General features: G+C 45.6%; 1 protein-coding gene, 3 non-coding genes and 1 pseudogene across 4 annotated transcripts; 4 read left to right on the forward strand and 1 right to left on the reverse strand.

The window, feature by feature from the left end:
* Positions 1 to 11,773: 11,773 nt before the first annotated feature.
* trnae-cuc (transfer RNA glutamic acid (anticodon CUC)) lies at positions 11,774 to 11,845 on the reverse strand. Its single transcript has one exon. It is a non-coding gene; the product is annotated as a tRNA-Glu (tRNA).
* An 18,696-nt stretch (positions 11,846 to 30,541) lies between these two features.
* trnap-cgg (transfer RNA proline (anticodon CGG)) lies at positions 30,542 to 30,631 on the forward strand. The gene is given in 2 exon segments: positions 30,542 to 30,577; positions 30,596 to 30,631. It is a non-coding gene; the product is annotated as a tRNA-Pro (tRNA).
* A 9,464-nt stretch (positions 30,632 to 40,095) lies between these two features.
* On the forward strand, positions 40,096 to 51,940 carry LOC148143242 (uncharacterized; annotated as a pseudogene).
* Positions 51,941 to 54,487: 2,547 nt separating this feature from the next.
* On the forward strand, positions 54,488 to 55,262 carry LOC148143243 (uncharacterized). The gene is given in 2 exon segments (XM_087975792.1): positions 54,488 to 54,601; positions 54,603 to 55,262. Coding segments are annotated over 2 exon segments (774 nt in total).
* Positions 55,263 to 67,849: 12,587 nt separating this feature from the next.
* On the forward strand, positions 67,850 to 67,923 carry trnan-guu (transfer RNA asparagine (anticodon GUU)). The gene has a single exon. It is a non-coding gene; the product is annotated as a tRNA-Asn (tRNA).
* The last annotated feature ends 4,166 nt before the right edge of the window (positions 67,924 to 72,089 follow it).

Consider the following 72,089-nt stretch of genomic DNA (forward strand, 5'->3'; position numbering starts at 1 on the left):
ACAATCTGATTCTGCTGGTGAAACTGCTGTGGGTCACTGCGAGGACTGAACCCCTGCCCATTCTGACAGTGCTTATAGTGGGAGAGTCGGTCGGATTTTTTTGTTTCATGCCGTCGTGCTCCCCCACCCCCGCAACTTTGCTTCCAGTGAGTGCTGCTGCTCGTTGAGACCAGGAGCTTTCTCTCTAGTGTTTTCTGTCCAGTTAAAGAATTATTGCCTCTGTCTGGGAACGGGCTCCAGTCTGTAAGAAATAGCTGAATATTTCAGGGTGTCCATTCACATTCAGCAGTGACATTGAAATTAAATTTACAGTTATGTGCCTGTGAACAACTCATCATCGAAGGATTGCCCAACGGCTTGGCAATCCATTGTTGGGAACTGTTTGCTTGAATTGATAATTTTAAAAATTCTCTTCCTTAATTTACCCCTTAATTTTGTGTCTATGGGATGGTGGAGGACTTGATCATAAGGCTTAAATCATTGCTATTAACTGGATTATCTTGTTTAACTTTGCCCTAGTAAATTTGCGGTATTCATAATTGTTTGTTCTTGTTTAAATTATAATTCTGGTGTGCAAGATCTGTTCATCAAGTGTGGTCCTCTTGATGAAACTGCTGTGGGTCACTCCCAGGACTGAGCCCCTGTGCATTCTGACAGTGTGTGTGCAGTGGGAGAGTCAGTGGGCTTTTTTGTTTTATGCCCTTGCCCCACCCTGCCCCGCCGCCCACTTTGCCTCCATTGGGCGTTGCTGCTTGTTGAGCCCAGGAGCTGTTCTCTCTAGATTCTACTGTCCACTTAAAGAATTGTTGGCTCTTTCTGGGAATGAGTCCCAGCCTGAAAGAAATGGCTGAATACTTTGGGGTGTCTATTCACATTCAGCAGTGACTTTTAAATTAGATTTACAGTTACGTGTCTGTGAAAAACTCATAGTCCAAGTATTGCACAAAGGCTTGGCAATACATTGTTGGAAACTGTTTGTTTGAATTGGTAAGTTTTAAAAATAAATTCTTTCTTAATTTGCTGCTTAAATTTCTGTCTCTGAGATGATGGGGGACTTGATCAAAGAGTTTAAATCATTGCTATTAATTAGATTATCTACTTAACTTTGCCCTAGAAAAGTTGCCGTATTTATAATTGTTGGTTTTTGTTTAAATTATAATGTTGATGGTGCAAGATCTGTTCTTCATCAAGTCTGGTTTGGAACAGTTGAGAAATTGAGGGACATTGCATGTATTAATTTCACTGTGTTGTGAATCTGGTGAGAGTGACATTCATTTGTATTGGGTTGCTTACCCTTAGTTGTAATGTCTTTCACCCCAACTATTCACTATGGGAGTGAGTTCCACAGTCTCACCACACTCGGAGGTTTTTCATGAAATCCTTAGTACTGAATTGGAAGGGAAAATGTTGACGAGGGCAGAATAAAGGGTGTTAACTGCAAAAGCCAGGAAGTCATTCGACAAAGTAAAACCATGACAATGTAGGGACAAATAAGGAACTTTGACAGCAATGAAGACGTCACACGTCAGAGTTCAAGATAATGGTCGTGACAAAAAGAAAAAGTACTCTGCTGATATTGGATATTGTAATTAAGCAAGTTTCGAGATGCTGCAATTGGTTGAATATAATGACGTAAGAGATGAAATAACCAAAACCACGAATGTAATTTGATGTCGGTAACCATAAAGCAAGTGTATACTATTGATTGATAGAGGTCAATTGCGTGCAAGTAGGCCATTCAGCCCATCGAGTCAACATTGACTGACCGTCCCACCCAGACCCAGTTCGTTACCCTATCTCTGTAACCCTGCATCTCCCATGGTCAATCTACCCTCACCTGCACATCCTTTGGATTGTGGGAGGAGGCCAGAGCACCAGAGGAAACCCACGCAGACACAAGGGGAGAATGTGCAAACTCCACACAGAGAGTCGGCCCGAGGGTGGGATCAAACCGAGGTCACTGATGCTGTGAGGCAGCAGTGCTAACCACCGTGCCACCACCACATGCTGCTCTCTAAAGAAGTGAATTTCAAAGACTCGGGAACACTTGAGAGAAAAACAAAACTCTCCTATATTAAATGAGAGGCTAGTCTCTGGCTAGAAATGAGTGGACATTACATTTACATAAAGTCCTCTCCAGATGTTATACAGCTTCATCAGATCATCTGTTTCTTCTAAACTCAAACTGATACAAGCCCAGCCTGACATCCCCTTGTCCCCGATTATAAGTTGAGTAAATCAGCGACCCTCGACCTGACTGGCATGACACAGGATGCCCTCAATCCAAGTTGACCTTAATTGTCGAACCTCTTGACGCCACCATGTGGTCAGCCGCAACTCAGCCCTGAACGAAAGCAGAGGAACTGAAGAGACAGCAGTGAGGTGGACATTGTATTCCCAGAGAATATTGTGCAAGTGAGAAAGTTGTTCAGCTCACATTCGGATCATTGCAGGGACCATGTCTCCTGTCATTTAAATATCATAGATCCCAATAACAGTCTACTTTTGTTGTACATTGTGTGTGTTTTACCTGATTTACTGTTGCTGTTATTCCCATGAGGGTGTGTGAATTCAGTACCAGATAATAGTCTCAGTTCTGAATTATCCTTGAGGATTGGTGTAGAACGTACTAAGTGTCAGTCATAATGGAAGAAGCTCTACTGTTCATTTAACCCTTTGCTGCCATTGTCCTGGGACTAAATGAATGGGGAAGTGTAGAGGGAGTTTTACTCTGCATCTAACCCAATGCTGTCTTTGTCTTAGCAGTGTTTGTTGGGGACAGTGTTGAGGTAGCTTCACTTTCAATTTAAGAGTAGAGGAAGCTTTATTCTGATTGTAATCCCATGCTGTCCTTGTCCTGGGAGTGTGAGATGGCATCTGTAATTGAAGTCAATGCAGACTTGCTGTGGGAGTGGAGGGTACTTCTACCTGAGCACACCCATCTTTGAGATTGCTGTGCTAATCAAGACACTCTCATACACCTTCATTCACTTTTCCAACCAACCACAGGGTGGTTAACGATGGTATAAATGCAAACATTGCCAGCGATGCCCACACCCCATGCATGAATAAATACTTTTTGTTTAAAAGTTACATTCACGTTCCAAACCCTCTAATGTATGATTACTTATATGGAAAATTCCTGTCAGTTTCGAATATCATTTTAAAACATAGGAATGTGTCAACCATGTAGAAATATAACAAGAACAACAAATGGAGAAGTTAACAGGTAATGAGCAGGACCAGAATGCTGAGTCAGTCTGACCTCCATGGCTGAGAGAGTTCTCCCAGATGTTGAAGTTACACCAGTGCCTTTTACTCTTGCAGCTTCCCCAAAAGTTTGTCCCGATGTAAGTTCATTCAATGACCCGAAGAACTAACTATTTTTATCTCCATAGCTGCTGCCAGACTTGCTGAGTAATTCCAGCCCTTCTGCTTTATTCTTTTATCGGATTTGAGCTTCCCTAAGTCAGTGTAATAAAGAACTGCAATGCTGGAGATCTGAAACACAAAAATGCACCAATTGCTGGAGAAACTCAATAGGACTGGAAGCACAAGTGGAGAGAGAAGCAGAGTTAGCATTTCAAGTGCTGTGACCCTTCTTCACAACTTTCTGGACGAAGGTCAGGATATTGACTTTGTTTCTTTCTCTCTCTCTATCCAGCGGTGTTGCCAGACTGGCTGAGTTTCTCCAGCAATTTCTGTTCTGACACTTTCACAAGATTGATGTTTGTTATCCACCCCTAAGTGCAAGGTGTCTTGCTTATGCCAATTCAGAGGGCAATTTAAGAGTCAACCACATTGCTGTGGGTCTGGAGTCTCATGTAAGCCAGACCGGGTAAGGATGGCAGTTTCCCTCCTGAAAGGACATTGGTGAACATGGGTTTTTATGACAATTGACGTCAGTGCCATCGATACCATACTGAGACTAATTTTGTGTTCCCCATTTATGATTTGAATTATTCACATCTCACCTCTTGCTGTGGTGGGATTTGATCTCATGTTCCCTGGATTACTCATCCTGTGACATTATGTTCACAGTGTTGCTTCCCATCGTTTGCTATTTTGTGTTTGCCCTTTACGTCTTTGTCCTCTGATGTTTGGGAAATTGAACCTGTTTAAAAGATTGCCCTAAACCTGCCCCATTGACCAAGTCTTTGGTCACTTGTCCTAATCTGTGCTCCACTCTTGTGATTTTAAAGGAATTCTCATTATGTACACGTGAAGCACTTTGAGATAGTTAACTGTACCACAGAAGTTATTTGAATGCAGTTTGTATCCCTATCTTAATATCTGAAAGTAGAGGGTCATATTTTAAAAGTAGAAGACAAAAATGAGGATGATTTTTTTTTTCTTTCTGATGGTTGTGTGTCTTCCTCAAAAGGCAGTGAATTCAAAATCTTTAAGGCAGATGTAGATAGGTTCTTGATAACCAAGTGGATGACAGATTGTCGGGGATGTGTAGGAATGTCGAGTTGAGGTTGAATTCAGATCAGCCATGATCTTATTGAATGTTGCAGCAGGCTCGAAGGGCCGAGTGGCCTACTCCCGCCCATTGTATGTTTGTATCAAGCAGTCTGTGTCTCCCTTCTTATAGCTATGAACTGGGTCATTCCTTTCCAATATTGCGTCTTGTAGACAGTTAAGTGAACACCAGGTGGCCTCCTATTGGGAGCAGGCATATTGTCGGAATTGCAGTATTTCTTGTGTTAATTTTGTTGCTTCTCGCTCAGTGTTGCTGAGAATCATCTAAATAAAAACCAAAACACTTCTATTATTATCGCACCAATGGAAGTGTTGGTTTGGATGTAACATTGTTGAATAAGCCATTCCCAGCTTTTCCAGAATTCTGTGTTTAAAGCCCTCGAGTCTGGTTTCTACCCCTGAAACAGTTCTTATCAAGGTCATATTTGACATCCTTTGTAACGGTGATAGGGATGAACATTGCCTCGTCGACCTGCGGACAGCCTCGATCAGGGTTAACGACAGTACTGACCCTCTCCAATATCGCTGTATGCTCTGGGAGGGTCTGCTTTTAGCGTCTTCCGTTCTTATTTATTTAACCGTAGCTGCTGATGTTGGCATCTATACTGATGATTTCCAAGTGTGCCTGAACACCACTTCTCTCCCGACTCCTCTGTCATTTATAATTTACCAATAATTTCATCTGAATGCCTGCCCAATTTCCAGCATTGGATAACCATAAACATTCCCTTAGTTAAATATTGTGAAGGGTGAAGCCATTGTTTTAATCCCCAAGTTCGACCTGACACCCCCTCCAACCCCAGTAACTCTGTTGACAGCCTTCTTGTCACATTTAAAACAAGGATCGATAGATTCGTGAACAGCTGGGGGATGAACAGTTACAGGAAAAGGGCAGGGAAGTGGATGTGGGGAATGTCAGATCAGCCACGATCCTACTGAATGGAGGAGCAGGCTCAAGGGGCTGAATGGCGTATTCTGTTCCTATTTTTTATGGTTCCCGAGCCCTTACCTCTGATACAGGGCCATGGCTTCAGTATGTGCCATTACTGAGCGTGCTGATGTTCCCTTGTGTAATATCAACAACTTAGCAGCTGCTGCAACCTCTCGCTCCTTTGTTACCTCTAAACACAATATGCCAATATGTCCGGGGAGGCGATGGCCGACTTTATTGTCACCAGACTATTCAGACAGTTAATGTTCTGGGGACTTGGGTTCAAAACCTGCCACGGCAGATGGTGGAATCTGAATTCAATATAAATCTGGAATTAAGAGTCTAATGGTGAAATCGTTGTGGTTTGTTTTAAAAATTTATCTGGTTTCCTGCTGTCCGAAACTGGTCTGATCTACATGTGATTCAGATCTACTGTCAGCTGGTTGAATTTTCACTGCACTTTCAATCAAAACCTCCAGGCGGAGGTTCACAATAACCTCCCCACTTTTATACTCTATTTAAATGCCAATCTCCCTTTTGCCTTCCCTATTACTCACTGAACATAGATGAAGAGTTCATAGATGCTTCCAAATCCTCCTATTCAGCAACTTTCTCCATTTAACATTCAGCACATTTCCTGCTGGCAAAGTACACAACCTCATTTTCCCACATTCTATTCCATCTGCCAAGGGTTTGCTCATTTGCTTAACCTGTCGATATCCCTCTCCATGTCATCCTCACCACCTGCATTCCAATCAACTGTCTCTACTGCAGTCTTGGCAATAGTACATTCACTTCATGTTTCCAAGTAATTCATATCCATATTGTAAATAATTTTGGCCCCAGCCCTGATCCCTGTGGCACATTGCTCGTTACAAGTTGCGATCCTGAACATGCCCCTTATCCCTACTGCATCATTGGTTAGCCAATCATCTATCCATACGATTAGACTGTCCTCGATATCGTGCGAATATCATTGGCTCTGCCAGCAAATCTTTCCAAACTGTCCTTGGAAAAGTGGTGGTGAGCTGCCTCTTAAATTGCTTCACAAATATGATGTGGTCTATAATAAATGTTCAGGAGCGAGTTCCAGGATTTTGATAAATAACAACGAAGCAATGCGTAGATGTCACAGTTGGAATGTTGTGTTTACACTTATCTCCTCTTGCTGGTTGAAGTGATGGAGTGGAAGTTGCTCTTGAACAGTCGCCACTCATATAATCAAGCCAGACAGATCGATTGTGGCCAGAGACTCTGCCATTTCGACTTCTCATCTATCTACATTCTTTCCATCCAAGTTTTAGTCACATCAAACTGCCACAGAACGCTGTTATGGCCTCAGTAAACTATAATAACGTGAAGATCGCTGGGATGACTTTCTACATCCTAATATAAACACAGATCATTGTTTCCAGTTTTGGTGGAACAAAATACATCATATTGGTGGATAATTACAGTTAGTGCAAACACAGCTAGCCTTCGATAAATATTAATCCTGTTCACTTCAACGGCCAAATTTCAATTCAGAAACCAAGTGCACTCGGCTGCTTGTAACAGAGACAACATGACAAAATGACTCATAGGAGGAGAAATGGGACATTGAGGAGGAGTGAAATGTTTGCTTTTGGTCACCTCCACAATTGTTAGAAAAACAGGTTGAAATGATTCTTTAAAGCTGGCTGAAGTAATGGTGAAAAAAGACATTTCTTATTTCTGAAAGAATGGGGAAACAGAAGAGGGAATGAAATCTGACTTGGGAGCTATTTCCTATTTGTTGAGGATGTTGCTTCATCACAGTCTTGGTTTAGAGCATAAGCTCTTCATCAGGAATAAAGGGTGGCCCAAGGGGGCTGAGAGATAACTGGGAAGGAAGTGGGGCTGGAGGGAAGGCAGCTGGGAGTGCAATAGATAGATAGAGGTAGGGATTGATGGTGATAGGTCAGAGATGAGGGTGGAGCAAATAGGTGAGAAGCAAGGTGGACAGGTATGACAGGTCAAGAGGTTGGTGTCGAATTGGAAGGTTGGATCTTGGACAAGGTGGGGGAGAGGGAATTAGGAAACTGATGAAATCGATATGGATCCCATGTGGTTGGAGGGTCCCAAGGCAGATGATGAGGCGTTTTTCCTACAAGCGTCGGGTTGCAAGAGCTTGGCAGTGTAGGAGATCCAGGGCTTGCATGTCCTTGGTGGAATGAGAGGGGGAGTTAAACTGTTCAGACACAGGGCCGTCGGTCGTTTGGTTTTATTGTCCCAGAGTTGTTCCCTGAAACGTTCCGCTAGTTGGCATCCAGTTTCCCCAATGTGGATGAGACCATATTGCGCGCAGTGGAAATAATCTTATAAATAGATTGCATAAATCTTAGCCTGCCAGAGTTATTTTCTTCAATTAAATTAAAGAATATTTTAATTAAATTGGGTGACTGCATGAAACGGTTTGTTGGTCAGATTTGAATCATCACTCCCAAATGAGACAATGCCATGAATATCAGTGAACTGCTCTTTTTGTTAAAATCCACAAGTTCTTGATGTATTTTCACAGCTTACTGGAATTCACATCCAGCCTCCAGCCTTACCCCCCGCTTCTTGGAGCTTGGACCTTCCTTCAGCTCCGGGGGGTCGTTGGACTTCTGGGCTCCAGCTGCCACTCCTCCACTGAAGAAGCTTTGGGAAGCAGATGCAAAGGCAAGATACAGAACAGACCATCTTTGTAAATGAAAGCAGCTTACGGAGACATTGAGCAATAGCGTCACATGGTTTTGACCCATCGATCTCTGGTTCATCTGCCCAGCACACTCACGCAGCACTACTCTGCTTCTGTGCTCCCAGAAGCTGGATTGTGGATCAGTTTAAAGTAGGTCCTATATCTCTGATAACATCGATACACAAGGCAGTGAAGAAAGGTTTCAGCACACTGGCCTTCATCAATTAGGGAATTGAGTATAGATGTTGGCAAGTTATGTTGTAGTTATACAGGACGTTGATGAGGCTGCACCTGGAATATTGTGATCAGTTTTGGTCCTCTTGGTGTTCTGACTTCTGACGTCTTCAACTCTGGGTTTGTTTTGAACTTGATGGGATACTTTGTGCAACTCAGCATGTTTAAACAGTATCTCTCAGAGGGATTCATTTGAAACTTTTCAGGAGGTGAGCTCAACAAGATTGAACTATTCAAATTTACTTGGACTCTCTTTTAAACTTACTTCAGGACCAGTAGTCAGAGACACAAACAGCATGGAAACAGACCCTTCTGTCCAACTTGTCCATGCTGAGCTGATATCCTAAATTAATCGAGTCCCATTTGACAGCACCTGACCCATATACGCTGGCAGCTTATTTCATATATATACCACCCTCTGCATGAAGACGTTGTCCCTTTAATATATTTCGCCTCTTACTCTAAACCTATGCCCTATAGTTCTGGACTCCCCCATCCCAGGGAAAAGACCTTGTCTATTACCCTGTCAATATCCCTCATAATTTTGTAACTTCTATTGGGTCACTCCTCTGCCTCCGATGCTCCAGTGAAAACAGCCCCATCCTATTCAGCCTCTCCCTGTAGCTCAAACCCTCCAACCCTCAGCAATATTCCCGTAAATCGTTTCTCATAGAGAAGTTAGCGTTTCAGTCCTGAAGAAGGGTTAATACCCAAAACGCTGACTACTCCACATCCTGGTGCTGCCTGGCTTGCTGTATTCTCCCAACCTCCTGCTTGCCTGCTGCGGGTTGCAACATGTAGTGGCTCAGTGTTACGACTGCAGCCTCATAGTGCCGTGGACCCAGGTTTGATTCCAGCCTTGGGTGGTTGTCTGTGAGGAGTTTGCACATTCTCCCAGTGTCTGCGTGGGTTTTCACTGGATGATCCTGTTTTCTTCCATAAACCAAAGATGTGCAGGTCATGTGGATTGGCAATGCTTAATTGCCCATAGAGTTAGGTACATTAGTCAAAGGGAAACGGGTCTGGATGGGTTAGTCTTCGGAGGGTCGCTGTGGACTTGTTGGGGCAAATTGCCTGTTTCCACACTGTAGCTAATCTCATCTGCACTACTTTTGTCACTAAAGAATGGCAGAGAAGACTTGACGGGCCGAATGGACTAACTTCTGCTCCGATGGTCTTGCGGTCTTAGGTTTCTCTGGAACATTTCATTGGCAATGTGCAGTCCCGGGCTCAATGAGCAGCAGTGTCCATTGAAAGCAAAGCTCATAGTATCGTAGAACTCCTACAATGTGGAACCAGGTCCTTCAGCCCAACACATCTGCACTGATCTTCCGAAGAGTAACCTACTCAGATCCATTTTTCTACCCTCCGTATATTGCACACAGACCCCCTAGGGTGGAATTGATTCTGGGTTCCGGTGCCATGAGGCAGCAGTGCTAACCCTGAGGCACCATGGGGTTGTGGTTGTGGGGTGTAGGGGAGGCACTTGCAGTCCAGCAGAAAACAAAAACAGCCCACCTACTCTCCCACTGCACCCACTGTCAGAACTGGCAGAGGTTCAGTCCTGGGGTGTGACCGAAGGCAGCGTCACCGGTGGGATCTGATTGCTGGGAGCGCTGGTGCCCCCGGTGGTGCTTCCGCAAGTTGCAGGAAAACATGAACCTCTTCCCACAGTCGTGCCAGCTGAAGGGCCTCTCCACGGTGTGGACGGACTGGTGCCTCAGCAGGGCTGAGGAATTGCTGAAGGCCTTCCTGCACTTAGGGCAACTGAACGACCTCTCCCCAATGTGGACCCACCAATGGGCCAGCAGGTCGGAGGAAAGAGCAAAGCCCTTCCTGCACTGTGACATCTGGGCAGAAGAATGGCCTCTCCTCGGTGTGGACCCACTGGTGTCTCAGCAGGTGGGAAGAACTGCTGAAGGCCATCTCGCACTTGGGGCCGGAGAACGGCCTTCCCTGGTGTGGACCAACTGGTACGTCAGCAGGGCAGAGGAATCACTGAAGGCCTTCCCGCACTCAGGGCAGCAGAAGGGCCTCTTCCCCTCTGTGGACCCATTGGTGCTTCAGAACCCTTTCAAATTTCACAATATGCTTCTGATAGGAGGGAGACCAGAATTGCACACAATATTCCAAAAGTGGTCTAACCAATGTCCTGTACAGCCACAAAATAACTTCCAAACTCCAATACTCAGTCAGAGGATTGGGAAAGCTTTCGAAACCCACAAAAAACAAGCAGGAAAGAATGGAGGGACAAACCGAATTTTTGAGAGTCAGCTTGGAAGCATCACTGAGAAATCAGCGGACTGGGTTTATTGGGTACCCGTTCTCCTTAAATGCACTATATACGTATTTCTCTTGTGCTCTTCGTAGTTTCTCTGTGCTGCAGTGTGTAGTGGCTCGTTGATATAATGCCCTGATGCAGCAACGTTTGTGGGTGTTGGGATGATTGCTTCTGTGGTTAAGAACTTGGTTTGCGTGTGTTGTTTTTCTGTAGACGCTAGTTTGAAGTTCCCCATTGACTGTTCGTTCTACTGTGACATCTAAGAATGGCACTTTGTTGTTGTTCTCCTCCTCTTCAAACCAGGAGACCCCTCAGGCCACAGTCTCACTACTTGGAACACCAATATACAGACTAGTCAAAGGCCTCCACTGAAGATTAAAACACCAAGTCGAAGATTCACGTCACTCCATTTACTCCATCCAAGAATTCCTGAACACCAAAGACACCAAGATCGAAGATGATGGAATAATGTTGTGCTTTGGCATAACAGCCCTGTTCACATCCATTAACATCAACGTGGCCAAAGAAAACTGGAGACACTACTCGAAGAACCAAAGTCACAAACACAGCACCAACTTCATCAGCAAAGATAACAGTGTCAATCTCGTGGAACTGTGCCTTATCACCCACTTCATATTCAGTAACAAGCCCTACAAACAAATCAACGGAACACCCATGAAACCACCAGTGTCAGGATTCCTAGCAGAAGCAATAATGCAGAGACTCGAACAAACAGCCCTTTCAACGATCCAACCCAAACTTTGTGTCCGCTACAGTGATGACACTTTTGTCATCAAAAAATGAAACAAATTAGAGGAAACCTACAACACCATCAACAATATCCTTACGGGCATAAAATTCACAAAAGAGGAGAACAACAACAAAGTGCCATTTCTCGATGTCACAGTAGAGCGAACAGTCAATGGTAAATTCAAAACAGCGTCTACAGGAAAACAACGCACACGAACCAAGAACTTAGCGACAGAAGCAATCATCCCTGCACATACAAACAAATCTGAATCAGGACACTATTTCAACGAGACACGACACACTTGAGCACCCAGGAACTTCGAAGACCAATCAATAACTGGACAGCGCATTTAAGAAGAACGGGTAGCCAACAAACCCCACAGAAAATTGCTTCCCTGACCGGGAATCGAACCCGGGCCGCGGCGGTGAGAGCGCCGTATCCTAACCACTAGACCACCAGGGAGATGTCAATGCATGGTGTCAGATCTGCTAGAAATGACTTACCTGCCCGAAAATCGAACCCGAGCCGCGGAATATCGAAGGCTTTCACCTGTGCAACCACCAATATCATTTCTTGTATCCATTGCTCCCGGTGCGGTCTCCTCTACATTGGGGAGACTGGAGACTCCTCGCAGAGTAAAGTCACAGCGCTGAGGGAACATCTCCAGGGCACCCGCACCAATCAACCCCATCGCCCTATGGCCCAACATTTCCCCCCATCTCCCTCCCACTCTGCCGAGGACATGCAGGTCCTAGGCCTTCTCCATCGCCGCTCCCTCCCCATCCGATGCATGGAGGAAGAACGCCGCATCTTCCGCCTCGGATACATTCAACCCCCAGGACATCAATGTGGACTTCACCAGTTTCCTCATTTCCCCTCCCCTACCTTACCTCAGTTCCAACCTTACAGCTGACCTGTCCTACCTTCCAATCTCCCTGACCACCTATCCGCTCCACCCTCCTCTCTGACCTGCCACCTCCACCCCCACCCCCATTCACCTATTGTACTCTTTGCTACCTTCTGCTCAGCTCCCCCCCCCCTCCCCCCCCACCAATTTATCTCTCCACCCTGAAGGCGTCCTGCCTCTATTCCTGATGAAGGGCTTTTGCCCGAAACAGCGATTTTCCTGCTCCTCGGAAGCTGTTTGACCTCCTGTGCTTTTCCAGCACCACTCTGATCTAAACTCTGGTTTCCAGCATCTGCAGTCCTCACTTTTGCCTAACCAGTAAACCCAGTGTGCCGATTTCACATCAACAAACTGACTCAAGCAGACGCAACGTGTGCAGAAACCCTAGCCACATTACTTTACATTCAAGACATCTGGGAAATGATGTCCAGACAACTCAGCCCTCTCAGCATCATGGTAGCCCACAAACCTACCAACACACTTAAACAGCGGCTAATGAACCTGAAATACCCGATACAAACAACCAGCAAACGAATGTTATTTACAAAATACCATACAAAGAAATATATACATGAACTCTGCCGCACAGTTCTCTGTGGCAAGAAATGCTGGGATGAGATAAGGAAGATTTTTTTTCAGCCAAAAAGAATCGGCACTGACTGGACAGCCATTTAAAATCAACGCTGTCAGCCCAGGATGGAAGATCCAAAGGGATGAACAGCTTTCATATTTCCTGAAGATTTACAAAACTGAGACTGGGTTTTGGTGTTTGTTCCCTCTCCACTCCCAGGAGCCGCAGTGGTTGGGGCGGTGAGTTGGGGAAATTGAAATGTGCCCGTGAGCAGCGTGTGGGGCTCTTTCAGCTTCCGCTCCTTTGACAGCGCTGTGGCTTGACTCTGATGTTCTCAGGGACACTTACTGACGCGAGAGAGTGAAAAGATTCTCGTTCCTGCAGATCAGGAATTCAAACCGTATGCCGGCTTCAGGACAATGAGAAAGATTAATTGGGGTGTGTGAAGAAGCTGTGAGTTGCATTTCAAACAGGTAGGTGGAGTCAGATGCGTCATCCATTGCGCCCCTGGCACTGTGCGTATCTAACGCCACCATGCTGCAGAGCTCTGACGTGAACACGGACATGCGCAGCAATGGGAATGTTCACAAGGTGAACAGCCAAAGATAATCACCGTCACTGATTCCCTTCCATTGTCTCAACTTTGTGAAGCAGTATCTTTCATTGGGAAATAAAACACCTTTGTTCTTAGGTACCTGCTTCATTTCGATCACGACTTCATGCCCCTCACTGTTCTAGTCTCATTTCCAAACACTTGACTCATTGCCTCAAAAGCAGCTCTGTGGGTATCTGCTTGTTCCACCCTGACAGGCAGTGGGTTGCAGATTCCCGACCAGTCTCAACGTGATTGAAATATTTCAACCCCTCCACTGATGTGCATCTAAAAAAAAACCGTGGAGCAATCTCCCTTTCTTTCTGACGACAGTTCTCAACTGTAGTCGGCAGGGTTCACACCTGCGTGGGGAAACCGCAATGGATTTCAAGTCTGTCGCATTAACCACTCGGCCCACGAATACAGAACCACACTGACAGCTTCATTTCCCAGGTCTCTCTGTCTGTGGAGCTGAGAAAGAGTGAATCATTGCAGAACTTGTTTGAATCCAATCACTTAACAGGTTTCGAAAGTGTTAAATATCTGCAAATGGCGAGTCTGGGTGTTTCATCCCGAAAGATGAAATGGACGTTCAGTTAAAAACAAAAACTGAAATTGCAGGAGCAACTCAGCATGTCAGGCAGCATCTGTAGAAAGAGAATCAGAGACAACATTTCAGAAATCTTTTTTTTCCTTATCCAGGTACAGCCAAACCTGCTGAGTTTCTCCAGCCGTTTCTCTTTCTGTTTCGGATTCTCAGCATTCGTAGTCCTTTACGTTCGAAATTAAATCAATTCAGAAACCCCTTTGTGCTTCCTCAGTGGAGAAGATTTCCGTTTGGGAAACATTTTCCTGACACCATTAAAAACGCTCATCTTCGCAGCCAAGAAAGCGGTAGGAGCGAGAACAACAAACACTCCGTGCCTGGGTGGTCTCCAACCACCATCCTTCCGATTAACAACCGAACAGGCTGGCCAATTGCGATAGAGAGATACGTAAAAGCACAGCTTGCACAGTCTGTTAGAGGAGGCGGTTCGTCAATGCATAATTCTGTCTGTCGTGCCTAGCATGAACACTGTCCTCTACAGTTTTACTTTTATATGCTAAAGCCTGGGCCATTCATTGTGAAGACATGGGGACAGTCTGATCCCACCATCTGCAGGCACATCCATGTCACTAGGAACTAGCTTTCCTACACCGGGGCCATCGCCCTTTGAGCCTTTCAGTGTTTTGCCTGTTCCCGACTTTTCATAGTGACCCGGAGCCGAGAAGGGGTTTGAATTCCTGATGTGCAGGAACGAGAATTTTTTCAATGTCTCAGTTCAGTTCATGTCCCGAGAATAATAGAGTCAATCTCCCGGCCTCTTAAACAAGGGGACGGTGTCTGGACTGTCTCTGCTCAGTCGGACAGTTCATTCCTTCATTCTCCTCTAATTCCATTTCCCAAAGAGTTTCTAAAGAGTCACAAAGCGGGAGACTGGGATTTCTGTTTTACTTCATGAACATTTTTCCATCTGCTAACTGACAATATTTTGCCAAAATCTCTTCCCGATTGTAACACTTGCATCATGTCCAGGCATGAGGTATTTCCACTTTTGGGAATGTTCTCTTTGGAGCAAAGAAGGTTAACTGGAGATGTCCAGGGGCTGTTGGCAATGATGGGAGAAGAAGTGGTGGGAATGGGCAGGTTAATGATCAGAAGAACCTATTGCCACTGACGAGGGTCAGTTACTAGAGGAAAGGGATTGAAGTTCTTTAATGGAAAGCCGCATTTGTGTTGAACAAACACAGGGAATACTACAGAAAGCCAACGGGTCGAGCAGCATCTGTGGAAAGGTAAACAGAGCCGACGTTTTGAGTGTGCTACGTTTTTTGTTCAGAACACGAGTTTCCTGCATGGCAATAAATTCCCAGACGTGAGAAAACGTGGCTTTATCGAGACGGGTTTTGTGAAGTTTGAGCGATAATGCAACCAATAGGAAGTCATTTAAAATCGCCAGCGAAGAAAGCATAGTCAGCAGGTTACCACACTGGGCGGGAGAACCCCAAAGGGTGTCTAAGGCAGCAACGTACATGTTCGGTCACAAGTGGAGGCCTAATATTTCTCATGGAATGTTTCCAACAGGAAAGGTGAGTATTGGGCTTGTCAGCCTATTTCAGCTTCCCCTCCTCTGACAGCGCTGTGACGTGAACAAAATTAAATCTAGGGTATTGAATGACATAGCGTCGGATGATGTGGAGTCTGTGTGTGTGGAATTGAGGAACCACAAAGGCAAAAAAAACATAATTGGAGTTGTGTATAGACCTCCTAACAGTGGTCAGGACCAAGGTCGCAACATGTGCCGGGAAATAGAGAAGGCGTGTCAGAAAGGCAAGGTCACAGTGATCATGGGAGACTTCAATATGCAGGTGGACTGGGTAAATAATGTTGCTAGTGGATCTAAAGAAAGGGAATTCATGGAATGCTTACAGGATGGCTTTTTGGAACAGCTTGTCATGGAGCCCACAAGAGAGCAGGCTATTCTGGACCTAGTGCTTTGCAATGAACCAGACTCTATAAAAAATCTTAAAGTACGGGAACCCTTAGGAAGTAGCGACCATAATATGGTAGAGTTCAGTCTGGAGTTTGAAAGGGAGAAGGCAAAATCTGATGTAATGGTGTTACAGTTGAATAAAGGTAATTATGAGGGCATGAGAGAGGAACTGACTAAAATAGACTGGAAGCAGAGGCTAACCGGGAAGACAGTAGAGCAAAAATGGCAGGAGTTTGTAGGTATAATTGAGGACACTGTACAGAGGTTCATTCCCAAGAAAAGAAAGATTATCCGGGGAGGGATTAGACAACCTTGGCTGACAAAGGAAGTCAGGAAATGTATTAAAGAAAAAGAGAGATCCTATAAAGTGGCTAAGAACAGTGGGAAATCAGAAGATTGGGAAGGATACAAAAGCAAACAGAGTATAACAAAGAGTGTAATAAGAAATGAGCGGATCAAATATGAAGGTAGGCTAGCCAGTAATATTAAAAATAATAGTAAAAGTTTCTTTCAGTACATAAGAAACAAACGACAGGCAAAAGTAGAGATTGGGCCACTTCAAACTGATGCAGAAAGCCTAGTGATGGGAGATAAGGAAATAGCAGGAGAACTTAACAAGTACTTTGCGTCAGTTTTCACAGTGGAAGACATTAGTAATATCCCAAAAATTAAAGGGTGTCACGGGGCTGAGTTGAGTATGGTTGCCATTATGAAAGAGATAGTGCTAGAAAAGTTAAAAAGTCTTAAAATTGATAAATCACCTGGCCCCGATGGGATACACCCTAGAGTTCTGAGAGAGGTGGCTGAGGAAATAGCAGAGGCATTGGTTGAGATCTTTCAAGAGTCACTGGAGTCAGGAAAGGTCCCGGATGATTGGAAGATGGCTGTTGTAACCCCCTTGTTCAAGAAAGGATCAAGGCAAAAGATGGAAAATTATAGGCCAATCAGTTTAACCTCGGTTGTTGGTAAAATTCTAGAATCCATCATTAAGGATGAGGTTTCTAAATTCTTGGAAGAGCAGAGTCTGATAAGTCAACATGGATTTAGTAAAGGGAGGTCATGCCTGACAAACCTGTTGGAATTTTTTGAAGAGGTAACAAGTAGGTTAGACCAGGGAAACCCAGTGGATGTGGTCTATCTAGACTTTCAAAAGACCTTTGATAAGGTGCCACACGGGAGGCTGCTGAGCAAGGTGAGGGCCCATGGTGTTCGAGGTGAGCTGCCGGGATGGATTGAGGATTGGCTGTCGAACAGAAGGCAGAGAGTTGCGATAAAAGGTTCTTTTTCAGAATGGCAGCCGGTGACGAGCGGTGTCCCGCAGGGTTCGGTGCTGGGGCCACAGCTGTTCGCATTATATATTAATGATTTGGATGAGGGAACCGGGGGCATTCTAGCGAAGTTTGCCGATGATACGAAGTTAGGTGGATAGGCAGGTAGTACTGAGGAAGTGGGAAGGCTACAGAAGGATCTAGACAGGTTGGGAGAGTGGTCCAGGAAATGCCTGATGGAATTTAACGTGAGCGAGTGCGAGGTATTGCACTTTGGCAAAAAGAATAAAAGCATAGACTACTTTCTAAATGGTGAGAAAATTAATAAAGCCAAAGCACAAAGGGATCTGGGAGTGCTAGTCGAGGATTCTCTCAAGGTAAACATGCAGGTTGAGTCCGTGATTAAGAAAGCGAATGCAATGTTGTCTCTTATCTCAAGAGGGTTGGAATATAAAAGCAGAGATGTACTACTAAGACTTTATAAAGCTCTGGTTAGGCCCCATTTGGAGTACTGTGTCCAGTTTTGGTCCCCACACCTCAGGAAGGACATACTGGCACTGGAACGTGTCCAGCGGAGATTCACACGGATGATCCCTGGAATGACAGGTCTAACATATGAGGAACGGCTGAGGATACTGGGATTGTATTCGTTGGAGTTTAGAAGATTAAGGGGTGACTTCATCGAGACGTACAAAATAATACATGGCTTGGAAAAGGTGGATGCTAGGAAATTGTTTCCGTTAGACGAGGAGACTAGGACCCGTGGACACAGCCTTAGAATTAGAGGGGGTCATTTCAGAACAGAAATGCGGAGACATTTCTTCAGCCAGAGAGTGGTGGGCCTGTGGAATTCATTGCCACGGAGTGCAGTGGAAGCCGGGACGCTAAATGTCTTCAAGGCCGAGATTGATAGATTCTTGTTGTCTAGAGGAATTAAGAGCTACGGGGAGAACGCTGGTAAGTGGAGCTGAAATGCGCATCAGCCATGATTGAATGGCGGAGTGGACTCGATGGGCCGAATGGCCTTACTTCCACTCCTATGTCTTATGGTCTTATGGTCTTATGATGTTCTCAGGGACATTTACTAACGAGAGACAGTGAAAAGAGTCTCGTTCCTGCAGATCAGGAATTGAAACCGTAGGGCGGCTTCAGGACAATGAGAAAGATTAATTGGGGTGTGTGAAGAAGGTGTGAGCTGCATTTCAAACAGGTAGCTGGAGTCAGATGCGTCATCCATTGCGCCCCCATGCTGCAGAGTTCTGACGTTAACACGGACATGCGCAGCAATGGGAACATTCACAAGGTGAACAGCCAAAGATAATCACCATCACTGCTTCCTTCCATCGTCCCAACTTTGTGAAGCAGTATCTTTCATTGGGAAATAAAACACCTTTGTTCTTAGGTGCCTGCTTCATTTTGATCACGATTTCAAGCCTCTCACTGTTCTAGTCTCATTTCCAAACACTTGACTCATTGCCTCAAACGAAGCTCTGCGGGTATCTGCTTGTTCCACCCTGACAGGCAGTGGGTTGCAGATTCCTACCAGTCCCAATGTGAGTGAAATATCTTTCCCCCTCCACTGATTAGAATTTTAAAGAAGAAACCGGGAAACAGTCTCCCTTTCTTATTGACGACATTTCTCAACTCGAGTCGGCAAGGTTCATACCTGCGTGGGGAAACCGCAATAGATCTCAAGTCCATCGCATTAACCACTCGGCCCACGAATAAAGAACCACACTGACAGCTTCATTTCCCAGGTCACTCTGCCTGTGGAGCTGAGAAAGAGTGAATTATTGCTGGGTTTGTTTGAATCCAATCACTTCACAGGTTTCGAAAGGATTGAATATCTGCACATGGAGAGTCTGGGTGTTTCATCCCGAAAAATGAAATGAACTTTCAGTTAAAAACAAAAACAGAAATTGCAGAACTCTGTTTTCTCCAACCGGTACTGCCAAACCCGCTGAGTTTCTCCAGCAGTTCCTCTTTCTGTCTCGGATTCTCAGCATCCGCAGTCCTTTACGTTAGAAATTAAATCAATTCAGCCTCATGTGCAGGAATGAGAATCCTTTCAATTTCCCAAAAAAATCGGCAGAGATTTCAAGGCGTTTGGAAAAAAAGTAAAAGTGACACTAGGAAGAACATTTTCGCACAGGGAGTGGTTCGGATCCGTAAATCCCTGTCTGACCGTGACAAAGAGGCAGATTCAAAAACACAAAAGGGAATTCGGTGGTCATGTTCAAAGTAACAATGTGGAGATTTACAGGGAGAAGGCAAGGGAATGATACGAATAGAGACTCTCATTTACTTGCTGTGTAGAACCAGCAGAGCTAAGGTGGGCCTCCAAATGCGCTGTGACACGTGTTGTGATTCAGAGTGAACTCACAGTTCGACCAACGGAAGGTGGGAATTTAGAAAAAGATTATATTTACACAATCTCCTCACGTCAGCGCAACAGCAAAATGGTTTAATTATCCACCAGTGGAGGGAGCCCTGTTCCTGGAGATGGGACAAACAGCTGGCTCAGGGATACCAGTCCACATTGCTACCTTTGCTGCCAGTTCAGTGGGAGAACATTGGAGGGACAAAGGCGTGAATAACGATCTGTGTAGGAGGGTGACTAACTGTTAATGGAGACTGTTCCTGGCTAACAATAAGTCGTGTGTAACAGCAGACTATGTGATAACAAGGCCTCGTGTGGGTGTGGTAAGGATCAAGGGCATGGGGGAGTTCGGGTCCAAACAATATTGAACTCGATGTTGAAGACTGGAGAGCCATAGGATCTTCTGCAGGCAGAACCAAGATGTTCTGCGAAGTAGTCACCCAGTTTATGCTTCATGCTACGTTGGGGAAACCACACTGTGAGCAACGAATGCAGTAGACTAGTTTGTGGCAAATGTGCAGGTAAAGTGCTGCTTTACCTGGAAGATATGTTCGAGCCCTTGGATATTCAGGAGGGAGCAGGTAAATGGGCAGGTGTTACGCATTCGGCGGTTGCAGGGGAAAGTGCCTTGGGACAATGGGAGGTGGGTGTGGGATGTTGCGACAGAAGGAAGAGTGGACCCGAGGTGTAAGCCCTGCCCATTTACTTCCTCTCATATATAAATCCGTGAAGTTGAAAGAACTTTCCATAGAATGATTCAGTTCCACGTGACTCATGAACTAATTTGTATTCATGTTGCGGGGCCAGCATCATTATTGTGCAGCTGCAGGCCATCGTCGGCGGCTCGCCCTGTAACGTCACGGCACGGCTGGAAGCCCTCGGGCAGTTTATCAAAGAAACCTCCCTGTGGGTCAGGGCAACCTGCATCGGGAAGCACTGGGATGGTCAACCACCACCAGTTCACATGGGGAACAAATCTCCACATTACACAGCCCTCGAGGCAAACTTCCTTTCCTTCGACTTAAAGTTCAAGAGTCCTCAAATTTCTTCCAGGTGTTCGCTAAATATATCTATGAGCACTTTGTTAAAGCTGGAACGTTGCGAGTGTTGAAATTTTGTGCTTTTGGCGAAATCACAGTTCGAAAAAATAGAATGTGGGAATTTAGACAGAGTTTATATTTGCACGACGGCGATATGTCTGTGGGTGCGTGATGGGAACATCACCCAGAAGGGAAACTACTTCTCCTATTCAGTCAATGTCGTCTTTACCAGCTTTCCCATATAACGGCGCTCTGTTCTGCACCCCGCCTTCTCATCTCTTTCCCAAAAAACTTCGACATAAATATTTCACATTGATATACTGGCCCAATGTGCACAGTTGAGATGATACCCTCGTGGAGATCTGAGTGGTCTTCTGTTGTTCTCTGTACCCTATGTTGAGGAGGGCAATGCTTGTCACTGGTTACTCCGGTGTGAGAGAAAAGTTTAGAAATAAAACTGTTCAACTTTCTGCCAGTCGAGCGGGCCCGGGACAAACAGCAGCAGGGAGACAGAATGAGAAGCAGCTGTTCTGGAAACTCTTTGCCGCTTGCAATTCTCAGAGCAATGTCAAATGTATTTCACACTGAGCAAGACTCAGCTGGTTGAAGACGTGGAGTGGCAGTGGCGGCTTGCGATATGTGTCGCTCGTTCGTCTAGGGGTATGGTTCTCGCTTTGCGTTTTCCCCTGCGAAACATCCCGGGTTCAAATCCCCAGCGAGCCCGCGTTTCCTGATTTGTGCAAAAGTGCCCGATTAACTTTCTCAACTTCGCTAAACGAGGTTGGAGAACGAATTGGGCAGAAAGCAAGCAAGGAAGTGAAATGATGGAATATTGCGTTGACTTCAGTGGTGCCGTGTTTAAGGAATGTCAGCAATGAAGCAAGATTGGAACATTAGGACAGCTATCCTCGGAGAACAGAAGTTTGAAATCTGGCCTGATTGAAACTTTCCAAGTCATGCGGGATCCAGGCAGAGAAAGTAATGCAGTTAAAGTGCTCCCACGCCTGAAAGGATCGGCAATGATTCGGCAGTTTTAAAGTCACGAGGAAAAGAACTAAAGGTGACATGAGGAAGAACGCTTTCGTACAGGGAATGGTTGGGGTCAGTAAATCCCTAACTGACATTGACAAAGAGGCAAATTCAACAGACGCAAAAGGAAATTCGGCGGTCATGTTTAAAGTAACAATGTGCAGATTTACGCTGAGAAGGCAAGAGAATAGAGAAACACGTTTACTTACTGTGTTGAACCAGCAGAGTGAAGGTGTGCGCTGTGACACATGTTGTGACTCAGAATGAAATCACAATTCGACCAACAGAATGTGGGAAGTTAGAAACAAGTTAATATTTACACAGCCTCCATTTGTCTGTGAAACAGCATATTACACGACAGTAGTGGAGATTAGATTAGATTACTTACAGTGTGGAAACAGGCCCTTGGAACCAACAAGTCCACACCGAACCGTAATCCACCCAGACCCATTCTCCTACATTTACCCCTTACCTAACACTGCAGGCAATTTAGCCTGGCCAATTCACCTAACCTGAACATTTTTTTTGGATTATGGGAGGAAACCGGAGCACCCGGAGGAAACCCACGCAGACACGGGGAGAATGTGCAAACTCCACACAGAGTCGCCTGAGGTGGGAATTGAACCTGGCGCTGGTGCTGTGAGACAGCAGTGCTAAGCATTGTTCCACCGTGCCGCCCACTTTCGAACGTGCATGCCGCGTGCCAGACGAAAACCTGAAGTGTTCTGTGGAAACCGGGAGCGTGCTGGGCCCATAACCCAGCGGTCGATGGATCGAAACCATCCTCTGCTATTGCTCAATGTCTCCTTCAGCAGCTTTCCTTTGTAATGGTACTCTATTCTGTATCTTGCCTTCGCACCTACTTCCTGAATATCCTGTATCATACCGATACACTCAGGAAACTCACACGGTTCAAGTAACATGCTTTTTGGAGGTCTGAGTGGTCGTTTCCTGTTCTTCGTCGGTTTCCTATGAACTGATTCGCAAAACCACTTCTTTGAGGTGCCAATGAGCTGATAAAGTTGAAACACATGCCTTGCGGTTTCATCCATTCCCTGCAGTAATTCGCCACGCCGGTTCGGACGTGAATGACAAAAGGATCAGCATGTCACAAACCGTATCACCACTCAGACACAGCCCCTTACTATTAGGACAGATATCATTGATTGTGAATAACCTCAGAGAGAGAAAAGTGGCAGAGAGTCGCCGTGGACTCGATGGGCTGAACGGCTTCTGTCTGGGCGAGAATGATGTTATGTGTTTATGCCATCCCACTGCCTGTCTCTGGGACAGAGAGGCTGAGGGAGCGACAATGGTTCATTTAACAGTCCCTTCCGTGTTGGACTGCCTGCAGTCCCTCAGCTCAGGGCCGTGGGGATGACTCTCAGTGAGTGAAGGTTTCACTCGGATTCTCTTCATCTTGGACACTTGGGGCTCAGAGGTTAACTGCTGCGCGGTCGCAGCGATGAAAGCGATGCCCACTTTGCAATAGACTTCCTGTAAGATTACTGCGTGAAGACGAATTCTAGAAAACCAAGCAGGCTGCACAACAATGTGCTCATATGAATTTACTTGAGGGAAGAGTCCTCGGTGTCCATTTCACTCTGCCCCGCCAGCACAGCATCTTTCTATCTCTCCGATAACAGACTTTGGAGGAAATTCATCATCAAAGTTACTCACTTCCCACGCATTAGTATAAGTGATACCTCTCACCCCAAGGGATTGAGAGAGAGAGAGAGCAGAAGAGCGAATGACTCTTCCCTCCCTCCAGAAAAGCGGACAAGTAGAAACAAATTGGTTTAATTATCCGCCAGTGGAGAGAGTCCAGTTCCTGGGAATGAGACAAGCATCAGCGCCCCGGGGACAGAATGACAAGCAGATCTTCTGGAAACACTTTGCTGCTTGCAATTCTTGGAGCAATGTGGAACGTATTTCACACTGAGCAAGTTTCAGCTGGTTCAGAGTCTCTAGTGTACATTGCTCTCTGAGTTCATATTTGCACATCGGCGACATGTCTGCACAACAGCACATGACACTACAGCAGTGAAGATCTTTTGACGTCATTCTCGAACATGCAAGTCACACGCCAGATGGAAAGCTGAATACTTCTCTGGAAAAGCTACCGTGCAATGCAGGGGAATGGCACAGCGGGTGCATGCTGGGATGATAAACCAGAAGCGAAACCATTTTCTCCTATTCACTCAATGTCGCCTTTAGCAGCTTTCCCGTATAACGGCGCTCTGTTCTTTTCCTTGCCTTGTGATTTGCTTCCGAAAACTTCGGGTATCTGAGTTAAATATGTCACATCGATACACAAGTCAAATTTACACAGTTGCTCTGGCACCCTTGTGGAGCTCTGAGTTGTCTTGTCCTATTCTCTGTCAGTGTGTCCTGATCTCGTGTGAAACCTCTTCTCTCAGATGGTAATGAACCGGTGAAGTTGAAACACATGACTTTCTGTTTTTGTTCATTTCCTGCAGTAAAGAAACCAACGCCCGTGTCACAAAAAACTTTCTGCAGGATCGCTGTGTCAAGACAAATTCTGAACACCAAGCAGGCTGCACAAAAATGTACTCATATCAATTTACCTGAGGGAAGAGTCTCCGGTGTCCATTTCTCTCAGTCTCCATCTTTCTGTCTCTCCGTTAACAGGATCTTTGGAACAAGTTCAAAGTTGCCCATTTCCTATGCATGACTGTAACTGACTTATCTTGCCTCAGGTAATAGTGCGAGAGAGCAGAAGAGCGAATGGGCTCTGCCTTCCACCAGCACAGCTTGCAAGTAGAAACAAAATGGTTCAATTATCCACCAGTGGAGAGAGCCCGGTCCCTGGGGACGGGACAAACAGCAGCGTCCTGGGAGCAGGGAGACAGATTGAGAAGCAGATGTTCTTGAAACTCTTGCCAGCTTGCAATTCTGGGAGCAATGTACAATGTATTTCGTACTGAGCAAGTCTCAGCTGCTTCAGGAGGTGGCTGCACCCATGGCTGGTGGCTGGTTAGTCTGGGATATGATTCTAGCTTTGGGTCTTCCAGCGAATGCAGACGTGTGAGAGTTCCTGGGTTCCAATCCAAGGCGAACTCTCATTTCTTAAATTGACCTGAGCAAAAATGCCCAATCAATTTTCTCAAAAAGCCGCTTCGTTAAATAAGATCGCTCTGCCTGAATTAGGGACGGTGCAGAGCTGCCATTGCAGTGAACACGGTGAAGAGAAACACTTGTTCAAAGTGAGAACAAGTATTGCAGATTTTTCGCCCGCGCAATTCGAGTCTGAATGAATCCTCCACTTGTATTACGCTCAATTCTGAGGGTGACACTTCAGGAAGCGGGGAAGTGAAGTGATTGCAGATGGCGCTGAACAGGTTAACGTGAATGGTCCCGTCCTGAGGAATGTCAGCAATGAAGGGAGATTGGAAAGTTTGGGGCAGCTGTCTTTGGAGAACAGAGGGCTGAAAGCTGGTCTGATTGAAGTTTTCCACGTCATGGTGGTTTTAGACAGAGAAAATAATGCAGTGTAAATGCTCCCAGGCCTGAAAGGATCGAGAATGATTTGGCAGAGATTTAAAGTCATCAGGAAAATAAGTAAAAGTGACATTAGGAAGACCGTTTTCGCACAGGGAGTGGGGTCAGTAAATCGCTGTCTGACAGTGACAAAGAGGCAGATTCAATGGACACAAAAGGGAATTCGGTGGGCATGTTCAATGTAACAATGTGCAGATTTACAGGGAGAAGGTGATTCTGAGTGAAATCGGAGTTGGACCAACAGGATACTCCATCACAGCAATGAAGGTGTTTTGACGTCATTCTCGAAGGTACATGCCACAATGCAGATTCAAAACTGAGTATTCCTTTGAATCACGGAGTAATTTGTTTACAGTTATTCAGTTGAGGTGAGTGGAGTTGACCATTGGGAGCCACTCCAGTTGTTAGGTCGAAGCCGTTTTCTCCTGTGTGATAGTCCCACCAGCACTCCAATTTGCTGTGCTTCCAGTCAGTAGATGCAGATTACTATCCGATACTGATACACAGACCACGATGACCCAGCTGTGGTGACAAGCTTGTGAAGATCTGAGTGCTCTTCTCCTGTCCTCTGTCTGGCTGCTATGACCCGAAACATCAAACCTCTCTTCTCCGAGATAGAAATAAACTGGTGAAGGTGAAACACATCAGTTGCGGTGTTTCCCATGCGCAGGAGGCCCTCCAGTAATTCCCCACGCTGTTTCACACAGCAGCATCCTCTCGGTGAATTACTCTTGGCAAAAAAATCGATTGAACCAAATCAGTGTCCGCCACTGGATTTTACTGCTACCGTTTATAAAATTCAGGCTCACCGTTAATGTGGAGAGAAACCGTCAGACTAGAGTTTCCGCTTCTCCTGTTGAGTAAAGATAATTTTAACTGTGTCCAGTGAGAGGAAAGGATTTGCTGTTGGTGGGAAACATTTCTATCTGAACTCGCTATCACTCTCCTAATAGATTGAAACAAAAAGCTGGGAGTCTCTGCATATGTTGTAAAATTATCGGCATTACATTAATTCACACCGCGCTGTCATCAACTAAACGAAGCGGCTGCCCAGAGGGAGGCGGCTGTGTTTAAATCCCGTGATGAACTGGGGGAGCTGAGTATTTACCCAGACAATGGGCACACCACCTCCCTGACACAGTGTTCACAAATCAAACTGACAGCAAAGCTTCACGTGTGATCGAAAATTTCCGCAAAGAAGATTTGGCTCAACAGATATCCAGAGTGAAGTACTCCTTTCTTGATTTGAAATATAAGAAGATGACGTCAGCAAGCCTGACGTGATTCGAACACACAACCTTTTGATTTGGAGTCAGACACGCTACCGTTGCGCCACAAGCTCATGCATGGCCCAGAACCTCTACTCATGCTTAAGGGAAGTGATCGCACAGCAATGACTTTACGTTATGTGTAACAACGGAGATCAACAGTTCATGTGTGTTCTGTCTCTGCCCCCTCTCCTTCTGTCTCTCGAACTAATTTCCAACTCTGCCTCAATAAAAAGGTGAAAGAACTGTGGATGCTGTATATCAGAAACAAAAAACAGGAGTTGCCGGTGACCCTTCCACAGAACTGATGGTGATTGGGAAAATGTTGGTTAAAATGCTGGAGATATTGTGGGAGGAAGGCGGATGCAGTTAATGATAGATCAGGACAGAGCTTAAAGCGAGGGAAGAACTGTGGACAGGAAAGGGAGTTGATAACGATCTGCGTGGGAGGATGAATGGAGACTGTTCGTGGCTAAGAATAGGTAGTGTGTAATGACAGACTATGTGAGAACAAGGCTTGGTGTGTGTGGAAGGGACGAGGATACTATGGATTTCAGGCCCGAGAATTATTGAATTCGATATTGGGAACAGAGGGATGTAAGGTCTCCAAGTGAAATATTCGGTGCTCTTCGTTCTGCTGGTGCTGAGCTTCGCTGGAACACAGCAAACCTGAGACAGAGATGTTGGCCAGGGAACAGGGTGGGGTGTGGAATTGGCAGGCAACTGGAAGCTCAGGGTCTTTTTTGCAGGTAGAACGTAGATGTTCTGTGCAGCAGTCACCCAGTTTATGCTTCGTTTTCCCCAATGTCGATGAGACCACATTACGAGCAGCAACTGCAGTCGACTGGGTTGTGGGAAGTGCAGGTCAAGTGCTGCTTCACCTGGAAGGTAAGTTTGGACACTTGGATAGAGAGGAGGGAGCAGATAAATGGGCTGGTGTCAGACATTCGGCAGTTGCAGGGGAAAGTGCCGTTGGTCTATTGCGGTGGGAATGGGGTTAGGCTTGGAGGGAATGAAGGAAGAGTGGACCCAAGGTATAACTCCTGCCCATTTACCTATCTGCCAAATAGCGGAATTTGTTAAGTGTGAGGACATTTTCTAATTCACAATGTGGATGTACATACTGGCGAGGGTGCAAAACCTAAGGGCCAGTAACCATAATTCTATTAACTTTAGAACAGTGATTAAAAATAATATATCAGATCTAAATGTTGAAGTTCTAAATTGGAGGAAGACTCAGGTATTAGGCAAGATCTTTCAAAAGCTGTTTGGGTGCAGATGTTCGCAGGTCAAAGGACTGCTGGAAAATGGGAAGCCTTAAAATATGAGATAACAAGAGTCCAGACGCAGTATATTCCTGATTCGGAGATGCCGGTGTTGGACTGGGGTGTACAAAGTTATAACATCACACCACACCAGGTTATAGTCCAACAGGTTTACTTGGAAGCACACTAGCTTTCGGAGCGACGCTCCTTCATCAGGTGATTGTCTGATGCAGGAAAGGAAAGGCTGGTAGGTTTGGGAATGCTGGATGACGAGAGAAAATGAGATTTTGGTTAAGATAAAGAAGGATGGTATATATCAGGTATCGGCAGAGAGATCGAGTGAATCCTTAGAGTATAAAGGCAGTACGAGCATACTTAAGAGGGAAATCATGAGGGCAAAAAAGGGGACATGAGATAGCTTTGGCAAATAGAGTCATGGATAACCCAAATGGTTTTTATAAATACATTAAGGACAAAAGGATAACAAGGGAGAGAATAGGGCCACTCAAAGATCAGCAAGGCGGCCTTTGTGTGGAGCTGCAGTAGATGGGGGGCGGGTGGGTCGGGGGGGGGGGGGGGGTGCGAGATACTGAACGGATATTGTGCATCAGTGTTTACTGTAGAGAAGGGCATGGAAGATCTAGAATGTGAGAAAGTAGATGGTGACATGTTGAAAAAATGCCCATATTACAGATGAGAAATTGCTGGATATCTAGATATGCATAAAAGTGGATAATTCTCAAGGACCTGATCAGGAGTACCCTAGAACTCTGTGGGAAACTGGGGAAGTGATTGTTGGGCCTCTTACTGAGATATTTCTATCATCAATAGTCACAGGTGAGGTGCCGGAAGACGAGAGGGTGGCTAATGTGATGCCACTATTTAAGAAAGGTGGTAAGGAAAAGCCAGGGAACTATGGACCAGTGAACCTGACATCCGTGATGGGCAAGTTTTTGGAGAGAATCCTAAGAGACAGGATTTGCATGTATTTGGAAAGGCAAGAATTGATTATGGATAGTCAGCATGGCTTTATGCTTGGGAAATCATGTCTCATGAACATGATTGGGTTTTTTGAAGAAGTAACAAAGTGGATTGATGAGGGCAGAGCGATGGACGTGATCTATATGGACTTCAGGAAGGCGATCATCAAGGTTGCTCATGGGAGACTGGTGAGCAAGGTTTAATCAAGGCATGCAGGGACAACTCGCCATTTGGATACAGAACTGGCTAGCAGGCGGAGGGTTGCTTTTCAGACTGAAGGCCTGTGACCAATGGTGTGTCACAAGGATTGATGCTGGATCCGCTACTTTTTGTCATTTATATAAATGATTTGTATGTAAACGGAGGAGGTATAGTTAGCAAGTTTGTAGATGACACCAAAATTGGAGGTGCAGTGGACAGTAAAGAAGGTTACCTCAGATCACAACGGGACCTTGATCAGATGGGCCAATGGGCTGAGGAATGGCAGTTGGAGGTTAATGTGGATAAATGTGAGGTGCTGCATTTTGGAAAATCAAATCAGAGCATGACTTTTACACTTAATGGTAAGTTCATTGGAAGTGTTGCTGAACAAAGAGACCTTGGAGTTCAGGTTGATAGTTCCTTAAAAGTAGAGACTCAGGCAGATTGGATAGTACAGAAGGCGTTTGGTGTGCTTTCCTTTGTTGGTCAGAGCATCGAGGATAGATGTTGGGAGCTCATGTTGCCACTGTACAGAACATTGGTCAGGCCAGGTATGGAATATTGCATGTAATTTTGGTCTGCTTCCTATCGGAAAGATGTTGTGAAACTAGAAAAGGTTTAGAAATGATTTACAGGGATATTGTCAGGGTTGGAGGTTGGAGGGTAGGAAGGTTTTATGGGGATTTGAGCCAAGTGCTGGCAAATGGGACTAGATTAGGTTAGGATATCTGGGCTGCATGGATGAGTTGGACCGAAGGGTCTGTTTCCGTGCTGTACATCTGTGTCACTCTGTGAGACTCCATGGGATTCTCTGCCCAAGAGAGCAGTTGAGACAGCTTCATGAAGTTTATTGAAGACGCAGTTGGATGGGTTTTTGCATGGTAGGGGAATTAAGGGTAGTCGGGATTGTGCAGGTTGTTGGAGCTGTGATCTTAATGAATGACGGAGCAGGCTTGACCAAATGGTCTACTCCTGCTTCTGTTACTTTGAATCTGTAACACTGCATTTCCCGCGGCAGTAGTTTTCCCACGGCACAAAGGAGGTTTTCTAAAGTATATTTAAACCCCTTGCTTTGCTTGAACTCAAACTGTATTGACTTGGAGGAGAGTGGGATTTGCAAAGTGCCCTCCCCTCCACATGTGCCTCAACTGCAGGACAGCTGTTCGGCCCGCCCTCCATTGTTGACGTCACAATGCGGATGCAGCCCTGTCAGTTTCAGAGTGAAACTCCCTCCCTCTGGGCAACATCTGGGAGTAAAGCAATGTCTCCCCCTTTCCATATACCATCCTCCAGCAGCGGGGGGGGGGGGGCGGGGTTGGGGAAGGGGAGGTAGGGGTGGGTGAAACACTGTTCACTTGTAGCAACTGGAGTTAATCCAGGGAGGGAGCAGACACTCCAAAGGTGCTCAAATACTTTTTATCTCTCTTAAAGCTATTTTCCTTGTGTATTCCCTCAGTTTGGCAGGTATACAGTTTGCACCCTAGAAAAGGATTGCTCCTTTCCTCATGTTCACAACTAAAAGGTTAGATTCTCAAGAAACTGAGCAGCATTTAAAGGATTGGCACATTGCTCAAAAAAAGGTATGTCTCATGGGGCCTGTGGCTCGTTGGTCTAGGGGTATGATTCTCGCTTCGGGCCTTCTGATGCGTGGGCATGCGAGAGATCCCGGGTTCAAATCCCGGACGAGCCCTTGTTTCTTGCACTTCCTTGTGCAAAAATGGCCAGTCAATGCTCTCAAAAAGCCGCTTCATTAAACGAGATACCGTTCGAATGAACGCGGCAAGGGCAGCACTTATTCAAAGAGAATACGTGCTTTACTTCACACAGAGGGTGGTGGGCGTTTGGAACGCATTGCCAGCAGACGTCGTAGATTCATTTAAGATGCGTCTGGATAAATGCATGAGTGGGTGGGGAGGAGAGGGAAACAAATGCTTAGGAATTGACCGACAGGTTTAGACAGTACATTTGGAACGGCTCAAGCTTGAAGGGCCTGTTCCTGGGCTGTAAACTTTCTTTCTTCTATATGGTGTATATCTGATATTGTTGGCTGTTGTAAAAGTTTCTTTGTAATTATTAGTCACCTTCTAATGTAGTAATGGAGTTACGTCCTTTTTTTGTCATATTTTTTATTTAATAGGTCAGCAGGAAGTCATTCAGCAATTTTACTGCCTTTCTTTTCTCAAGCAGCCTGAACATTTCATTTTCATATCCTTGATTCAGCTCCATTTCCAGCATCTTTGTAGGCAGTTTGTTCCATGTTATTATCACTGAAATGAAGTTTTCGTCTATGCACAGCTAAGCCGATCTGGCTGCATGAGGGTTTTCCGGTTTCTGTGGCCTGGATAATATGTGATCAGCAGACATCTCTCAATCTGCAGGAATTGACACCTATGTTATGTTCATTAACTGTACTGACAGTGATCACTTATTTTGTGATTTTTCTTTCCAGGAAGACGTGCAGAAAGAAATCTTATAGCAAATGATACATCAACTTCTGACAGAGCCACTTGATTCATTGGGACTTGAATATCAGCAGCCATTCCAATCAAGAAGGCATGTTTGCTTTTGTTTATTTGAGAGATTTTGGACAGTCCTGTGGCAGGAAGAATACTGAGACACCGAGTGAGGGAGATTCAGTGCGCTGACTGTGAAAAGTGCTTCAAACCATTTACTCATCTTGGAGGAATCAAAGTTTCACGCCTCAAGGTGGGAAAGGCTATGTACCCGTTCTGTTTGTAATTTCAATCCCAGAGCAACACAAGGAAAGCTCCCTCCAAAGGAGAAACCTTGGAAATGTGGGGTCTTTGGGAAAGGATTCCCTTCCCCATCCCTGCTGGAAACCCACAGACGCATTCACACCGGGAGAGGCCATTCACCTGCTCAGTGTGTGGGAAGGGCTTTAGTCGGATCAGCCATCAGCAGACGCATGAGTGAGTCCACAAGGGAGAGAAGCCATTCACATGCCCCATGTGCAGGCGGGGTTTCACTCAGTCAGCTGCACTGCTGACCCACCAGCGGCTCCACCCTGGAGAGAGGCCATTCACCTGCTGAAAGTGCCGGAAGGGATTCACCTGCTCCTCCCACCTGCGGAGGCACCAGTGAGTTCACGCGCCATCGCAGGGGGATTGAAGGAGCGATGGCCGAGTGCCAAGTACCTATGCACGAAACGTCGATTCTCCTGCTCCTTGGATGCTGCCGGACCACCACACTCTCGACTCTGATCTCCAGCATCTGCATTTTTCACTTTCTCCTCGAGGGCAAGGTTGGACTTGTCTTTTATTCACTCATTCACTCCTTACAGCCTGTCCTTTGTTGTGGCCTAACTGCACATACATCAATGCAAGTTTCAGAAAGATTTCTGCAGCTTTACTTTTGAAAAAAAATAACATTCTTCCCGACTGTAACGAAGTTTCTGAATATTTGGTTTTAGTTATTCTCAATTTTAAAAATCAGCTATTTCTCACATGCCGTGTTTCCCAGGTAAAGTCATTACCATCCATTCTCTCTCTTCCCTGAGAAAGACTTCATACACCGATCAAAGAGGGCTGAGGCACGAGAAAGGACGATTGTGGGGGTGGAGGGGGTGAAGGGGTCGCTGGTGGTGGTGGAGAAGGGAGGAAAATTGACAGGGGAACAGACTGGTGTTCAGAGGGTTTGGGGGAGAGAATAGAGGGTGCAGTGTGAGGAGAGAGAATAGGCAGGGGGCAATGGATGGGGAGAAAATGGACAGGGGGACAGAATGTGAAGAGAGTGACAGCACAAATGCCACCTTCTCCAGGACTCGTGTCAGTGTCCCACGAACTGGAACCCACTCCTCCCACATTTCTCAAAATACGCGTGGCCAAGGCAGTGGAACCATATCATCCCTACAGGCCATTCACACCGACCTTCCCAACAGCATCCCGCTTAGACTCAGTCGTTTATGCTACAGCCCTGCAGTTCCCCATGGCTATTTCCTGACCAAGGGTTTTGCCCAAAACGTCGAGTCTCCTGCTCCTCGGATGCTCCCTAACCTGCTGTGCTATTCCAGCTCCACACTCTCGACCCTAATCTCCAGCATCTGCAGTCCTCACTTTCCCCCAGTAAGGGGTGAATGTTCTATTCCTAGTCTTTTAGATCTTTCAAAATCTTTCCCACACACCCTAAACCTTTACCCTCTAGTTTTGGAATACCTCTAACCTGGGGAAAAGACAGAAACGTTGACCAGCCAGACAAAATGCAAAAGAAATAAAATGTCGAGGCACAGGGGAAAAAATCGGCAAAATAAAATAGCTTCGGCATTTTTCTTTCGTATTCGCATTTGGACGCTTAATATTTGTCATGATCGGGAGGTGCCTGTGTTGGACTAAGGTGTACGAAGTTAAAAATCACACAACACCAGGTTACAGTCCAATAGGCTTGTTTGGAAGCACTAGCTTTCGGAGCGCTGTTACTTCATCAGGTGGTTGTGGAATTATAAGATCATAAATTCTGTGTCTTACGATGTTATACTCTACAATCAGCTGATGAAGGAGCAGGGCTCCGAAAGCTAGTGCTTCCAAATAAGTCTGTTGGACTATCACCAGGTGCTTTGTGATTTTTAACTTTAAAATTTGTAACAAATTCCTGCACACTGAGCATGCTCCACGGTGTCAGCAAGTACTGCGCATGATCGCCAGTGTCAGCAAAGCACTGCGCATACTCTTGGGTGTCCGCAGAAACGGCGCGCGAGCTGCTTTCCATGGAGCAGTGGAGAACCGGAAGGAGTCTGGTCCTCCTGCCAATCAGAGCCGGCCATTGTGGAAATGCGGAGGTTGGACCGTGAGCTCTGAAGCTGCTGCTGCTGCTCTTTTCTCTCTGCATAAGGTTAAACTTCACCCCAGACTGTAACTTCCTTCCTCTGTCTAACATTTGTGAGTACAACAGTGTTTTTATCACCACGTTTTCATTCTGGCGTTCAAGAGTGAACCGAGGGAGCGGCCAGACTCTGGAAAAGTTGATCCAGGTCTGTGTGTCAACTTGCAAACACATGGAAAATGCAGTCCCACATTGTGAAGTTATAGCCTTTGCAGTGTAGAAAAATAGCAGAAAGGAGGTGCATTGTTTAAATGGTGATATGTTGAGATGTGGCGAAAGTGAGATGATGGAGATCAGAGTCGAATATTGTGGCGCTGGAAAACCACAGTAGGACAGGCAGCAACTGAGGAGGAGGAGAGTCGACGTTTCGGGCACGAGCCCTTCATCAGGAGTGATGTGTGGATAGACAAAGGGCCCTCAGTGTCATTCCACACCAGTCACTGCCAGTTGTCAGAAAGTGCAACAAGCAATGAGCAAAGCAAGTGGTATATCAGCAAGAGGAATTGAGTTCAGAAGTGGGGATGTCTTCCTGCAGTTAGGTCGGTTAGTGAATGTATTCAAGGCTGAGTTCATGTGACTTTGAAGAACAAAGAGGTTATGGGAGAATGCAAGAAAATGGTTTTAAAACCAGTACAGAACAGTTACAGAGTCATACAGCACAGAAACAGACCACTCAGTCGAACTAGTCCATTCTGGCGGCGTTCTGAAACTAAACTAGTCCCACCTGCCAATGATTGGCCTACATCCCTCCGAACCTTTCCTATTCATGTACTTATCCAAATGTCTTTTAAACATTGTAACTGTACCTGCATCCAGCAACTCCACTGGACATTGATTCCTCACACGAACTACTCTTTATCTTTAAAAAAAAATGTGCCCCTCATGTCTTTTTAAAATATTTCTTTCCTCACCTTCAAAATTTGCTCCCTAATCTTGAAACATCCACACTAGGGTAAGAATACCTGCCGTTCACCTCATCTATACCTCTCATGATTTTATAATCCTCTCTAAGGTCACCTCTCAAACTCTGATGCTCCAGTGCAAAAAGTCCCAGCCTATCCATCTAGATGCAGGTATATTTATATCCAGTTATGAACTGTTCAATGCTGGTGCCAGCTGGAAAGACAAATGACCTATTCCTGCTTCCAATTCTCTCACTGTGTCTAGGACAGCAACAGACCATACAACATAGGTGCAGAAATTAAGCCATTTAGTCCATCAGATCTGCTCCACCATTCAATCACGGCTTATGCGTTTCTCAACCCCATTTTGAAATATGGATTTTGGAAAGGCAGATCAGGGCAGGATCTACCCATTTAATGGGGAGTGTTGTTGAATAAACATACCTTGGAGTGCTGGTTCATAGTGGAGTCGGAGGTAGACAGGATAGCAAAGAAGGTGTTGATATATTTGCTTTTATAGGTCAGTGCATTTCAAAACAGATGTTGGGAGGTCATGTTGTGGCTGTACAGGACATTGATTAGGCCACTTTTGGAATACTGTATTCGGTTCTGGTTTCCCTGCTACAGGAAAAGTGTTACGAACCTTTGCAAGGATTTGGAAAAGATTTACAAGGGTATTGCCAGAGTTGGGGGGTTTGATCTATATGGAGAGGCTGAATAGGCTGGGCTGTTTTCTCTGGATCATTGGGGGCTGAGGGGTGACTTTATAAAAGTTCATAAGGCGCATGGATAGGGTGAATAGCCAAAATCTTTTCCGCAGAGAAGGGGAGTCCAAAACTAGAGGTCATAGGTCTGAGGTGAGAGGGTAAATATTTAAAAGGAACTTTACAGGCACCTTTCTCACGCAGAAGGTGTTGTGTGTATAGAATGAGCTGCCAGAGGAAGTGGTGGAGGCTGGTATAATTAAAGCATTTCAAAAGGCATCTGGTAATAGGGAGAATTGAGAGGGGTAGGGGTTATGTGCTGACAAATGAGACGATGTTAATTTGGGATATCTGGTCAGCACGGACAATTTGGACTGAAGGAAAGCAAAAGTGTCATTGTGAAGACTGGACTTTCAGAGCAACTTTCAAACATGTTTTGTCCATACTGGGAGCAGAACCTACAATGAAATCTTTCATTTGTGAGACAGCAACTGAGTGAGTGAGGACATTCAGGATATTGGTGGAAAGTGGGAATTTGTTGCAATGTGGAGTTGAAGTGATTTAAGTAAAGTGTGCTGAGCAGGGAGCCTAGTGAAGGGTTAGGTGAGTTTTTGTTTTAAACTGCTCATTTCTTTCAGCCTCCAACATTGTATTTCCAATGCTGTCCATCAGTGGGATTGGTGAATCAGTAACTGGTATCGTTAGAAGCCTTACGACTTTCAGTAATGCAGGTATAGCATTGTCTCATCAGCTTTGTAAAGGTTACTGGCAGCAGCGGGAGGTGTGGGCTGGGATTCACGAGAAATGATTAAGCAGTTAGATAACACACGTACAAGAGGGCAGGGTGGGACTTGTCTTTCGATTTGCAGAAGGTGGGAGGTTCTGGTGCTGCAGTCAATGGCAAACACAACTGCGGTAAATCATAGAATCAATACAGCGTGGAAGCAGGCCATTCATCCCATCAAGTCCACACTGACCCATCCGATGAGCATGCCACCCAGACCCACCCTATCAAGTCGTTTCTGCCGGTGAGTGAGACTAGGTCCCAAGATTAGGGAGAGTAGGTTTAAGACAGAGGAGAAGGAACTGCTTTTCCCAGAGAGTGGTGAATCTATGGAATTCTCTGCTCAAAGAAGCAGAAGAAGCAGCCATATTCAAGACATAGTTCGATGGGATTTTGTATGGTAGGTGAATTTAGGATAGTCAGGATAATGCAGGTACGAGGAGCTGAGACGATGGATAGATGAGCCATGATCCTTATGAATGGTGGAGTAGCTCGATGGACCAAATAGCCTACTCCTGCTTCTGTTACTGCAAATGTATAAACATGCATTTTTTATGGACAATCCGTACCAAGGCAGGTGAGCAATGTAGTGGTGTGGAAATGAACATCAGAGAATGATAGAAAGGGACACGGAAAGTAAATGTCCCAGTCCAAAGATGTGCAGGTCAGGTCAAATGACCATGCTAAATTGTCCATAGTGTTAGGTTCATTAATCAGAAAGAAATGGGTCTGGGTGGGTTACTCTTCAGGGTGTCGGTGTGGACTTGTTGGGCCGAAGGGCCTGTTTCCACATTGTAGGGAATCGAATCTAATCAATCAAAACTGGATTCTACAGAACACAAGAATTGAAACTGAAGACTGTATGGCTGAATGTGTGCTGCAATGTTACACAACTGAATGAATTCACTGCACACATTGAAGAGAATAATTATGCTCTGAGACTCCAAACAGGGACGTGGCTTCAGGATGACAAGGATTGGATCTGAATATTGAGGGGGTACGTGGCATTCAAGTTGAATAGGAAGCGAGGTAAAGGTAGAGGGTTGGCACTGCTAATCAAAGCACTAATAACAAATCTGGTGTCAGCTCGGATTTCAGGTCCTGATTTCTCTGTCCTCTTCTCCCTGTTCCCACAGAGTAAGATGTCTGTTCTCAGCTCAGCTGGCTTTCTGCTGAAACTTTGAGCCCCTTTTACACCTTCCAGAGCAATAAAACATTCAGTCGATCAAGGCCCAATCCACATTATTCTCAGCCTGACAACCATCCAGACTGAGAGAGTCATCGGAGCAGGGAATAAAACAAGAAAAATGAAACAAAATTTTACATAAATGCACATTTGGTGCTTAAAGTGTGTTCATTAGATAGTAAACCAGAATTAGGGGTCTCCCAGGATTCTTATCATCCTCTGCTTGAGGAATTCTCTCTCCCTAACAATATTTACATCAACAGAAATAAAGCATCTGTTATCAAATAGACATAGAGATATACAGCACGGAAATAGACTTTTTGATCCAACACATCCATGCTGACAAGATGTCCTATATAAATCTAGTGTCCCATTTGCCAGCATTTGGCCCATATCCCTCCAAACCTTTCCTATTCACACATTGTAGTTGTACCAGCCTCCACCACTTCCTCCAGCCTATTTACTCTATTCCTGCCCCTCATGATTTTATAAATGTCCATAAGATCACCCCTCAGCCTCCGACATTCCAGGGAAGCAGCCCCATCCTATTCAGGCTCTCCTTCTTCCACAAACTCTCCAACCCTGGCGACATCCTTTTCAATCTTTTCTGCACACTTTCAAGTTTCACAACATCGTTCCTATCCTATAGTAGGGAGACCAGAATCGAATGCAATAATCCAAAAGTGGCCGAACCAATGTCCTGTACAGCTACAACATGACCTCCCAACTCCTGTACCCATTCAATGAGACAAATGGCCTCTTTCTGCACTGCAGCGATTTAATGATTTGATTTTGTATCAGAGTCAATTTCAGTCACTATCTCTGGTTTATGGTGTGTCAGGGTGGGATCGCTGGTACCAGAATTGCATGCAATACTCCAAACGTGGCCTAACCAATGTCTTCTACAGTCGCAACATAACCTCCCGACTCCTGCACTCAGTGCACTGACCAATCAAGGCAGGTATATCAAACACCTTCTTCACTATGCTGTCTATGTGCGACTCCCCTTTCAAGGAACTATGAACTTACCATCGAGTCATACAGCATGATCATGGACCTTTGGTCCAACTAGTCCATGCCAACGATAATCCCAAACTAAATCAGTCTCTCCTGCCTGCTGTTGGCCTGTATCCCTCCAAACCTTTCCTATTCATGTACTAAAACAAATGTCTTTTTATTGTACCCGCATCCACCGCTTCCTGAGGAAGTTCATTCCACACATCAACTACCCTCTGTGTAAAATTAGTATTTGAATGGCAAGGATGAAGTTGAATTGAAATGGTTCATTAAAATCAACAGCTTCTACCAAACCCCCTACAAAGGTATGGTAGCAACTCCAACTCTGGAGTCTCTCAAATCGATATTTCCATGGAGTGGAGGGGGGAGTAAAGTGTTGGATTCACAGAGGTGGGCGTCTTCTGAGAGTGTAAAGCTAAAATTAAACCCCGTGCTTTGCTTGAACTCAAACCGCATTGACGTGGAGAAGAGCGAAAGGAGTTTGCAAAGTGTCCTCCCCTCCCCACGTGCCTCAGCTGCAGGGCAGCGCAGGAGCAGTGCGCCCACCCCCCCCCCCCCCCACCCCATTGTGGACGTCACAACGTGGAGGTAGCCCTGTCAATTTCAGAGTGAAACTCCCTCCCTCTGGGTAATATCTGGGACCAAAGCAAGGTCTCTCCCTTTCCATTCCTCATCCTGGGAGGAGGGGGAGAGAGAGGCGTGGCGGGGTGTGGTGTGGGGTGGAGACTGTTCACTTGTAGCAACTGGAGTGACTCCATGGATGGAGCAGGCTCTCCAAAGGTGCTCAGATGCTCTCTGTCCCTCTCAAAGGTATTTTCCTTGTGTATTCCCTCAGTTTGGCACGTAGAGAGTTTGCACCCTGGAAAAGGTTTACTTCTTTCCTCATGTTCAGAATTATAAGGGTAGTTTCTCATGGAACTGAGCAGTATTTCAGGGATTGGCACATTGATTTCAAATGTCGACATCTGTTGCTTCATATGGTGTATATCTGATATTATTGGCTGTTATAAAAACTTTGTGACTATGATTTTTCACCTTCTAATGCAGTAATAGAGTTACGTTCTATATCTCTTGTCTCTTTTTTATTTACAAGGACAGCAGGAAGTCATTCAGTAACTTCACTGGCTTTCTTTTCCCAAGCAGCCTTGACATTTCATTATCATATTCTTGATTCAGCTCCATTTCCAGCACCTTTGTCAACAGCTTGTTCCAGGTTATTGCGATCTAAATTAAGTTGTCCTCCATACACACTTAAGGCTATCATGTTGCATGAGGGTTTTCTGCGTCCTGCATAATATATGGTCAGCACTCATCTAGCAATCTACAGGAATTGCCACCGATGTTATGTTCATTTAACAGTACTGGCAGTGATCACTCAATTTGTGATTCTTTTTGGAGGAAGACATGCAGAAAGAAATCTGAAAACAAATGATACATCATCTTCTGACAGAGCCACTTGAATCATTGGAGCTTGAATATCAGCAGCCATTCAATTCGAGAAGAAATGTTTGCTTTTGTCTGTGTGAGAGATTTTGAACACTGGTGTGGCAGGAATAATATTGAGACACCCGAGTGAGACAGATTCAGTACGCTGTCTGTGAAAAATGCGTCAAACAATTTACTCAGCTTGGGGGATCAAAATCTCACCCCTCATAGTGGGGAGAGACTATGTATCCATTCTGTTTTTAATTTCAAATCCAGCGCGACACAAAGAATGCTCCCCTCATGGGGAAACCATGGAAATGTGGGGACTGTGGGAATGGGTTCCCTTCCCCATTGGGGCTAGACACCCACAGATGCGTTCTCACTGGGGAGACGCCGTTCTCCTGCTCAGTATGCGGGAAGGGATTCAGTTGGCTGTGCAGCCTACAGACACACCAGCGAGTTCACACGAGGGAGAGGCTATTCATGTGCCGCCATTGTGGGAAGGGATTCATTCAGTCGTCCCACCTGTAGACACACCAGCAGGTTCACAGTAGGGAGAGGCCGTTCTCCTGCTCTCTGTGTGGGCAGCGATTCATCGATGCATCCCACCTCCCGAAACACCAGCGGGTTCACCTGGGGGAGAGGCCGTTCACCTGCTCTGAGTGCAGGAAGGGATTTGTCGATTCTTACACCCTGCTGACCCACCAGCAGGTCCACATCGGAGAGGCGCCATTCACCTGCCTTAAGTGCGAGAAGAGCTTCAGTCATGTGGGCAACTTGTGGAGGCACCAGCCGATCCACACCAGGGAGAGGCCATTCACATGCTCTGTGTGCGGGAAGGGGGTTCACTCAGACATCTACACTGTAATCTACCAAAGGGTCCATATCATGGAGAGGGCGTTAATCTGCTCTCAGTGTGGAAAGGGCTTCACCTGCTCCTCCCACCTGCGGAGCCACCAGCGAGTTCTGGAATTTTTTGAGGATGTAACTCTGAAGATGGACAAGGGAGATCCAGTGGATGTAGTGTACCTGGACTTTCAGAAAGCTTTTGATAAAGTCCCACACAGGAGGTTAGTGAGCAAAATTAGGGCCCATGGTATTGGGGGCAAAGTACTGACTTGGATTGAAAATTGGTTGGCTGACAGGAAACAAAGAGTAGTGATAAGCAGCTCGCTTTCAGAATGGCAGGCGGTGACCAGTGGGGTTCCGCAGGGATCAGTGCTGGGACCGCAGCTTTTTACAATATATATTAATGATATAGAAGATGGTATTAATAGTAATATTAGCAAATTTGCTGATGATACAAAGCTGGGTGGCAGCGTGAAACGTGAGGAGCATGTTAGGAGATTACAGGGTGACCTGGACAGGTTAGGTGAGTGGACAGATGCATGGCAGATGCAGTTTAATGTGGATAAATGTATGGTTATCCACTTTGGTGGCAAGAACAGGAAGGCAGATTACTACCTAAATGGAGTCAAGTTAGGTAAAGGGGCAGTACAAAGAGATCTGGGTGTTCTTGTACACCAGTCAATGAAGGCAAGCATGCAGGTACAGCAGGTAGTGAAGAAAGCTAATAGCATGCTGGCCTGGAATATTGTGTGCAGTTCTGGTCTCCAAATTTGAGGAAAGACATTCTGGCTATTGAGGGAGTGCAGCTTAGGTTCATGAGATCAATTCCTTGAATGGTGGGACTATCTTATGTTGAAAGGTTGGAGCGACAGGGGTTGTATACCCTTGAGTTTAGAAGATTGAGAGGGGATCTGATTGAGACGTATAAGATTATTAAAGGATTGGACACTCTGGAGGCAGGAAATATGTTTCTGCTGATGGGTGAGTGCCGAACCAGAGGACACAGCTTAAAAATAAGGGGTAGGCCATTTAGGACAGAGATGAGGAGAAACTTCTTCACCCAGAGAGTGGTGGGTGTGTTGAATGCTCTGCCCCAGGAGACAGTGGAGGCCCAGTCTCTGAATTCGTTTAAGAAAGAGTTGGATAGAGCTAGCAAGGATAGTGGAATCAAGGGTTATGGAGATAAGGCAGGAACAGGATACTGATTGCGGATGATCTGCCATAATCATAATGAATGGTGGTGCAGGCTCGAAGGGCAGAATGGCCTACTCCTGCACCTATTGTCTATTGAGTTCACATGCCATTGCAGGGGGATTGAAGTGGTGACGGCCGAGTGCCATTATCGACTGGACGATCAACTCAGTTCCGGGGATTCCCGGGGTTTGAATCCAGCCGAGGCAGATGGTGGGATTGGAATTCGGTCAGAAATTTGGAGTTCTGAATCTAATAATGAAACCATTTTTGGGGGGGGAGAAACTGCCATCTAATTCACTCATGTTCCTTTTAGGAAAGGAAACTGCCATTGTGGGAAAGGATTCACTCAGTCATCTCAACTGCATCCTTTATCCGGTCTGGCGTACACCTGACTCCAGACCCACAGCAGCATAGTTGACTCTTGACTGCCCCCCCCACCATGTCAAATGAGTGGGAATAACTAAAATGGATACAGTGTGTGGGTGGAAATTGCTGAGTGAGGCAATACTTCCTTCAGCTTAAGGCTGTACCAAGAATCCAATTATAAAGGGACAACTTGGTGCTGACCAACAGTAAAGGAAGTGGAGTTGGGAGGAGTGTGTGAGATTTGAGCTGTTTAAAAAAATGCTTCTTTTCATACACTTTTTTTTTGCTGGGGAAATCTGAAGCTGTAACAAAGTTGGGTGGCAATAAAGGTTACTTGAACTTAACCCCAGTCTCAGACTGTCAATGAAAGCTATGAGATCCAATAGGTTTTTGTTTTAAAACTGCTCATTTCTTTCAACCTCTTGCACTGTTTCCAATATCGTGTATCAGAAGGAGCAGTGAATGAGTAGCTAATATTGTTAGAAATTGTAAGTTTTTCATCTCTGCAGGTATTGCATCGTTTCATCGACATTGTAAGGTTTACTGACAGCACCGGGAAGTGTGGGATGTATTCACAAGAAACAAAGTTAAAAATCATACAACACCAGGTTATACTCCAACATGTTTATCTGGAAGCACGAACTTTCGGAACACTACTCCTTCATCAGGTGTTTGTGGAGAAGGATCATAGGAGAATTTATAGCAATAGATCGCAGTTTCATGCAACAGAAATGATATAGAACAACTTAGATTGTTGTGAAGTCTTTCATCTTTGAGAATGGGTTGCAGGTTTTGGTTCATTAATATGTAAATCCCAGAACTTGTTTGAAGACACATTCTCGAGACAACTTAAGGTCTGTATCCCAATCTTGAGTGAGACTGGTTCTATTTCCAAAGTAGGAATTTATAAAATCTCACATGGATTAACTGCCTGTAGATTGTATTTGGCTCAAAAAGCGCACAATGTTTCTGCAAATACAAAATCACACCAAAGGCTTATATGTAAGTGCGCATGCATGAGAGTATAGGTGAGTGTGTGCGTGCTTGATAAAGTGTGCGAGTGATAGAGTATCAGCCTGTGAGAGGGTGTATATGTGTGTGTGTCTGAGAGGGATCTGTGTGAATGTGAGAGTGTGTGCTTTGTGTGGGTGTGAGAGCGAGTGACAGTGAAGTGGGGTTACCTGTCATGTGACATGAATCCAAGGTCCTGGTTGATGCCATCCTCATGTGTTCCGAACTTGGCTACCAGCCTCTGCTGGGCCACTAAAACTGAATAAGCAGTTACATAGCACACATTGTAGAGGGCAGGGTGGGACTTGTCTTTCGATTTGCAGAAGGTGGGAGGTTCTGGGTGCTGGAAACTAGGGAAAACACATGTTGGAGGACCTTCGCCTCAGAGAGATGCAGCTGGAAGCCAGGCTGCAGACACGTTGGGGGAATCATCAACCCCCTATACTGTGAAAATAGTCCCTCTGGCCCAACAATGCACATTGACCCCCCCTCAGAGCATCCTACTCAATAACCTCCGCAGCTAATCCCTGAATTTAGAACACCCAATCCACTCTAAGCTGCACATCTTGGGAGGAAACCAGAGCACCAAGAGATGGGGGGAGGGGGAGGGGGGTAGGAAAGTGCAAACTCCACACAGACAATCACCCTGAGGGTGGCCTCGAACTCACCTCCCTGGCACTGTGAGGCAGCTGCTGCCGCACCACCTACAGTCTTGGATTGAAGGAATCGATTGGCTTCATGCCAGTCCTGGTGACACTCCAGCCCGTTTGGGGAATTGAATTTGCTTCCACAGAGTTTCCACGGTGCAGGGGTCATTGCGTCTCAGCAGCTTCAACGATCCAAAGAAGGGCTCGTCTACGGCGAGAACACTAGTCCACATTTCGCTGCAGAGTTGAAGTTCTCTGCACAGCCAGAACCCTGGAACACTCCCACGCAGGCTGCGTATAATCACGGGGCTTCTCAAGTCACGTTGATGTTCGAAATAATTTCCCCTCCTGTATTCAAACGCTGCTGATATTCAGGCCCTGAGTAAATTTCTTGTGCACGCCTGAACAGCAAATCCTCCTCTGCTAATACCTTGAGAAAACAGATCATTGCTGTCAGTGCAGGGCAGGAAATAGGATAAGAGAATTTTAGTTTGTACCGAGCAGCCTTCCCTATCTCCTACCCGAAATCTCTGTCTCCCATTTCCTCCACCTTTCAATGGATTCCAACTCGAATTCATCCTTCCATCCTCCTGTTTTTGCCCAGCTCCCCTCACCGGAAAGCGCTGACTCTCGGTTCAGTTTCTTAGTCACTTCTTGCCGTTCCCAGTATATTGCCCACATTTTTATTTACTTTTTAAAACAGAAAGGCAGTGGTTTGCTGATGCCAGGATCTGAGGGTAATTGCGTTCACGCTCCAGATTCTCTCTCGCGTCTTTCACAAAAATCTGCACTGCGCATGTGCAAAGAAGGGGATGCTGGGAGTGGGTGGGACGCATTCACCAACTCCCCATTCAATCAAGATCCAATCATGCCCACAGCGCCTCCTGTCTATTCTCTCTCGCTATCCCAGCTCCCCCCCCCCGTCACACACGCCACCCTCTGCACCTCCGTCCATTCTATCTCCATACCCTCTGCCCCCTGTCCAGTCCAGTCTCTCGTCCACTCTCTGCTTTCCTCCATTCAGTCCGTCTCCCCACATTCATTCTCTCTCTCCTCCCACTCTCTGCCCCTCTCCATTCTCTCTCTTCCCCCATCCTCTGCTCTCCATCCATTCCCTCTCTCTCCCCCCACCCTCTCCTAACACTCATTGTTGCTCTCTTTCTCCCCACCCTCTGTCCCCCTTCCATTCTCTCCCCACCCACTGACCCACGTCCATTCTCTCTCCCCACACTCTGCACCCCCATTCTCTCGCTCTCTGACAAACGCTTTGCCCCCCACCCTGTGCACCCCCAGGGTTTCTCTAACTCCAATGCTCTGTCCCCGTGTCCATTTCTCTCTCTCTCTTCCCCCTAGCCTCTGTTTCCCGTCCAATTTCTCTACTTGCACCCCCACCCTCATCCTTTCTTGTATCAGCCCATCTCAGGATCGAGAGAGCGTGGATGGTGATGACTCTACTTGGGAGATGGGAGGGTGTGGTGTGAGAAATGGCTGATCTTTAACATTGAGAATCGCTAAAATGATATTTTCAAAAACATCAGTAAAGGTTGAAAGCAAATTCAATTATTTTTTAAAAAAGCTCCAGACATTTTTCAGAAACTTGCATTGAAATCTGTGCAATTAGGCCACAGTTGAGGACAGGCTGTAAGGATGGAATGGCCAATTCCTCATCTTGTGAAGTTGGTTCAGATTAAGTAGTAATAGAGTCATAGAGTTGCAGAGCATGGAAACAAACCTGTCGGTGCATGCCAACCACATATTCTAAATTAATCCGGTGATCCATTTGCCACCATTTGACCCATATCTCTCTCAACCCTTCCTATTCATATACCCATCCAGATGCCTTTTAAATGTTGTAATTGTTCCAGACTCGACCACTGTTTCTGGCAGCTCATTCCATACATATACCACGTTCTGCATGAAAATGTTACCAGTTCGGTCCCATTTAAACCTTTCCCCTCTCACCCTGAACCTATGCCCCTCCAGTTTTGAATTTCCTCTACCCTGGGGAAAAGACATTCAAAAATTGAGCAGCCAGACAAAATGCAAAAGGAATAAACTGTTGAGCCCCAGGAAAACAAAAGAAGTGTGGCTCCAGCCTTTTTTTCTCTCCGATTGGCAGTTGGACCAGCATCTCCACTGGGCATACTGCGCATGCTTCTCGGTGTCAGGAAGCATTGCGCATATACGCTGGTGTCAGCAAAATACGACGAATGCTCTTTGCTGTTAGCGGAAATGGCGCGCAACATTCTTCTGATCGCCCAATGGGAAGCTCTGAAGGACCGGAAGGAGTGTGGTCCTCCTGCCATTGAGAGCCTCCCCCCAATTGTCTGAATGCGGAAGTTGGACAATGCGCTTGTGAAGGTGTTGCTGCTCCTCTCTCTATGAATGAAGATTTAACTTCATCCCAGACTGCAACTTCTTTCCTCTGTCCAACATCTGTGAGTACAACACACTCTTCTCACCCCTTTTCCATTTTATTTTTTCACTCTGGTGTTCAGTTCTTGACTTGCAGCAAAGTTGGTTCAGGTATGTGTCTCAATTGGCAAACACATGGTAAACGTAGTAACGCAGTGTGAAGTTATAGCCTTTCCTATGAAATAAAAACAGAAAGGAGGTAAATTGTTTAAATGGTGATATATTGGGATGTGGAGTAAGTGAGGACTGCAGATACCGGAAATCAGAGTCGAAAATTGTGGCGCTGGAAAAGCACAGCTGGTCAGACAGCATCCGAGGTGCAGAACAGTCAACGTTTTGGGCAAAAGCCCTTCATCAGGAATGATGTGTGGATGTACAAACGTGCCTCAGATACCTTCTGCTCAGGCTTTCTACTCCAGTCAATGCCAGTTGTCACATAGGTGCAGCAAGCAATCAGCAAGGCAAGTGGTATATTAGCAAGAGGAAATTAGTTCAAAGTGGGGATGCCTTCCTGTAGTTTGGGACATATTGAATATATTCTAAGCTGAGTTCATCTGACGTTTGAATGTCAAAAATAGCTATGGGGAAGGCAAGAATTTAAAAAAAAAATTATTAGAAACTTTTTCAAATCTCTCACAGCACCTCCATATACAAAAAAGAACAATACCAAAATACAGAAAAATAGCAGTACAACAATGTCATATTATGATACTATTAATAATGAGCTACCTATTATTCTACTAGAACAAACTTAGCTTAAACTAAACTACAATCAAATTGAATAAAAATAAAATTAAACATAATTTAAGTTAATTTGAATTCTATCACATTACTTTATTCTATTTCACTCACCACATCTCCATTAAGGCTCCCATCCATGGGAGCACCAGTTATTGCACCCGTATTCCTTTCACCCAGCCTTGCCCTCCCAGGGCCCATGAGCGCCCGGACTGATTCCCACTTGATCAGCAGTATTAATTATACCACCGCTCTAATTAATACTGCTGATCAGTCTGCATCAATATAATTTGGAAAGGGCCGCTAAGTCTTGTAAAACTACTATTTTGTGGTGCACCATATTTGTGAGGTCATCTTGGGGGGGATGCTCCATCACCAGCATATGCCACCCCATAAGCCCTGGGGGTTTTTCCAACATCCAATTAATTAAAATGTTCTTCCTTGCACAGTGCTAAAGAATGTTACACAGTCTGTTCCTGTGTTCTCCAAGAGAAGGCAAATTTGGCAACCCCAGAAGAAGAAATACCGGATTCACATTAACTTCAATCCCCCAGGATGTCCTTCAGCTCCCTCACTATAGCACTCCAGTATCTCTGGATCTTACAACATGACCAATAGCAATGTGTGAGTGCCTATACTAATTTTACATTTGGGACACCCTGGTGATGTGCCTATCTTGAACTTAGCTCGCCTCTCTAGCGCCACATAAGCCCTGTGTAAAATCTTCAATTGCATGCCCTGTGCTTTGTTACATATTGAAATTTTCCTTACATTTTCCCATATATCTTGCCATACTTCTAATGAAATATCCTATCCTAGCTCCCGATTCCACATCCTAGAGAGTCCCTCCACATCCCCTAAGGTACGTCCCTTCTGTAAATGATACAACGTACTAACTGAAAGAGCACCTGTACACAGAGTACTCTTTACTCCACATTTGACCTGTAATGCTGAGCCAGAAGCGTGGTATTCCTCTGTATATAATCCCTTAGCTGAAAGTACCGGAAAAGGTCCCTATTAGACAATGCATATTTCTGACTTAGCTAACTAAATGACATCAAGACCTAACCCTCGAATAAATCTCTCAGACAGAAGATTCCCTTATTCTCCCAGGACTGAAAGCCGGAGTCCATTGCCCCAGGTTTAAATACTTGGGCTGCCACCAGTGGGGTAATCAGTGAGGTCATCAGCCAATTGCCCTTGTCTTGCCTCATTATCCTCCAGGCTTTCACTGTATTTAAAATGATTGTACTCTTACACTGCTCAGTCTCGGATTTCATCTTATCAATGAATAATAGATTAAGTAGGGGACATCTCAACTGCAATGCTTCAACGTCAAGCAAAATCGACCCCGAGTCCCCTCGTGCCCAGTCACACACATATGCTAAGAAAGCGCAGATTTGATATCTCTTCAAGTCCAAAAGGTCCATTCCTCCTCATCCTGTGAGAGCTGCAATTTGATAAATTTAATTAGGGGGCGGCTGCGACACCAAATAAAAGAACCGAGCCAACCATTGAGCCTCAGTAATACTCATCTGGGTAGCAACAACAGGAGCATTCTCATGGGGTACAATAGGCGAGGAAGAACATTCATTTTAATCAGAGCTATTCGGCCTAACCATGAAAACGGTAATCCGTCCCATCGCTGCAAATCCTGCTTTATCCTCTCCATTAATTGTACATAGTTAGCTTTTTACAGCTGGTGGAAGGCAGGAGTAAAAAAAATTCCCAAATGCAAAAACTCTTTTGACGACCATCTAAACAGGAACTGCATTCCATCCTTCAGATCAGGCACCTCCACTAATTCTCTCCCCCCACCCACCCAAATAAATTAATTGTTCGAATCAATCGAGGAACGGACTCCTCCAGATTGGCCAAGAACAAAAGGACATCATCAGCATATAGGGTAATCTTATGTTCCCCCATTCCCACTCCTGGCGCCACTATTTCAGGAATCCACCTGGTAGCTTCAGCTAATGGCTCAATTGGCAAGGTAAATAGCAGTGGTGAAAGAGGACGCGCCTGTTGACTACCTCTCCCAGTATTAAAGTTATCTGACTTAGTGCCATTTGTGATGACTGCTGCTTTAGGATCATTATACAACACCACCACCCACCTAGCAAAGGTTGTACCCAGACCAAAGCGCTTGAGGACCCCAAGCAGGTACAGCCATTCTATCTGGTCAAATGCCTTTTCTGCATCTAGGGAGGTCACCGAACCCAGGATCAACCTTTGCTGGCATACTTGCACCATGTTCAGTACCCTCCAGATATTGTTGGAGGAGCTACGGCCCTTAACAAAACCCATCTGATCTTCTTTCACAATACAGAACAACACCTTTTCCAACCTCAGGGTCAGCGTCTTGGGTAGAATTTTAAAATCTACATTCAACAGTGAAATGGGTCTGTATGAAGCACATTCTTCGGGCTCTTTCCCCTCCTTTAAAATGAGGGAGATATTAGCCTTCCTAAGAGAGGGCGGAAGATAATCCTGTGCATATGAATAGCGATACATCCCCACCAACATATTTATGAATTCCTTATAGAAATCACTTGGGAATCCATCTGACCCCAGTGCTTTGCCACCTTGGAGATGTTTTATTGCATCCTGCACCTCCTGTATCGTCATAGGCCCATTCAACAGGAAACCTGTTCCGCGTTTATACTAGGGAGATGCAGGATCTCAAAAAAGGCCTGTATTCTCGCTGCACCATGTTCATCTCCCTCCGACCGATATAACCCTGCAAAGTATTCCCTAAATCTTCTTTAACTCACGGGTAACTGTACCAGCCTTCTCTCTAACAGACATAATAGATTGGGAAACATTTTTCTTTCTGGCCAGATATCTACCTGGCTTATCTACAAAATCAAACAATCTTTGTTGAGCAAAGCAGACCTTTTTTTTTCCCAGTGTGTGCAATGAGTTGGGAGCAGCCCGGAGAGCTGCAGCTTGACCAGTGAAGGCCTATTGTAATATACTTCCTCAGCTATCTGCAGACGGGTCTCCAACATCTGTTGTTACTCCTTCCTCTGCGTCCTTCTCGTCATTGAATAAAAAATAATCAGGCCTCAGAAAGATGCCTTAGTGGCCTCCTACAGTATTTCCGGATTACTGGCCGTACCCGAGTTGATATCCCAGAAGGCTCTGAACTCTTGTGATGTACTCAACAGATTTGCTATCCCTTAACAGGAATGGGTCCATGCACCAGTGCTGTGCATCCATTCCACCACTCTTGATTTTACCATCTAATTACACTGGCACATGGTCCGAGACAGCAATAATGCCAATTTCACAAGCCAATGTTCTGTCCAAGCAATCCAATGGCATTAAAAAGTGTCAGTTCCGATGTGGTACTTGTGTGGGTTGGAAGAGAAAGTAAAGTCTCTTCCATTAGGGTGGAGATGCCTCCACACATCCACTAATCCCAACTCCTCACACATGTCCACCAACTGCTTAGGTTGCGCGGGTGTACCTGCCTGGCCCCTTGGCACCCTGTCTACCTCGGGATCTATTAGTCTATTAAAATCCCCTCCAGTGACCATGCGGCGTCCCCCAAGACTCATTAATTTAGCAACTGCATCAATTAGAAATTTAAGAGGGTGCACCGGGGGGACAATACACATTCAGGACGCCATTCTCTTCACCATGTATGAGAGCTTTAAGAATGACGGACAGTCCATGTTTGTCCTTAATTTGCTCAATTACCTGGAAAGGGAGGTTCCTTCTTACCAGTATAGCCACTCCTCTACACTTGGAGCTAAAGGAGGAGAAGAATACCCTATCATAACCTCCTTGCTGCAGTTTCAGATGTTCCTTATCAGTTAAATGTGTCCACCCTTTCCTTCCTGAGGCTTGACAGCACCGTCTTTCTTTTTAATGGGGGAATGGCTCCCTTTTACATTCCAGGGGCACCACCTGAATGAATCAGTAGCCATGGTCATCCAGGGCAGCCCGTGGTTTCCCAAGAGGAGGAAGCTTATCTGAGGTGTGGTGAGCAACAAAGACATTAACTCTATAAAGTCTAAAAACTGCTCCTATTCAAAACTACTATAAATAAAAATCTAACCACCACATATAACTTAAGCAAATGCGCAAATAACCCCCAATTATGTAGACATCTCCCCCCTCAACCCCCCAACCCCACCATTGCCACCATCCTGCCTCCTTCCCACTGAGGCTGTGCCCCAAACTCCAGGCAATTCACAGATTGAAAAAAACATGTTATTTACATTCTGAGAGTTAACAATGGTTGCCCATCTCCCCACACCCCTTCTCCATACATCTTAAGCACAGGTATAGCCACCCCCAATCCAAACACAAAAGGACAGCAGTAAAGAAATGGCCTCAGACAATACCTAACTGACTGATATACTATATAATTCCAGTTTTACGTCAAGGCAGTACGTATAAAGCCGATAACCACAAGAAAAGGGGCAAAAAAGTAATGATGTCCCTCCCGCCTTCACCCCGACTCGATTTCTTTAATTCAGAGAATTTGCAAAGTCCTTCGCCTTTTCTGCTGAATCAAAATTATATACCATCCCTCCATGAGAGAAACGCAATACGGTCAGGGACCTCAAAGAATATTTTCTGTTCAGATCCCTTAATTTTCTCTTAACTTCATCAAATGCCCGTTTCTTAATCCAGGCTCCCGAGAAGTCCTGAAAATATATTATTCTTGAGCCTTTGTGCATTAAAGCCTGTGGATCTCTTCCCAGTCTTCTTGCTGTTACAATCACTAACTGTTTTTCTCTTTTATGCAGGAGGCGCACTCGGACCACGCGGGGCTGCGGGTCCGACCCGGACCTGCGCATTTCGATCCGGTGGGCCCGCTTCACACTCAACAGGCCCGACTCCAACTCCAGCCCCAGGAATCCAATAAAGTCTTCGCCTCCCTCACATTCCGGAAGACCCACGAGCTGTAAGATATTTCTTCTACTTTAGTTTTCCAGGTCGTCCACTTGCTCCTGAAGGACCCGAACCTGGTCTTCCAGCGTTTAGATCCTTCCTCCTGAGACCTCCGCCACGGTCTTGATGCCACGGTCCTCTCCTCCGCTGCCTATTCTCTTCGGGCCAACATTTGAATTTCCTGCTCCATGCTTTTCCAGTGTGGCAGATAGCGGTTCCACCGCTGCTTCAATCTTATCTCAGAGTTTGGCAAACACCGAGAGTAACTGCTGCTGCCCCATTAAACCCAAAGGGTCTGCCCTGGGAGTTTGAGCAATGGCTCCAGGCGCCCCCGATGCAGTAGGGGAGAGCCCTACCTGCTGCACCCCTGTCGGCCCTTTTCCTTCATTTGCTTTCATTCTGGTCCTAAAGCTGTCAAACCACAATTATAGCAGCTCTAGACGTTCAGTAAGTTTATATTAGCGATTGTTTTCTCCTACGGATGGTTAATGAGGTGGGGGGAGGGGGTAAAAGTCCACCTTGCCGGGGGTATGGCACAGAGCCCAGCACAGCAGACCACTCAAACCACCGCCATCTTGGATTTCCAAGAAAATGGTTTTAAGACCAGTACAGAACAGCTGCACGGTCATACAGCACACAAACAGACCCTTCGGACCAACTAGTCTATGCTGACTATGTTCTCAAACCCAACTAGTCCCATCTGCCAGTGATTGGCCCATATCCCTCCGAACCTTTCCTGTTCATGTACATTTCCAAATGTCTTTTAAACATTGTCACTCTACATGCATCCACTACTCCCTTTGGACACCCATTCCACACACAAACCGGAGAAAGAAATGGAGCTCTTCATATCTTTTTAAAATCTTTCTCCTCTCCCCTTCAAAATTTGCTCCCTAATCTTGAACGCCCCACCCTAGGGAAAGGACACCTGCCTTTCACCTCATCTGTACCCTTCATGATATTATAATCCTCTATAAGGTCACCTCTCAATCTCCTCTGCTCCAGTGAAAGAAAACCCAATCTATCCACCTGGCTGTAGGTATATTCATATTCAGTTATGATGTGTTCAATGTTGGTGCAGGCTCAAATGGCCAACTCCTGCTCCCAATTCTCTCACTCTGTGTCCAGGACAGCATTAGGAGATTGGGAAAGGGGAGGGATAGATATCTTGTTTGTTTTTATTTTTAAAATGCACTTGATTCCCACAAATAAAATCAACAGGTACAAGTACAGCACATGCAGTGTTCCTCATTGCAGCTTCAAGGTTTTGTGTCCTCTTTTACGCGTTGGCTCCAGCACATTCAGCAAACTTCCCCCGCCTCCCCCCCCCCCCCCCCCCCACCCTCCCCATCCCCGCCCTGAGCCGTTGATGCTTCCATTGTTTATAAAATCAAGAGAGGAATGGATAGGGTAAATAGACAAGGTCTTTTCTCTGGGAGTGTAGAACTATAGAGTAAAAGATTGAGGGTGAGGTGGCCCGGGGAGGGGGCGAGGAATTTAAAAGGAACCGAAGGGGCAATTCATGCAGAAGACGGCGCGTGTAAGGAAAGAGCTGCCAGAGGAAGTCGTAGATGCTGGTATAATTATGACACATTTAAAAGGCATCTGGATAGGTTTATGAATAGGAAGGGTTTAGAGGGATATGGGCCAAATGCTGGCAAATGAGACCAGATTCAGTGAGGATATCTGGTCAGCATAGACCATTGGACCAAAGGACCTGTTTCTGTGCTGTATATCTAGATGACTCTGGTTTGCCATGCCAGTCTGTTCAATTTCTCTCTGGTGTCATAGCCTTGATGTCTCATTCTAAAACTCCCCTGTGGGGGCACGTTTACCATTTTGTGTCTGATTGGTTGCCAAGAAGCTACATTGCCGGTTCATCCTGAATTTACACACTATATTTTTGCTTCCAAAAATCAGACCTGCTCACTCTCAACAGTATCCCAATGTCGTGGAAGATATTAATTTTCAGGTGCAGATATCCAAAATTCAGAGAGATGTCAGTTGTGACTGTTTTGCTCTTCTGTCCCAGTCAGATCCTGAATCAGCAATTTCAGGAGAATTAGAATGGAGTGAGAACAGAGGGGGAGAGAGAGAGAGAGGGATGGTGCTTTCAGTTTTGTGGAATAATAAAACAAAAGAATGTTCTGCAGAAAGTAGAATTGCATGTTCTGAATTTCTACCCTGGACTGACACTGTTGACTTTTGTAATCTCTTTTCAGACTATTTGATCTGAAGATGAAGTTTCAAAATCAACACATGAAGGGCTGATGCCTGAACCATTGACTCTCCTGCTCCTCAGATGCTGCCTGACTCGCAGTTTTCGACTCTGATTCTCCAGCATTTGTGAGTCACTCAATCCATCGGGACTGCAACAATTTTCAACTATGATCCAATTGGTTCCTGTTTCAGTACATTTTCAGCATCAGTAGGACTGGAAGAGAGACCCTACTGTTGCAGCAACGCACTGAGTGTGGAGCCTGAAACAGTTATCTGGCCTGGAAAGAGGAATTCGAGGCAGGGAGGGGACATACATGCGTTTGTGTGCAACTGTAGCTTCGGCCATGGAGAAACCATGGAAGTGTGGCGACTGCGGGAAAGGCTTCCGTGTCCCGTCTGCCCTGGAGACACATCGGCGCAGTCACACCCGGGAGAAGCCATTCTCCTGTCCTTAGTGCAGGAAGGCACTTCAGTGCCTTCAGTGATTCCTCCGCCCTACTGAGGCACCGGCGGGTGCACACTGGGGAGAGGCCCTTCAGCTGCCCTAAGTGCAGGAAGAGCTTCAGCGATTCCTCCGCCCGGCTGAGGCACTTGCGGGTTCACACAGGGGCGTGGCCCTTCAGCTGCCTCAAGTGTGGGAAGGCCTTCAGCGATTCCTCCGCCCTGATCAGGCACCAGCGGGTGCACACAGGGGAGAGGCCCTTCCGCTGCCCCGATTGTGGGAATGTGTTCACTCGCTCCTCCCACCTCGTGATTCACCGGCGGGTCTACACCGGTGAGAAGCCCTTCCCCTGCCCCAAATGTGGGAAGGCCTTCAGCGATTCCTCTGACCTGCTGGCTCACCAGCGGGTCCACACTGGGGAAAGGCCCTTCAGCTGCTCTGTGTGCGGGAAGGGCTTTGCTGTCTCCTCCACTCTACTGACGCACCAGCGGGTCCACACTGGGGAGAGGCCGTTTGCCTGCCTCGAGTGCGGGAAGGGCTTTGCTGTCTCCTCCACTCTACTGACGCACCAGCGGGTCCACACTGGGGAGAGGCCGTTTGCCTGCCCCAAGTGTGGGCAGAGGTTCACAATGTCCTGCAGCTTGAACAAGCACCAGCGGAAGCACCAATGCTCCTAACAATCAGATTCTGCCGGTAACGCTGCTGAGGGTCACCCCCAGGACTGATCCTCCTGCCCTTTCTGACAGTGGGGGTAGTGGGAGAGTTGGTAGGCTTTTTTGTTTTCTACTGGGGGAGTGGGGGGGGGTGGGGGAATGGAGGGTGGTGGCTCAGTGGTTAGCACTGCTGCCTCATAGCGCCAGGGACCCAGATTTAATTCCATCCTCAGGGTGACTGTCTGTGTGGCGTTTGCATGTAATTCCCCGTTGTGTCTGCGTGGGTTTCCTCTGCGTGTTGCAGTGTCTTCCCAAAGTGCAAACGTGTGCATGTTTGGGCGAATTGGCCAAGCTAAATAGTCCCATAGTGTTCAAATATGTGTAGGTGTGGTGCATTAGTTAGGGGTAAGTGCAGAGTGATAGGGTAGGAAAATGTGTCTGGGTGAGTTACTCTTCAAAGGGTCGCTCTGAACTTGTTGGGCAGAAGGGCCCGTTTCCACACTGTAGTGCCTCTATGTTTCTATGAACCTTGCTTCCAGTGGGCGCTGCTGCTCATTGAGCCCAAGACCCGCACAAACCTACGACCGCAAGACCATTGGAGCAGAAGTTAGGATATTTTGACCCATCGAATCTGCTCCACCATTTATTAGAGACAAAATAAAAAACTGCAGATGCTGTAATCTAAAATAGACAAACAGGAGGCTGGGCACAATAAGGCAGGCAGCACCAGCAGGTGGAGAAGTCAGCATTTCAGGTATTATCCCTCAGGACTGAAGAAGGGTTCGACCCGAAACGTTTACATCTCCATCAGAAATGATTTATCAGTATGTTGTTAGAACTAGAGGGCATAGGTTTAGAGTGAGAGGGGAAGGATTTAAAAGGGACCGAAAGGGAAAACTTTTCATGCAGAGTGTGGTGCGTGCATGGAATAAGCTGCCAGAGGAAGTGGAGGAGACTGGTAGAATTACAGAATTTAAAAGACATTTGGTTGGGGACATGAATAGAAAGGGTTAGAGGGATTTGGGCCAAGTGCTGGCAAATGGGACTAGATTAATTAAGAATATCTGGTCCGCGTGGACGAGTTGGACTGAAGGATCTGTTTCCGTGCTGTACCTCTCTATGACTACCGGTCCTGATGTAAGTTTCGAATTTAGTAACTTTGAATAATTCAATCTTGTTGAATTCACCTCCTGGAAGTTTTCAAATGAAACCCTCCAAGCGATATGATTTAACTACGCCGAGTTGGATAAAGTATCCCATCAAGTTCACATGAATGCGCAGTTGAAGAAGTTGAAGTCAGAAGTCACACAACACCAGTTTACAGTCCAACAGGTTTATTTGAAATCCCAAGCTTTGGGAGCATTGCTCCTTCATCAGTGCTGCTCCTTCATCACTTCACCTGATGAAGGAACAGTGCTTCGAAAGCTCATGAGTTCAAATCAATCTATTGGGATTCTCACCTGGTGTTGTGTGACTTCTGACCTGTCCACCCCCAGCACCTCCACATCAGAGTTGACGAATGAGATCAGACTTTATTCAGCATGATTTAGTGAGATATTCATCTGGATGTCCTTATGCCTCAAACATCGATTCTCCTGCGCCTCGGGTGCTGCCTGACCTGCTGTGCTTTTCCAGCACCACACTCTCAACTCTGATCTCCAGCATTTGCAGTCCTCACTTTATCCTGGTTCATGTGGAAACTCAACACTGTCAGAGTTACAAAGAGATTCCAGTCATAGAGTACTATAGCACAGAGACAGGCCCTTCAGCCCAAACTGGTCCATGCTGACCAAAATGTTTGTCAACACTAACCTCATTTCCCTGCACTTGGCCCATATCTTTCTAAAGCTTTCCTACCCATGTATTTTTGAAACGCCTTTTCAATGTTGTTAATGTACCTGCTTCAACCACTTCCACTGGCAGCTGTTTCCCCAGGCGAACTACACTCTGTAAATATTTTGCCCCACATCTTTTCTTCCATCTTTCTCCTCTCACCATAAAACGCGTCCTTGCTCTTGAAATCCTTCCTCAAGGGAAGAGACAGCTACCATTAACCCAAATCTACCCCTCATGGTTTGAAAATATTGCCTCTCAACTTCCTCTGCTCCAGTGGAAAAACATCCCAGCCTATCCAGCCTAAATTCTAATTTGATAATAATGGCAGTGATGATTTTGGCTGTGTGTGTGTCAAGGATCTCTCCTTTCTAAGCCAATGCTGTGCCTCTTAAGTTCACCTGATCTTAAAACGAATGGCACCCCATTCATTTAAAATGTCCATGTTTTCTGTGTAAAGTCGGTCCTGGTCGGCAAATAGGCAGTGGTGTCTTATATTCCCGTAGACTTCTTTTGACCGGGTTCATATGCTCTGTTTTGAGATGTATGAGTAAATCTTCAGAACAAAAGATTAATGCAGCCTTTATTCATGTCTCATTATTAAAAACACTTTCTCCATTTACAGATGTGATTGAGAAGCTTCTCCCAATGAATCTTTGACTGATAACAGCATTTGTCAGGCTTTTGAAAGTCACTGCAGCTCTGTCATAGCACAGGGGAGGGCTCTTTCAGACACAACGCGTCATGTAGAAAATTCTCCCACATTAGTCGAGCAAAGTAGACGTCTTTTTAAGACATTATGAAACTTGAAAGGGTTCAGAAAAGGTTTGGAAGGATGTTGCCAGGGTTGCAAGGTTTGAGCTACAGGGAGAGGCTGAATACGCTGGTACTATTTTCCCTGAAGCTTTAGAGTCAGCCAGAAACATCTGTTGAATCAGAAAACATGTCTTTCTGCAGCAGCTTTAGACAGACTGCTTGCCAAAACCAAAACCAGGGGAAAAGAATGGGACAACTGCCCTTTCATTGTAGAAGCGTTTTAGAAAAATAAAATGTCAAACCCTTTTCCCGGATTGTTGCCTTAGCCAGTATCTGTTAACCATTAGTGAAAACCTTAATCCTAGATGAATGGGAAGCCTTTTACAACCCCTCCTGAAAATAAACCAACAACGTAATCTTCTTAAAGGAGGAACATGATCACAACAAAAAGCACTTGAACTGAAACATTTGTAACAAAAGGCTGTACAGTTAGCAGGACAAGAAAACAGGTTTTCAATTTCACCAATCAATTTAAATCAGCCCCATTGGCTACCAAAAATTTATTAAATTTAAATCCTAAAGTTTTGACAACAGGACCAATCCTATCATAAAGAATTGGCGGTCTCAGTCATCTGTGTATTAGATAAAGCATCATTTAGAAAAACAGAGAAGGACATTCCTGACGGAGGAATCGGAGGAGGCATCCCCGACAGAAAATGGCGCAGAATATTCCGGAAGACACATAACCTGGTTGTAATCTGAGAGATTAAATTCTATTTTGTGTCATCTGAGTGGGACATGTATTGATTGGAAAAGCATACCAGAAGAATCTTGATTTAATCCAGAATACTCAGTAGTTAGGAAGGATTTCTTCAGTTTGTTAGTAGTTTTGTTCATTTGTTCACCGTGAGAGTTGGTTAAATAACTTGCTGATTGTCGGTTGTAAAGTGTCAGGGATTTACTTTTAACACTACAGCAGGTTACACCACTTATCACACTGACTTTACAGATTAAAGGGCAACGTGCCACTCTTTGGACGTTTCAGTTTGAGATCTTGGTGAGGGGGAGGGGGGGGGGGGGGGGTGGGTTCAGCCTTCGCTTTGTAACAGTATTGATAACATTCTCTTGAATGCAATGGAGTCAATATTAATCCAAGCCTCTTGTTGTGGTTGTGGGTGAATCACCTTAATTTGGCTCCTGACTCAGAAACCGCACAGACAATCAACTGCTGAAACAATGATTTGCACTTTATTGCACGTCGCAACCACAAATAAAACCTCTCAAGTTCATTCAGCTTCACTCCCCAAACTTGGCTATCACCCAGTTGATGTCTGAAGTTAACTGGTTTTCCACCGACGGTGCCCATCTCTGGAAGTTCCAGGGGTTTGATGCAGTATTATTCTTCTGAGTACTGCTGCGGCTGCATCATTCTGGAGTTGAAGTTTGGTGGCGTTTCCTCAATTTCCAATCTGTGGTGTGACTTTTGTTTTTAAGACTCTAACATCACCTCACATTGCTGGAGACCTCAGGTCTGCAGCTTACCTTCTTATCCTTGAGGGTTAGCTGTCTGTTTGAAACAGCCTGCCATGCAATTAACCCCTCTATGTCAAGGCTTTCCTTCTGCAGGCAGAATTAATTGTTCTTTTGTCACACCATTATTAAACAACATTATCTTGCCTGTCCCAAGAAACAACTTATTGTGTTGCCTCCTTCTTCCCATGGATGTTCATTAGCAGAAATTAAGCCATTTATCGTATTGAATCTGCTCTGCCATTCAGTCATGGTTGATATTTTTCTTAACCCCATTCTCCCTGTAACCTTTGAGCCCCTTGATACTCAAGAATGAGTGAATGGTGGAGCAGGCTCAATGGGCTGAATGGCCTAATTTCACTTCCTGTGGTGTCACAGTTTCTCGTCGGCCCTTTCGTTTCTTGGTCCAGAAAGAGTTATTGTTGGCTCGTGAAGTTTGGGAAGCTCTGGAGTTTACAGGTGCACACCACTCTCCTCTCTGCCTCCTCCCAGAATAACGATTCCTCCTGAGATACTGGCAGTTCTTGAGATCCCTGGATATCCAGGAATACAAATCAGTGTGTCTGGAAGTCTCTGGTGCTACCCTGGAACAGAAGGATTATGGGGAGAAAATTCAGAAATCCGAAGAGCAAAGAGACTTGGGACTTCTAGCCCAGGATTTTCTCAAGGTAAACTTACAGGCTGAGTCAGTAGTGAGGAAGGCAAATGCATCAATGGCATTTATTTTGACAGGACTTGAATATAAAAGCAGGGATGTACTTCTGAGGATCTTTCAGGTTCCAGTCAGGCCACAATTGGAGTACTGTACACAGTTTTGGTCTCCATATCTCAGGAAGGATGTACTGGCCCTGGAACATGTTCAGAGGAGGTTGATGAGAAAGGTCCCAGGATTGAAAAGCTTAACATATGAAGAACATTTGAGGACTCTGGGTCTATACTCAATGGAGTTTAGAAGATGACAAGGGAACTAATTGAAACCTACAGCATACTGAACAGCTTAGACAGAGTGGATGTTGGGAAAATGTTTCCATAGGTAGGAGAAACGAGGACCCGAGGGCTCAGCCTTCAAGTAAAGGGAAGACCTATTGGAACGGAGATAAGGAAAACTTCTTCAGACAGACAGTGGTGTATCTATGGAATTCACTGCCCCAGAAGGCTGTGAAGGCCAGATCGTTGAATACATTTAAGCTGGGGATAACTAGTTTCTTGAGTATCAAGAGGATCAAAGGTTATGGGGAGAATGGGGTTGAGAAACTTATCAGCCATGATTGAATGGTGGAGCAGACTCAATGGGCTGAATGGCATAATTTCTGCTCCTATAATCTTATCATATGCTGATGTGTGGAGGGGTGAGAATGGGGGAAAAGAGATAAAGAGGGGAACACAATTAAAGTGAAGCTGGGTACAGATACATAGGAAATACAATAATTGAACGATAAATTTCAGACCACATAGAAGCACTCGCATACAGAGGGATCTGGCCATATAGATCTCCAAAATTGGCAATACAGGCGGGTAACGTGATCAAGAAGGCACACAGCACGTTTGCCTTGAGTCTAAGAGTTGACGAGTTATGTTACAGCTATTTATTCCGGCCACATTCAGAATATTGCGTGCAGTTCTGGTCCCTACACTCCCAGAAGGACATGGATGCTCTGCGAGAGGGTATAGAGAAGGTTCACTAGGACACTGCCTGGTCTGGAGGTCTCATTATGAGCAGAGAATGGGATAAACCTGGATTATTTTCACTGTGAAGATGGGGCAGAGAGATAACCTCAACAAAATGATGAGACACACAGATTGACTGGACGGGGGTGGCATGGTGGCTCAATCATTAGCACTGATGCCTCACAGCACCAGGGAAACTGGTTCGATTTCAGTCCCAGGTCACTGTCTGTGTGGAGTTTGCACATTCTCCCTGTGTCGATATGGGTTTCCTCCGGATTCCTCTCACAATCCAAATGTGTGGATTCGGGTGGAGTGGCTATGCTAAATTACCCCAATGCCCAGGGATTGGCAGGTTAAGTTGGATTGTCCGTGCTTAAATTGCCCCACAGTGTTCAGGAATGTGAAAGTTAGGTACATTAGTCAGGGGTAAATGTTGAGTAATAGGGGTAGGGAAATGGGTCTGTGTGGATTATTCTTTGGATGTTTGGGGTTGGGCCAGATAGTCTGTTAGATAGTCAGAGGCTTCCCCCACCCCACCCCCAGGGTGGAAAAGTCAACTACAAGAGGGCACAAGTTCAAGGCGAGAGGGGGACAGTCAGGGGGAGAATTGAAAGGGAAGATTTTTCACACAGTTGGATGGTGGATGCCTGGAATGCACTGCCAGTGGACGAAGTGGAAAGAGGCACCTTAGCAACAATTAAGGTGTATCTGGACAGACACATGAAGGGGAGGTGAATACAGGGACAGAAACCATGCATCGGCAATAAATAGCAGGTCGAAGTTAGGATTAAGAATTGGCACAGGCTTGGGCGGGGAGGGGGTAGGGGGTAAAGTCAACTTTCCAAAAGCAGGGGATACCTGTATGGTGATGAAGGGGTGGGTGGAGGCTCAGGTGGAGCATAAACACTGACAGAGCCCAATTGGATTGACTGTGGTGGAGACTCAATGGGACAGAGACAAATGTATCTATTTCAGATCTCCCTGCACTTCAGCCGCTTCTGTGGACTGTTTCCGTAGGGAAGGTGCAATCCCAGGCTCAGAGAGCATCAGCCCCCACTGGAAGTAAAGTGGGTGAGAGAGCGGCCATTCAGCATAAAGGAACCCCTTGCCCCTCCCACTTCACCCACTAAACAGGGTTCAAGATGAGACTCTCAGCAGCGGTAACAGCAGAGTCCAACCCGAAACCCTGCGCCATCTAACTTATGAAGTTGCTGGTGTCTCCACAAGTTGCACGACTGGGTGAAGCCCTTTCCATACACTGGACAGGTGAACGGCCGCTCCTTGGTGTGGATGCGCTGGTGTTTACGCAGGGTGGAGGAATCACAGAAGTCATTGCTCCACACGGAACAGGTGAACGGCCTCTCCTCAGTGTGGTAGCGGAAGCTGAGCAGCAGGTGATACGACTGGGTGTAGCCCTTCCCGTGCACAGAGCAGGAAAACGGTTTCTCCCCGGTGTGCATCCGCTGGTGCGGCAGTAGGTGGTGTGACTAAGTGTAGCCCTGCCCACACACGGGGCAGATGAACGGGTTCTTGCTGATGTGGACCCACTGGTGGGCCAGGAGGTGGTGTAACTGAGTGAAGCCTTTCCTGCACTGAGTGCTGGCGAACAGCCGCTGCCCGGTGTGCAAACGCCGATGAATCTCCAGTGTCGATGGCGAAGGGAAACCATTCCCACACTCCCCACATTTCCACGGTTTCTCCATGGTGCAGGTGCCCTCGTCTGTCTCAGACCATAACAATCAGTTGAAAACTCACTCACGCTTACAGCATGTGTGTGGTGTTACTGGTGAACCCTCTGATAATTGGAACACTCATTCAGTCTGTAAAGCTTGTTCCAGTCCCTACTCTGATGTGAGGGTATGCGAGACTCTGAGTTTCCAGTCACACTTACGTTTAAAACCTAACTAAGCAGACAGGCCTTTTCCCCTTTGTTTTCACGGCCATCAATATCCACGTCCTCGTGAATCAAGTGACTGTCAGACTTTGATGTGATGTTTGGTCTGAGATTTCTGCCGCCAAATTCTTCTCTTGTAATATTCCAGTGAAGTGATTGCAAGGGTCATCACAGTCAGTCCATGAAAGAAAATCTGAACGTAATTCTAGCTACTGTGGAACATTCTTTCCTCTCAATCCCAAAGATCTTTGTGTCGATCTATATGTAACTGTAAACCGACAGGGTTATGGGGCAGACTGCATACCTCCACGAAGAGTTCACATGGACTCAAGTTGCTGAACGGATATCTTTAGTGCAGTGTTGACACTCTTACTGAAGATCTACAATATGCTGCAGTACGATATTACAAGCCCAGGAACAACTGCAAATCAGACAAGGTCTTTTCAGAAGTTGGACCCTGAACTTCTGAATCTGCTGCTGCTCTTCCTCTCTCTCTCTCTCTGAATGAAGATTGATCTTCACCCAGACTGCAACTTCCTTCCTCTGTCACAATATTTGTGAACAAATCCATTTTTTTGAAGGATGGCCTGTTTCCTGATCATCACAATTAAAAGGGTGTCTCCCCCTGATGTGCAAAGTGACAGTCAGTCAGGGGAGGGCAGGGTCACGTCTTGTGTTGTGTGGAATCTGTGACAGCTGCAACAATTCATCCCAACTCCTGTACTCAGTGCTCCGACTGATGAAAACAAGCATGCCGAAAGTCTTCTTCACTGCCCTGTCTACCCATGACTCCACTTTCTAGGAGCTATGAACCTGCACCCTTACATCTCTTGGTTTGAAATACTGCATATGAAACAGATTTGGTGTTTGTTGGTATGTGTTATTATTTGGTGCTTATCTCGGCTCTAATTCGGTATTTTATACTGAATGCCATGACTGATGAAGGCCAGTGTGCCAAACGTTTCTACCTGTGACTCCACTTTCAGAGAACTGTGAACATGTACTCCAAGATCCCTCTGTTCCACTACACTCCTTAACGTCCTGCCATTCACCATGAAATTCCTACCTTGATTTGACGATACAAAATGTAAGACCTCACACTTATCTATATTAAACTCCATTTGCCATTAACCTTAAACCTATGCCCTCTAATTTTGGAATCCCCGAACCCCAATGGAGAAGACCTTGCCTATTTACCCTACCCATGTCCCTCATGATTTTATAAATGTCTTTTATGTCACCCCTCAACCTCCAAAGCTCCAGAGAAAATAGCTCCAGTCTATTCAGCCTCTTCCTGTAGCTCAAACCCTCCAACCCTGGCAGCATCCTTGTAAATGTTTTCTGACCCTTTCAAGTTTCACAACACCCTTCCTGCAGCAGAAAGCACAGAATTGCATGCAGTATTGCAACAATGATGGCACCAATGTCCTCTCTGAAGAGGGTTTTAAAACAATATTTATAACTACAAGCAAATCAGGTTAGTTGGGCATGACTTTCCCATAGCAGTTGGTTTTGGTTGTCCTTCATTAACCTATGCTTTATAATATATAAGAAAATATTTTGAGGGATGGGATTGTTGCTAGCACGTCCAACATTTGCTCCCCATCCCTCATGGCCTTTGGACTGAGCAATTGGCTACATGCTAGAAAGCAGTTGAGAGTCAACCACATTGTAGTAGGTCTGGAGTCACGTGATGTGAGCGTGTGCACGCGTGTGTAGGGTTGTGAGTGGTAGATTTCCCTCCCTAAAAGAACACTTTCACAACACTCTATAATGATTGGACAAAAATAACAGTTCTGGTAGCATCTATGAGGAGACGACAGTGTTACTGTTTTGAGTCCGGTGGCCCTTCAAAATTAGGCTGGATTCAAAACATTAACTGTTTTCTTTCCACAGATGCTGCCAGACCTGCTGCATTTCCCCAGCAATTGTGCCTTTTGTTGCTGATCTCCAACATCTGCAATTCATTGTCTTAGCCAATAATGGTTTCCTGGTTGCCAGTACAGAGACAAACTCTCACTTCCAGATCTTTTTATTCGTTGAAAATAAAGTCCACTAGCATCCATGATGGGATTTTAATTTTTGTTCTCAGAAGACCGAGATCTCTGGGCTACTTAACCAGTATCACGAGATCACAATCTTCCCTTCATTGACAGTGACATTGACAATCTTGTCCTGAATATTTTTCTTTATTCATTCATGGAACGTGACACTTGGTCTCCCAAAAAATAACCAAGTGCCAATTCAGAGGGCAGTTAAGAGTCAACCACATGACTTTCGATTAAGGGTGACACATTCACCAAACTGGGACAGGACTGAAGATTTCCTTCCTTAAAAAAAAGGTTATTAGTGAACAAGATAGGTACTTATGACAATTGATAAGATCACCAAAGCAGCGATAAGTTTATATTCCAGATACATAAATTGATTTCAAATTGCATCGGGGCCATAGCAGCATCAATTTGAAACTCCAGATGTTAAATCCAGGAACAATTCCCAAATGCCAACAACTCCCTACAATCTCTAGGCTTCCCAACACTGACTGGTCTGTAATTGCCAGTTGCATGCTTTTCCTCCTTACTATTTACTATTCAATTCTGCCCATTGAGTTGACTCTGCCATTTATTCAGATCACGATAATTCTGGGAAACATTTACTCCATTTTGCTGCCATTTCCCCACAATCCTCAATTCCCTTACTGGTTAAAAAAAATCTATCTCAGCCTTGAATGCACGTAACAACCCAGGCCCAGACTCACCCACTTTTCCACGTCTAGCCTGTCAAGTCGCCTCAGAATCTTGTACGTGACAATAAGGTTACCTCTAATTCTTCGAACTTCTAATAAGCACAGGCCCAACCTATTCAGTTCTCCTCATAAGACATTCTTTCCATCCCTGGTATCATCATGGTCAACCTTCTCTGGACTGCCTCCAATGCCAATATATCTTTCCTCAGGTAAAAGGCCCTAAACTGTTCACAGTATTCAGTTGTGGCCTGACTAATGCCTTACATAGATTCACTATAACCTCCCTACATTTCTACTCTATTGAAAAGGCCAACCTCCAATTAGCCTCCCTATTACTCACTGAAAGTGGATGAAGAGATTCGTGGTTGTGATTCCAAATCCCTCTATCTAATGTCATCCTCACCACCTGCTTTCACATCAACTGTGTCTTCTGCAAATTTAGCAATAGTACCTTCACTTTACTTATCCAAGTAATTCGTATATATATTGTAAATAATGTTGGCCCCAGTGCTGATTCCTGTGGTACACCACTAGTTACAAGTTGTCATCCTGAACATGTCCCTAACCACAACTGTGGTAGTTAGCCAATCCTCTATCCATGCTAACATACAGCCTCCCAACACTGTGGGCTCTTTGCTTACTATTTCATGAGATGTGAATATCATTGGCTGTGCCAACAACTCTTCCCAAACTGACTTTGAAAAGGTGGTGCCGAACTGCCTCTTAAATTGCTTCACAAATATGATGTGGTCTGCAACAATGTTCAGGAGTGATTTCCAGCATTTTGGTCAATAACAAAGGAACAATGCGATATATCTTGCAGTCGGAATCCCGTGTTCACACTTGTCTGTTCTTGGTGGTTGAGGTCATGACTTGGAAGGTGCTTTTGAAGAACCACCACTCATGCAATCAAGCCAGACTGATAGATTGTGGCCCCAGACTCTGCCATTTTGACTTCCCTCATCAATCTACATTCTTTCCAGCGAAGTTTCAGTCTCAACCCGCCACGCAATGCCATCTGTTACGGCTTAAAAGATAAGAATACACATGATTACCGACCGTATTTTGGGTTGTATAAATATTTGCCTGCCAGAATTATTTTCCAAAAGACTTTAATTAAACTGGGTGACTGCATGAAATGGTTTGTTGGTCAGACTATAATCATCATCATCCAAGGAGACAATGCCAGTAATACCATTGAACTCTTTTTGTTTAAAAAGCACAAGTTCTTGATTTATCTTTACAACTTACTAGCATTCACACCTGCATATTCAATGTCAAACTCAGACAACATAAATGAAATTACACCATTAATTTTGTTTTACAACAATCCAACAGATTAATTAATGATACACAGTGAATACCAAGGCTGATTAATGTGAAATGAAATTTGACTGAAAATGTAAAATCGAGATGAGAGATAACAAATGGGGGAAGGGCAGAAGGCAGGAAATGCAGCATCATAGAAGCTGCTCCTCCAGGGAGTGTATTTTATAAACTACAACTGCAAAATATAAACAAACACTCTGACATGATCCTCTGGTTTTCATGTAAACCATACTCCCTTCCAGTAGGTACCATTTAAATAAGTTAATAGATACAAGCCTTGAGCAAATCCAGCCTCCAGCCGGGCCCGCCACTTCTTGGAGCTCAGAGAGGGGTTCCCACTCATTCATTCAACAGGAGGCGGCTCAATTTATTGTAATGGGCACGGAGGGTACAGTGGTCGTGTATCATGTTGAGGAGGAAGCCATTTCCTCTCATTCAACAGAAGTGGACCTATTTACTAGAGTTTTTTGTGGTGCAGCTGTAGTCTCCCATAGAGCCCTGAGGCTCAGGTTAAAATCCCACTGCTCCAGTGTGTGTAATAACATTACTGCCCAAGCCACGTGCCAATTGGCAGAGGGATAAGAAAATTAGGGAAGTAAACACGTCAACCTGTTCAATGCTATCTCCAATCATTTCACTTCCTGTCCAATTCGTACTACAGGGAGCCCAGTCTCGTTTCACGGAGGTTCTTTTTGAGAAGTTTAATCGGGCATTTTTGCACAAGTCAAGTTAAGAAAGCCGGGATCTCTCGCAAGACTGCGCGGGAGACAACAATTGTAATTCGAGGCGGGGTGTCTGAATTATGAATTCACTAATAGCCTCATCTAAGCGATGGTGCAGTCCTCGCCAGCCTCTGTCTCTGTGGCGCAATTGGTCAGCGCGTTCGGCTGTTAACTGAAAGGTTGGTGGTTCGAGCCCACCCAGGGGCGGTGTGTTCGCTGTTCTTCACTGGCTTCGAAGCTGAGCGCTATTAATGGTGTCAGGAAAATGTTCCCCAAACGGAAATCCTCTCCACAAAGGGGCTTCTGAATTGAATTAATGTCTAACGGAAAGGTCTGCGGATGCTGAGAAGCCGAGACAAAAAGAGAAACTCGGCAGGTTTGACAGTACCTGTCGGAGAAAACAGAATTTTGAAATGTTGTCTCTGATTCTCTTCCCACAGATGTTCCCTGACCTGCTGAGTTCCTCCTGCAATTTCTCGTGTTGTTTTTAACGGAAAGTTCATTTCACCTTTTGGGATGAAACACCTAGACTCGCCATGTGCAGATATTTATTCCTTTCGAATCACTGTGAAGTGATTGGATTCAAACAAACTCTGCGATGATTCACTCTTTCTCAGCTCCACAGGCAGACAGACATGGGAAGTGAAGTTGTCAGTGTGGTTCTGTATTCGTGGGCCGAGTGGTTCATGCGATGGACTTGAAATCCATTGCGGTTTCCCCACGCAGGTGTGAACCCTGCCGAGTACAAAATGAGAAATGTCGTCGAAAAGAAAGGGAGCTTGCTCCCCGGCTTCTTCTTTAAGATTCAAATCAGTGGAAGGGGAAAAGTATTTCACTCACATTGGGACTGGTGGGTATCTGCAACCCACTGCCTGTTCGGGTGGAACAAGCAGATACCCGCAGAGCTTCTTTTGAGGCGATGAGCCAAGTGTTTGGAAATGAGACTAGAACAGTGAGGGGCTTGAAATCGTGATCGAAATGAAGCAGGCACCTGAGGACAAGGGTATTTCCTTTGCCAGTGAAAGATACTGCTTCACAAAGTTGGGCCTGTGGAAGGGAATCAGTGACGGTGATTATCTTTGTTTCTTCACCTTGTGAAGGTTCCCATTGCTGCGCATGTCCGTGTTAACGTCAGAACTCTGCAGCATGGCGGCGTGAGATACGCACAGGGCCGCGGCGCAATGGATGACGCATCTGACTCCACCTACCTGTTTGAAATGCAGCTCACAGTTTCTTCACACACCCCAATTAATCTTTCTCATTGTCCTGAAGCCGGCATACGGTTTGAATTCCCGATCTGCGGGAATGAGAATCTTTTCACTGTCTCGCGTCAGTAAATGTCCCTGAGAACATCAGAGTCACGTCACAGCGCTGTCAGAGGAGGGGAAGCTGAAATAGCCCCACACGCTGCTCACGGGCACACTTTCCTTTCCCCAACTCACCGCCTCAACCACTGCGGCTCCTGGGAGTGGAAAGGAAATAATCACCAAAACCCAGTCTTAGCTTTGTGTATCTTCAGAAAATAAGCAAAGGTTCATCCCTTCGGATTTTCTATCCTGGGATGACAGGGATGGGTTTTGTCACTCTTTTGTAGGACATTGCAAGTGGATGTTTTGCAGAAAAGCACCACAATGCCATCTGATTAATCAGGACCTGGATGTTTTCGGTCTTTGAATGTAAGTGTTGTGCTCCAGAACTTTGTTGTTCACAGTTTATAATACTTATCTTCCCAGTCCCCTGTATCACTTATCGAAAATGTTTAATTTGCATCTTGTAATCCTTTCACTGTCTGCTAATGAGGATAGCGTTTCCGTGTTTTACCTAAATTATCTTGACCTTGCATACCTCAAGCCACAAGCTAATTTCACGAGAATACTTTTCCAGTTCAAAAGCCAACTGTTAATGATGGCTCTGTTTCTTGTCACGTATCCAATTTCAGATCGATGTTGTTAATGTCCCTTTTATTCCTTCAGATCCAGGTTTCGCTCACAGGGCTAGAACAGAACTGTCACCAAATACATTTACCAATCTACGTTCATCCTATCGATTGTATTAGCATCATCAACACTTCTCATCAAAATAACTCGAGAGACTTTCACCACAATTTTCTGTGAACAGTTCCACATTAGCTTTGCTGAATGAACCCCAAATTTCTTGAAGTGGCTCCTTATTTTCGGCCCTGATTATTAATCTCTCTATGCATGGGAATGGATCCTTCCCACCCGTTCTATCACTCATCAATGTGTGTAGTTCAGTTCGATCTCCCATCAGCCTCCTCTGTCCTGATCAAATCCAGGGGAACAGGATACGTTGGGACTATGGCGCGGACAGGAAAAGCCCAATACTCACCTTTCCTGTTAGAACCATTCCATGAGAAATTTTAGACCACAACTTTGGGCGTGTAGTTGTCGCCGAACACTTAAGGTGCTGGCGTAGAGATCCTTTGGGGCTCCCCCGCTCAGGGTGGTAACCTGCTGACTATGCTTTCTTCACTGGCGATTTTAAATGACTTCCTGTTGGCTGCATTATCGCTCAAACTTCACAAAACCCGTCTCGATAAAATCCAGTTTTCTCATGTCTGGGAATTGATTGCCATGCAGGAAAATCTGGTTGTGAACAAACAACGTACCAGCCTCACAACGTCAGCTCTGTTTCCCTTTCCACAGATGCTGCTCGACCTGTTGGCTTTCTGCAGTATTCTCTATGTTTATTAGGCACAAGTGCTGCTTTTCATTCAAGAACTTCAATCCCTGTCCTCTGGTAACTGACTCTGGTCAGTGGCAATTGATTCTTCTCATCATTAATCTGCCCATTCCCACCGCTTCTTCTCCCATCATGATCAACAGCCCCAGGAAATCTCCAGTTAACCTTCTTTGCTCCAAAGCGAACATTCCCAACCTTGGGAATGTCTCTCCAAAATGGAAATTCCTCATCCCTGGAAATGAATCATGGCGTACAATTGGGAAGATGTTTTGGCAAAATATTGTCAGTTACGAAATGGAAAAATGTTCATGAAGCAAAACAGAAATCCCAGTCTCCAGCTTTGTGAACCTTGAGAAACTCTTTGGGAAGCGGATTTCGAGGAGAATGAAAGATGAACTGTCCGACTGAGTAGAGACAGTCCAGACACCGTCCCCTTGTTGAAGATTGCGGGAGATTGACTCTGATGTTCTCGGGACATGAACTGATCTGAGACATTGAAAGAATTGTCGTTCCTGCACATCAGGAATTCAAACCCCTTCTCGCCTCCGAGCCAATGAGAGAACTCGGGAACAGGCAAAACACGGAAAGGCTCGAAGGGTGACGGCCCGGAGTAAGAAAGCTAGTTCCTCCTGACATGGATGTGTCTCCAGCCTGTCCCCGGTGTCTCCACAATGAATGTCCCAGGCTTTATTATGGAAAAGTAAAACTGATAGACGACAACTGGAAATCGAGGCCGGGAGGCTGAATTATGAATTCACTAATAGCCTCCCCTAAGCGATGGCGCTGCCCACGTCATCGCCTGTCTCTGTGGCGCAATTGGTCAGTGCGTTCGGCTGTTAATCGAAAGGTTGGTGGATCGAGTCCACCCAGAGGCGATGAGCTTCTGGTTGCCTGTCACTTTAACACGCCACCCTGTTCCCTGGCCCACATCTCTGTCTCAGACATGCAGCAGTGTTCCAACAAAGCTCCGCTCCAGATGGAAGACAAGCGCCTCATTTTCCGTTTGGAATCCTCCAGTCTTCAAGATCGAGTTCAATATTATTTGGACCCGAACACCCCCATGCCCTTGATCCCGACCACACCCACACGAGGCCGTGTTATCACATCGTCTGCTGTTACACACGACTTATTGTTAGCCAGGAATAGTCTCCATGAACAGTTCGTCACCCTCCGACACAGATCGTTATTCTCTCCTTTGTCCCTCCAATGTTCTCCCTCTGAACTCGTGGCAAAGAGAGCAATGTGGATTGATATCCCTGAGCCAGCTCTTTGTCCCATCTCCAGGAACCAGGTTCTCTCCACTGGCGGATAATTAAACCACTTTGTTGTTGCGTTGACGTGAGGAGATTATATAAATATAAACTTTTCTAAATCCCCACCTTCCGTTGATTGAACTGTGAGTTCACTCTGAATCACAACACGTGTCACAGCGCAATTTGAGGCCCACATTAGCTCTGCTGGTTCTACACAGCAAGTAAATGAGAGTCTCTATTCGTATCATTCTCTTGCCTTCGCCCTGTAAATCTCCACATTGTTACTTTGGACATGACCACCGAATTCCCTTTTTTGTTCTTGAATCTGCCTCCTTGTCACGGTCAGACAGGGACAAGAAAGTGTTCTTCCTAATGTCACTTTTACTTTTTTTTCCAAATGCCTTGAAATCTCTGCCA

The sequence above is a fragment of the Chiloscyllium plagiosum genome, unplaced genomic scaffold (assembly GCF_037043375.1).
Source record: "Chiloscyllium plagiosum isolate Xiang-an unplaced genomic scaffold, Cpla_swu_hap1 HiC_scaffold_27, whole genome shotgun sequence".
Classification (NCBI taxonomy): Eukaryota; Metazoa; Chordata; class Chondrichthyes; order Orectolobiformes; family Hemiscylliidae; genus Chiloscyllium; species Chiloscyllium plagiosum.